This window comes from Grammomys surdaster, unplaced genomic scaffold (genome assembly GCF_004785775.1).
Source record: "Grammomys surdaster isolate TR1022 unplaced genomic scaffold, NIH_TR_1.0 126109, whole genome shotgun sequence".
NCBI lineage: Eukaryota > Metazoa > Chordata > Mammalia > Rodentia > Muridae > Grammomys > Grammomys surdaster.
Genome location: NW_021620917.1, coordinates 4,853,636 through 4,923,587, shown reverse-complemented (window position 1 = coordinate 4,923,587; position 69,952 = coordinate 4,853,636). Strand labels below are relative to the sequence as shown.

The following is a 69,952-nucleotide window of genomic DNA, read 5'->3' as shown; positions in this document are numbered from 1 at the left end:
CTCACCTCTCCAGAATAAATTTAAAAAAGAGGTACCTAGAATTGATGCTGCCCTGACCTTTCTGAGCTGTGATTTTCATTTTTATGTTTTCTCTCCATCTTCTCTTCCCCTCACGGGCAGTCCATGGGCCTTTTGGACAAGAAGAGCTTGAAGATCTCTGGAATAAAGTAAGTGAATGTTTCTGTAAAGTCAGCGTCAGTGTGCTCTGGTTACTATAGCAACATAGGGTGGTTACCTTTAAACAGCAGAAATGTCAGTCTTTCCCTCTTAAAACTAGAAGTCCAGGTGAGCTGGTGGGAGCTTTCTCTTGAGTGGATGGTCTCTGTCTCTCTCTCTGTCTCTCTCCCCCCCCCCCCATTAGAAGGAACAGCTGTCTAACGACTTTAAAAGGCATTTGTTTGCAGGGTATGGTGGCACAGGCCTTTAATCCCAGCACTGGGAGGCAGAGACAGACAATCTCTGTGAGTCCAAGGCCAGCCTGGTCTACAGAGCAAGTTCCAGGACAGCCCAGGCTGTACACAGAGAAGCCCTGTCTATTTTTTTTTAAACAAAAAACAAAAGCAAACAAACAAAAAAACCATTTACTGGATCCCCACTTTCCTTAAGACTGATTACCTTACAAGGGCCTCACCTGTGGCCACCACCTCCCAGTGCATTTGAGGAGCACATGAACAGACTTTCAGGTCATTGTAACAGGGTGTTTATTAGAGATAGGTCTTTTCTGTATAGCCTTGGCTGTCTTGGAACTCACACTGTAGACCAAGCTGGCCTCAAACATATAGAGACCCACCTGCCTCTTGTCTCCTGAGTGCTAGGATTAAAAGTGTGTGCCACCACCACCTGGCCAGGGTTTTCTTTTTTCTTTTTTTTTTAATTATTATTATTTTAAGAAAAGAATCTCAAATATAGCTTGGAATTTTCTCAGTATCAGAGTATACACTTGAACTCCCTATTTTCCCACAGGCTGGTATTACAGGCATATACTACCACATCCTGCTAGCTAGGGTTTTTTTTGTTTTGTTTTAAAGATTTATTTATTTCATGTATGTGAGTACACTGTAGTTGTTTGCAGACACACCAGAAGAGTGTACCAGATCCCATTACAGATGTTGTGAGCCACCATGTGGTTTCTGGGAATTCAACTCAAGACCCCTGGAAGACCAGTCAGTGCTCTTAACCACTGAGCCATCTCTCCAGCTCATAGCACTCAGTTCTTAAGCAGTTAGAAAAAGCATTTGCTTCTTGTTTCTGCAAACATTGGGGTGCTGCAGTGGCTCCTGCTCAGAGAAGAGACCACAGAAGTAAGCACTAAGGTCAGAGAGCCTTGCCCAGCTAGAGTAGGGGCTGTGTGGGGACTTGAGCGGTGGCTCGTCCCCTCCCTCTCGTAGATGAGCAGACACACGCTTGTTTATCTGAAGTCATTTGGAGCTGGTTAGTCCTGGGGTGGCAAATGCTTATTGGCCCAGAGGACATTGGCATGCCTTCCTTTTGTGTTTTTCACTCCTGGATATCATTTGGACTTTTAACAAAAACTAAAACCAGGGCATGCACTGATCTGCAACAGATTCAACACCAGATTTGGATGTGGTGGTGGGCTTCTACACTTGAGCTGGTCAGGAGGGTCAGGAGGGGGAGTGGTCTAAGTCTGCAAGTTTGAGACCAGTCTAGGCAACAGGCCATCTCAACAGCAACAATAGAAGACAGGAATATGCTGGACTGGTGGCTTTCCATGTGGTCCCACAGTCGACCTGCCGCACTGTCTGCCCTGCAGAGCAATTAGTAGAGACTGTTCACCTGTCCTGTCTTCCACGTCTGACTTGCAGTCCTCCCCTTTGACACCTTGGTTGACCTCTAGACACCCTGCAGCTAGAGCCACCAGCTGAAGTACATTTGTAAAGAGCAAGGCTGGCCGCACTGGGAGGTGGGTGCAGTGAGCTGCAGCATGCCTTTGTCTGTTGCCTTGCTGTCACAGCAGGGTGATCACACTCCAGGGTCGTGAGGTCTGCAGGCTGCACTGTACAGAGGCTAACACATGGCTGGTGTGCAGCAGGCTCAGAGCCTAGCAGGTACTGGGCAGGATGCCAGATAGAGCTTTTAAGAGTAAATTTGGTCATCTCTCTTCTTCTTGATCCTATAACCATCTGTTCTTTGATAAGCTTTTATTCCTTTGTCCTGCAGAGACTTTTCTTGGTCTCCGGGTGGTAACATCATTGCCTTCTGGGTGCCAGAAGACAAAGATATTCCAGCCAGAGTGACCCTGATGCAGCTCCCCACCAGACAGGAGATCCGAGTGAGGAATTTGTTCAATGTGGTTGATTGCAAGCTGCACTGGCAGAAAAATGGAGATTACCTGTGTGTAAAAGTGGACAGGACTCCAAAAGGCACCCAGGTGAGTGCTTGTGTGGGAGCCGCTTCTGAATGAACCGCCGCTGCTTCTGAGGATGTGTTTCTGACTTCTGTGTGTGTGTGTGTGTGTGCACGTGCATGAGGGCCACATGTGTGCAGAGCTGCACATTTCCTCGAGTTGCAGTTACAGTCGGTTGTGAGCTGCTTGGTGGCGTGCTAGTGACCTAATTCAGATCTCCTGCAGCGGCTCCAACTGTGCAGTTGTTTGTCAGGCGTGCTGTCAGGCGATGTTAACCAGTGGCTTACTGTGTAGACTGTAAGGTAGGCACCCTCCTTGCCTGGCTAAAACTGTTGACTGTCTGGTCATGGTGAAGGAGTCTCAAGATGAATTCTGCCGGAAAGCTTCTTTGTTAGGTTTTGGTTTTTCAAGACAGGGTTTCTCTTGGTAGCCCTGCCTATCCTGGAACCCACGCTGTAGACCAGGCTGGCCAAACACTAGAGATCTGCCTGCCTCTGCCTCTTGAGTGCTGGGATTACCACCAGGCTTCATTGAGGGCTTCTTAACTGTGACTTTAATAATTGCTTTTCACCTGAGAAACTTTAGTCCCCAGATTTGTAAGCACAGAATAGGTTTACAAACCCAGCATAAACTGATGATTATAGATGCATGTGTGTCTGTGTGTGCAGTGCTTTTGGAGGCCAGAAAAGGGCATTTGATCCCCTGAACCTGAGCTACAGACAATGGTGGGCTGCAGTTTGAGTGCTGGGAGTTGACCCAGGTCATCTTCAAGAGCAACAAGTGCTCCGTCCCTATCCGGCCCCTGTGCTTGTTTAACACAAAGAGTTTAACTTTGGCCTGATTTTTGGTACTGTGCAGTGTTTTTCAGAGTTAATGGATATTTTGGATTGTTTAATTGTCAGTGCTGAGAATGTTTCATGTAAACCAGTATACAAAAGGGCAGACATAGCATGTTTAGGACAGTTTCCAAACTTGTTAGAAATTTGTAGAATTCATTGAACATTTTTTTTTAAAAACGAACCTCAGGTCAGCAACTCAAACAGGATTTTTTTTTTCAAAACAAGTATTCTAACACAATATAATTCAGAGATGCTACTAATTTAATACTTGCCAGAGAATGATGGAAAGTAACAGTCCTTTGTTTTCTATAGTTAAACCATTAAGTTTTTGTAAGAAATACATTTTAAGTACAATTAGAGACAATATAGTTTGTAACTTGTAACAGTGTGAGTCTGTGTTTGAGGCAGCTTCAGCATGGTGGCAGTCTAGACCACAGCTGCAGGGATGTTCATGATGCCTCAGCGTGGGCGAGTGCTGCAAACACACAAGGCTACTGTGTCTTTGGGGCTGAGAGTGTGTGTGTGTGTGTGTGTGTGTGTGTGTGTGTGTGTGTGTGTGTGTGTGTGTCTGTCTGTCTGTCTCTGTCTCTGTCTGTCTCACATGGAGTTGTAATTCAGCGTTTGAGAAGCTGTATCTAACTAGTGATGTGAGACTCAGTCTGGACATAGCATTTTACCAGAACTTGGAGGCCAGTTGATCCTGTCTTCTTACCCCCTTTAGGGTTGATCACCTCTTGTAGTTCTGAGCTCACAGAATAATACAATAATACCACCTATAGATGCTCAGTCACTCTTACTAGAAGCTAAAAGGGATTTATTGTTTTTCTGGTAGTCAGGTGGACTTCACACAGCTCTGCACACAGATGTTTCTGTTTATGTAATTTAATGTTTTCTTCATCAAAAAAACAAAAAAAACAAACAAACAAAAAAGGCAAAAAAAAACCACTGTCTAGGCATGGTGTGCTTGCTTTTAAACCCTAGCACTCAGGAGGCATGGGGCAGTCAGATCTCCAAATTTGAGACCAACCTGGTCTACATAGCAAATTCCAGACTATCCAGGACCACACAGTGAGATCCAAGCTTTGCTTTGCTTTTTTATTTATTTATTTTATATGAGTACACTGTAGCTGTCTTCAGACACACACCAGAAGAGGGCATTGGATCCCATTACAGATGGTTGTGAGCCATCCCACCATGTGGTTGCTGGGAATTGAACTCAGGACCTCTGGAAGAGCAGTCAGTGCTCTTAACCGCAGTCATCTCTTCTTTTTTTTTTTTTTGAGACAGGGTCTCAGTTTTTGGTTCTGGGTATCTGTGAACTCAGTGATTTTCTTGCTTTAGCCTCTTGAGTGCTGTATTATAGGCATGAACCACCAAGCCTGTCCCAACTAATTTTTCTTGAGATGTAATTTGTACACCAAAACCATTTTTAAGTGGAGAGCTATCTCTATGACTTTTGGTATGTTGAGCAGGTCACACAGATGTGCCACTGTGCATGCTAAGCTACACACCAGTTAACACTCCCCATTTCTCTGGTTTTACACTGCTCTTTGGTCTGCCTTTTTATTTTTTGTCCCTGTGCCGGTGTCATATTCAGGCAACCCTCTGAGTGCTGGTCAAATGTTCTGTTGAACTATGCCTCCAGCCCTCCCTTCACTCCTGACAGCCTCGGTCTCTCCGTCTGCTTTCTGTCTGTCTGTTTCTGTTAGGAACATTTCCCTGCAGTTTGTGGCCCTTTGTGTCCAGCCTCTCTGACATCACTTTTTTTTTTTTTTTTTTTTACAACCCCCTTCTATATTGTAGCATGTGTCAGCATTTCATTCTATTCTTTTTCATGGTTGACTAGTATTCCAACACACACATGCATCTACATGTTAATGTACACACACTAACTGGCGGGGGAGTAGTTAGTTACTGAGTCTGCTGTTGGAATGCCTTCGTCCCCTCTGGACTGCAGGGCCCCTGAGAACTCTGGTAGATGTATTTGGTCTATGCTGTCATGCCAGCCTCAGCACCACAGCAGGGCTGTGGACGTGCTGGTGGGTGAGTGCCATCTTCTATCTGATCGTCAGTTGTTAACACACACACACACACACACACACACACACACACACACACCCCTAGTACCCCAACCCGCTTCTTGCCTTCACCTTCCAGAATGTTACCCCTTCCTTTTTTACTTTTGTCAACAGGGAGTTGTCACAAATTTTGAAATCTTCCGAATGAGGGAGAAGCAGGTACCTGTTGATGTTGTTGAGATGAAAGGTAAGCAGGAAGGACCTTCCGTGCCTTTGTCTTGTCCAGCTTCTCAGAGCAGTGTGCTGAAGTGGGGTCTCGGCAAGAGCAGCCACAGGGCTCTCCTGTCTGCCTTCTTGCCCACCACAGGGCTACAGGGCACACCACCATGCCTGGAGTGTTTGATGAGCTTCTAGCTGGTTGCACTTAGGACTGATTTTTTTGTTTGTTTCTGTGAACTAGAGATCCATTCTATAGCCCATCTGCTCTTGAATGCCAGTCTCTCTGCCCTGGCCTCTCCAGTCCTGCAGTTAGAGGCCTGTGCCGCCAGGCTTGGCCTGCCTTTCCTTTTTCTCTCTGGAAAAAAATGTTTTTGAAGTGGGATGTTTTGAGACAGGATCTCACTTTGTATCCTTCTGTGTCTGGAATTCATAGAGATCCACCTGCCTCTGCCTTCCAAGTATTGGAATCCCCCTGCCTCTGTCTCCCAAGTGCTGGGATCAAAGGCGAGCGAGGGCCACCACTGCCTGGCAACATAAAGAAAGGTTGCTGGACTTTACAGAGCTAACTTCCCTCCTTTACTGGAGTAGTCACTGTCCAGCCTTTGTCTAGTAAAGTACCTGTGCCTTTCGTTGTGTGTGACTATAGAAGATCACACCTAAGTTGTTAAGTCCCTAAGTCAGTTAAGGAGAGACAGTGTGGTGGCACCTGCCTGTGATCTTAGCTTCAGGAGGCTGGGGCTTGAAGAGGCCAAGTTCTAGCCTGGCCTGGGCTTGTTATTAACACAGCATCCCAATCAGATTAAACCACCTGCTTCTCAGCTCTGCTGACTTTTCTTTGCTTTTGATGTCTGTTGATCTGGGTTAGTGGGTTAGTTAGTGGGTTAGAGTGCTTGTCTCCAGGTAAATGAAGATCTTAGACTATGAGATGTTGATAGGAAGTATTACAGCAACTGACTTCTCTTTGCTGTTGATTGTAGAAACCATCATAGCCTTTGCCTGGGAACCCAATGGCAGCAAGTTTGCTGTGCTTCACGGTGAGGCCCCTCGGATATCTGTCTCCTTTTACCACGTGAAGAGCAATGGGAAAATTGAACTCATTAGTAAGTAGTCTGCCCTCATGCTCCCTCTACAGAGCTCAGAGGCCGGCATTCCAGCTGTGCGTCAGATGATAGCTGGATGCTGAGGTTGGGGTGACTCGGGACAGAGGGAGCCCACACTTCTTTCTAAATCCGATTTCTTCAGTTTTAAGTCTGCCATTACTGCCCCCTGCCTGGCTTAGCCCTCAGGTCCTCCATGGCTCCAGCAGGAAGGGGCGTGCTCTCATTCCCATTCGTGCAACAGTGCTCCCTTAAAAGACACTCCCCTTTGGCATGGGGGCAGCGTGTGGCCCTGCTTAGACTCCCAATGGGCTGCTGCTTACACTTGACTTTGTGTCATGACGGCCCCACAGCAGGTTTAGAGCTCAGGACGAGCCGAGCTGGGATGGATCTGCAGGCTTGCCCCAGGCTGTGTTCCATAAGTTCTTTATAGGAAGCCAGCTATTCCCTCCACCCTAGCCGTCACACCGGGGTCTTCTTGGACTTGGGACCTTCTGTAGACACTGTGCTTTCCCATCACCGGGGTCTAAGCATTTGTGGCAGGATCAGTTGACTGTTGTAAAGTTCATCGTGTTGTTGATTGTCTTGGATATGTAAAAGGTAGACAATTGCAGACGGGCTTCTGTCCCATCATAACAGACACCAGGAAAGGGGTCATTTATTCCCTGAATGTCTGTCAGTCATCTCTTTTTGGGCTGTAAGCTCTCCACCAGGGTCAGTCAGTGCTCCTGTGCATTGGGGCCAGATGGTACATTTGTCCTGCAGCTCTCTGTGAATGTGAGACTTTTCTCACCCCATCCCCTGCCCCCCTCTCCAATAGGGAAAGATGGCTGTTTTGCTAAAACTTTACCCCCTCTTACTCCTGAGTCCTGTGGCCAAGGATACACCCTGTTATTAATGGCCTGTTATGCAGACAGATGGCTGGCCGAGAGAGGCTAGGGGTGACCTGGGATGTCACTCATTTGCTTTGTCAGTTTCACCAGAGTCAGGATGACTGGGAAGGCTTGCTTGATGTTCTGGGAGCACACTGAAAGAAGGTGACTTTGGTAGCTTGGCCCTTGGTGTTGTTGGGTAGACACCGAGGACTCCCGAGATGAGTCACTGTGTTTGCTGTCGGTGCATTCTTTGCATGTGAAGTTGAAAATAGTATCCACTAGACTTCCATAATAGCCAGTATCACCACCCAGAAGCATGCATCGTGGCTTTAGGTATGACTGAATGGGGGAATGGTTTTGAAATAGTTCTCCCAAAGTGCCCAGTGGGTTTGTGCTGGAATTGTATGTGGACTTTGTCTCTGCCAGCTCTCCTCACGAGAGGCACTGTCTTAGCTGGAGGGGCACTGGCACAGTCCCTCACAGGTACTTGTTTTCCTTGCAGAGATGTTTGACAAGCAGCAAGCCAACACCATCTTCTGGAGTCCCCAGGGGCAGTTCGTGGTGCTGGCTGGGCTTAGGAGGTGAGCGGAGCCCAGCCCACTGTGGCAATACCCTGCTCCTGAGGGTTTGTGTTGAGATGGAGCGTTATCATCGCGCTAGATAGTTACCACAGCTGAGCCTCCGGCCACAGCAGACTGACTGAAGTAGTGACTTGCAGATGACGCGTCCTCTGTGGTCATAGTCTTGTACCCCTCCTGTGAGTCCTGCATCTTCCAGTGGGACGGGTGCTTAGCTGGAGGCTGTCTTGCTCCTCTGTGGTTGGGGTGCCTTTCTCTTGTTCCCCTGCATTCCATCTGAGCACATAGGAGTAGTGGGCAAGTCCAGCCTTGTCCTCTGGGAAGGGCTGCTGTGGCTTGCTCCCACTGTGGGAACTTCCACAGGCAACCTCTTCTCTAGATGCCACAGAGCAGTGTGTCTGCCATCCATGTCCCGATCCCAGCCTCAGAATGGCCTTAGGAAATCTGTCAGGACCGTGAGGGCGATAGGGCCGAGGCTCAGGGAGCTAACCACACCCCAGCAGAGTCCTCCGTCCTCTAACCCTGTGACTCAGTTGCAGTGAGGGGCATTGGACTCTCAGCGGGGTGCAGGGGATTGTGGGATGCAGCTGCCCTGTCACCCCACAGCATGAACGGTGCCTTGGCGTTTGTCGACACTTCAGACTGCACTGTCATGAACATTGCAGAGCACTACATGGCCTCCGACGTGGAGTGGGACCCAACTGGCCGTTACGTGGTCACCTCTGTGTCGTGGTGGAGTCATAAGGTACGAGATGGCAGGTGCTGGGCCCCCAGGGAAGGAAATCTCTCTGTTTTCTGTGGGATTGTTGTATCCAGGGCTTCCAGGGTGAGGGCGTTATTCACACACCTTTGTGGCTTAGTTTCTCAAGAGACTCACTGCTGAGAGAAAGGTCAGCTGCCCCAGAGCATTGGGCATGTCTATTTGGCAGGGCCTGCTGGAGCATGGGCCACTGTGCGTCCTGAGGGCAGACTGCTTCCAGTGTTTATTATAGGTAGACAGTCGACCCAGTCCATGAAACAAAACCTGCGAGCTCAGGGGGCTACAGCTGATGAGATGTGACCCCCTCCTTCCCAGATGCCTTTGGGTGGTGTCTGGAAAAGCACTCTCTATGTTCATTACAGGACGTGCTGTCTAGGACCCGTCCCAAACACCAGTGCAGCACGGCCCACCCCACACTTGTCAGCACTCTGTAGGACTGGGAATGCCAGTGCAGAGCGCCTGCCTGAGTTTCATCCCAGCATCTCCCACCCCCTCAAAAAAGGGGAGGAAGCGAGAGTCTTAAAGCCTCTATTCCATTCAGTTTACAAGCTCCTCGGCTGGTTGGCAGCAAGGAGCCCAGCATTTGAGTTGAGGCAGAGCTCAGTTAAGAGTCTTACGGGGAAAGCTAAGCTGTGGTTGTTGGTGTTGCAATTGGCACTGCTGTGAAGTTTCTTGTTGTAGACCAGTGATCAGCAGGCCCAGGATCCTTACCTCATTATTTGCTGGTCATCTTTCCTTCTGGAGGCAAACACAGCCAAGTGCAGGTGTTTTTGTCTCCAGTGTGCTGTGTCTTGGGTTACCAGAGGTTGGTGCTGTGGCTGCTAAGAGTAAAGATCCCAGGGTGGCCTTGCACATTTGCATGATGGCCCCACTGCCCTCTAGGTGGACAATGCCTACTGGCTGTGGACCTTCCAAGGTCGCCTTCTCCAGAAGAACAACAAGGACCGCTTCTGCCAGCTGCTCTGGAGACCAAGGCCCCCAACACTCCTCAGCCAGGATCAGATAAAGGTCTGTGGTCCCTGTCTGGTTGGGGTAAAGGAACAGTTGTGGCACTGAAGGAAACCAGGCATTTGTCCTGTGACTGGACAGGGCCAGTCAGTGGGGAGTGGAGGTAGGACATGGAGCGGTTTCTGAAGAGATACAGGGCCAGTGAGACCTGTCCTGAAGCCGTGTCAGCCTAGGCAGTGCTGTAATCCCAGTAGGCTAAGGCAAGAGGATGCTGAGTTCTTTCCAGACTCTGATGACTATCCATGTCCTCTGCCCTTCCCTTTTCCCCTCCCCACTTCAGAAAACCCATGATAGTCTGCCTAAGCCAGACGGGCTATAGACAAGTTCCCATGGGATGGGAAGAGCTAAGAAGGGGTTACCTAATGGAATAGGTCAGAGCTCGGAGTGACTCACCCTAGGAATCCTCTCCATGAAGTGAGTGAGACTCGACAGCTGGGGATGCTGATGCCCTGGGGCTGAGTCGTCTTAGTCCTGGAGGCTGTCACTGCACACTGGCATCTTTGAAGGCAGCACTTGTGATCTCACTTTGAAGGCTCAATCCTAAGAGACTTGTCTTGGTTTCAGCAAATTAAAAAGGATCTGAAGAAATACTCCAAGATCTTTGAGCAGAAGGATCGCTTGAGCCAGTCCAAAGCTTCAAAGGTGAGCGTACACGGATGCTCACGGGAGCCCAGCTCTGTCTGCCCTGGGCACTAGTGAGAAGAGAATCAGGAGCCTGACCTGCTTTGTTCCCCTTGCTTGAAGCAGGGGGAATATGATTAGGAAGAGAACCAAGGGTCCCGCTTACAGGAGGTTCTGTGGAAGACTTGCCCAGCACACAAGCACTGACATCTTCCTGATGTCACCAGTGGTTGCTAGATATGGCGGGGTCATTGTCGTTGAGCAAGAATGTCCTACTTAGCCCTACAACCTTCCCTACCTGACAGGAACTGGTGGAAAGAAGGCGGACCATGATGGAGGATTTCCGGCAATACCGAAAAATGGCCCAGGAACTCTACATGAAGCAGAAGAACGAGCGTCTAGAACTACGAGGAGGTAACCAAGCTTCTGGGCTTGTCTGCTAGTGGACTGGTCCCTCCAAGAACCCTGCAGCTGGCTTTGCAGCCACGTCCCAGGGGTCAGTGTGCTGTCTGTCCTCTCAGGGGTGGACACTGATGAGCTGGACAGCAATGTGGATGACTGGGAGGAAGAGACCATCGAGTTTTTTGTCACTGAAGAGGTCATTCCTCTGGGAAGTCAGGAGTGACCTCAGCACTGTGGTAAGACCTGTGAGCATGAAGACGGGAATGGGGGTCTGCTGATGAGCCTCTGGCTGCTTGTTAGACCACAACATAGAAGACACCCCGGAAGATGGCAGTGCTGCCGCTTGTGGGTGGTAGGGAGCTTGGGAAGCAGCAGGGGTGGGCATGACCATCTCCAGAGGGCGGTGTTGCAAGGAGGATCAGGCCACAGTACAGGAGTAGAGTGAGTGCCTGCCTGCCTGCCTGCCTGCCTGCCTGCCTGCCTGTGGTACTTGGTGCTGGGCTCCTTCAGGAACCATGAGAGCATGAGCGAAGCCTCTTGGAGTGTGCTCCCTTGCTTTGTGTCTGACTAAATGGTGATTCATCTGTTGCAGTGTCACTGTGCCGCGCCCAGGATCTGAGGCCACTCTTCACAGGGCCTTGGCTGGGCTCTCACCTGTGCTTTCTTGCTCTGGACTGCGAGTGCGCCCAGGGTTCTTCCATCCCGACACAGCTCTGTGCCTTCAGCCCCAGGTCCACAGCGGGGACACTCAAGCCTCTGCTCTCACCTTGCCCTGTTTGGGTTTTTAATCAGCCGTGTCTGCATTGGGGCCTCACTGCAGTGCTCCTGGAGGCTCCTCTAACTCCTGCTGCTGCCCCTGGGGTTTCCAGAGCCTCCGCCTGCAGCTCAGGGGGTTTCCATTCACGGACTTGCTGTTCCTGTGTGTGCTGGGCCAGTGTTGTGTGGCCTGGGGACCATCAGGGAGTCTGCACACCCACCACTTACTTGTGCCAGAAACTCTGGAGGCACCCCAGCCCCTCACACCTGTTCAGGTTGTGGCACGGCCTCTGCGCAGGTTGGGTGTGGAAATAAAAGCAACCCTGTGTCAAAATCGTGTCGTGATCCTCTTTGTAGCTCAGAGTGGCCTCAAGGCCTGCTCAGTCCCTCTCCCTGGGGTGAGGGTACTTGCACACTGCTCCTGGGTTATTGTTGAGAACCTGCCTGACTGGAACCTCCCTGTATACGTTGGGACAGGTTAGCAAGCAGGTACACAGCTGGTTAGCCACTTGACATGCACCTCTGTAGTTACCTGGTAGCCAGTAGAGAAGACAGCAAATGGGTATAGATAAGCGTCACCCAGGATGGAGCTGTGGCCGTGTGTTGCTCATCCTGTATTTCACAGGCTCCCACACAGCCGGGCCTGCAGCCATGCTGTGTCTCTAGCATGTACCTCTAGGAGGAGACTGACGGTTAGCATGCGGAGCAGAAGACGGATCACGGCTTACATGCTTCGTTGGGAGGTGGTTCCCCATTCCTCCTGTGTCTCGGGTTTTTATTCCTTTGACCTCTCTGAAGTTTGATCGTGTTACAGGCCTCTTCAGCAGTTTTGCCCCACAGTATGGCCACCCCCGTGTTTAAACATATCTTAGTTTCACAGCAGTGAGAAAAGGGTAGAGCTTCAGCACATTGCAGTTTTTAATAGCTCCAAACTCTTCATTTCGAAGCTTGATTGTGACTGGTTTCTGTGATTTGTAAGAAAAAGCATTTGTGTAGTGCAGCTGGGATTTAGGGAGAGCTCCTGCCTTGGGACAGCTGTGCTCAGGGCTCAGCCTGGGTGTGCTTAGAGAGGGCTTAGGGCAGTGCTGCAGGCTTCATCACCTTGGACCCTACCAGGATGGATGGGGTGGGGTGGTTCCCTTGGGCCCCAGTCCCAACTGCTCTTTCTTAACCTGTGTCCTCAGGCATTCCTGGCCTCCGAGGTTGACCAAGGGGGAATGGGATGTAAGGAGTGGTCACTCTGGCCTCACAGCTGAATTAGCTTGATTTCTGAGAGACAGTGGGGCTGCTTCAGGGTAGTCTGGAAGTTTCCCACAGCCCAGGTGTCATTAGCATGAGCTCTAGGCACAGGCCACAGCCCAAGTTTGGGTTTCATGGTATCAATCTGAATAGCTTGCTTTTGTTTGTTCAAGACTGAATTTCTCTTATGTAGCTTTGACTGTCCTGGAACTTGCTCTATAGACCAGGATGGCCCAGAACTCAGATTTGCCTGCCTCTGCCTCCCAAGTACTGGGTTGTGACACCATCTCCTAGTTTCTTTTTGATTTTCAAGACAAGGTTTCTCTGGCTGCCCCTGGCTGTTCTGGAACTTGCTTTGTAGACCAGGCCTTGAACTCAGAGAGCCAGGCATTGGTGGTACAGGCCTTTATCTCAGTACTCATGGGGCAGAAACAAGTGGGTTTCTGAGTTCCAGGACAGCCAGGACTACACAAACTGTTTCAGAAAAACAAGGTGTGGTCACTACTACCCAGCAACTTTTTTTCCTAATGAGTATGTCTTTTATTTGTATGTCTGTGTACTATGGGTACAGTGCCCTGTAGGCCAGAATTCCCTGGAACTGGAGTTAACAGACACTTGTTACCTGTGAGTGCTGGAAGTTGAACCTGGGTCTTAGGGAAGAGCAGTCAGTACCTTTTACCTGCTGAGCCATCTCTCCAGCCTCCAAGCCTGGCTCTTAATAGCTCCTGCCACCCCAGGTTACCTGTGTGGCAGGCATTGCTTGTGCGGTCTTCTTGGCTGGGCTGGAATGTTCACAGAGCAAGACTGTCCCCCCAGGAGCCTGTGGAGGAAGTAAAGCACTAAGTCCACCAGCTCCATCCTGAATCCCACTCTGAGTGTACAAATGGACACCAAAGGCTGGAAATGCCACCAGCAACTCGGTTATCTATGAAAGACCCTGGCAAGGTCACTGACAGCTGAAATCGTCCTGTTTAGCTTCAGCCGTTCCGGTTTAGTCCCCTGGAGTGAGAAGCCACAAACACACTGGCCTGCTGTTCTGAGGTGGCCTCTGTGTGGGTGACTGTTGATCTTGGGCTCTACACTGCAGGGTTCTGTAGGGTGGGCTCAGCTCTAGACCAGAGGCTCCTGTGGTGTAAAGGGGAACTTAGAGACAGGCTGGACTAGTCTTGTCGGGTCCCCATCATGATGGCATCTCAGGTCTGCCTGGCTGCTTTCAGAGTACTCAAACCACAAGGGCTGCCCTGACCAAAGAAACAGGTAGGGGCAACACCAGGTTAGTAAATGAGCTGAATGCTGGCCCAGCCCCACCTCTGGGGACCCAGCTGATGTCATCAGCGTGAGTCTGGGGAGCAAGGCGGGGCTGAGCAGGGAGGATCTCTTTGCCTCTGGATTCAGCTTGGTTAGCTGGGGGCTCTCTGGTTCTGACTTGCAGGATGCCCTCCCAACAGACCACAGACCCCTCTCCAGCCCGGGGCAGCCCAGCCCTACGGGAGATGGAACCCAAGGACCAGCAGCTCATGGTGAGTCCCTTCTCATGGCCCCTGCTAACTCCGGCCTCTCACATCCTCTACTCCCTGAGGAGAAGGCCCAAACCCCATGCTCAGATCAGGTCTTCTTAGCCTTTAAGGAATAGTGTTCTACTTCTGGTCCCCTTTCCCGCAACCTGGTGATATTTCCATACTTTCTCACTGTAGGTCTCTAGACACCTGTACTCCCTTTTCTGAACCTCTGTCTTCAGCCCAGGGTCCGGACTCCAACGCCAGCCACAGGGCAGGCCTCATTCAGGCTACTTGGATAGCTCATTTGGCCTTGGGGAGAACTGCACTTAGAACCCCGCTGTCTACCTGTGACGGGTTAAGAGCGAACTGGCCTCATGTCTTCTATCAAAGAGGATACCGTTAGACATAGCCTGCCCCCATGAGCTCATAGAGGGCAGCTGTGTCTCCTTTCTGATCATAGCCAACACAGGCATCTAAGTGACCTTAGGCAAGTTGTTCCTCTTCTCTGTGTTCCATGGGAGTGATGTCACCACTGAGTCCTCAGAGCCTCTCTAGGAGGCAGGAACACCTCTGTGCAAGCAGTCTAGGGGTGATTGGAGGGGAGGTGCTCACTGCCTCACTGAACACAGGCAGATGGGAAGTGGGCGTCTAGCTGAAGGTCTTGGTGTGCCCATGCCCTGTCCACAGGTGGCGCTTCGGATCCGCCCACTCAACAGTACAGAACTGGAGGAAGGAGCCACTGTCATCGCCCACAAAGTGGGGGACCAGGTGAGGCTAGAGGTCATTAGAGGCATTCTCTCTTAACAGAGGTTCCTGGTGGCCGGGCTCTGTTCTGGGGCAGAGCTGAGCTGACAAGTGCATTCTACACAACTTTTCATTTGTATATGCGTGTGCGTGTGCGTGTGTGTGTGTGTGTAAGTAGTATGTGAGTGTGTGAATGTGCGTGTGTGTAAGTGTTTAAGTGTGTGTAAGTATGTGTGTGTAAGTGTGTGCATGCATGTGTGTAAGTAGTATGTGAGTGTGTGTAAGTGAGTGTGTGAGTGTGTGTGTAAGTGTGTGTGCATGCATGTGTGTGTGTGTGTGTGCGTGTGTGTGTGAGTGTGTCTGTGTCTGTGTGTATATGTTCCTTGGGTGACAACAGGTAATTTTACCTACTGCTGAGCCTTCTCACCAGTCCTGTTTGGTTTTTGAAAGACTTTCCCTGGGGCTCATTGGTGAGGTTAGGCTGGATAGGCAGTGAATCCCAGGGACTTTCTTGCTTCTGCTTCCCAAGCAGTGGGACTACAGGTGTGTGCCACCATGCCCAGCCCTTTGCGTGGGTTCAAACCCATGTCCTCAAGCTCTTGTGGCAAGCACTTTACTGACTAACTCTGCCTCTCTTTCTCCCTTTTTTTTTCCTGTGTTTCTTTTGAATTTCTCTCTCTCTCTCTCTCTCTCTCATATATATATGAGAGAGAGAGAGAGAGAAAGAGAGAGAGAGCGAGCAAGCACCCAGGTTCACCTAGTACTTTACTATGTATCACAGGCTAGCTAGTCTTACACTTTCAGCAATCCTCCTGCGTCAGCCTCCCAACTTTTTAATGAAAAAATGCATTAGTAGGAGTTTTTTTTGAGGAGCTGTCTGCTCTGCTGAGACCAAAGTGAGGACACAGGGCAGTGGCAGGAGACTTGGCAAGCAAACTTAGCGTGCCAGGTCTGATTTCAGAACCTTGAGGTGATTGCTGGCCGCAGGGTGGGGTGCATGCCGCCATTGCCAAGGACTCTCTCTCAAAGAAGGACTCAGTACTCAGCTGCCCACACCTCAGAAGCTTCTGTCTTTGGCTGTCAGACAGAATCTCGAGGCAGGCTCTGTGAGACATGCAGAATGTCCCTGTTGGTCACTAGGGAGGTTAGTGAGGTGATTCTGCTCCGGCAAGGTGTTTACACTTGGGCCGACAACCCAAATGGTGGATAGATAAAGATCCCTGCTAAAGGCTGCCCACTGGGGCTCAGAGCACCCAGGGGAGGGGCCCATCAGCAAAGCTACCATTGGGGTGAGTCAGCACTGAGGTCATGGAGTGCTAAATAGTGCACATCTGGTTCCAGGGTTCAGGCACAACAGTAAAGACATTAAGTCAGCTGAGAACAGGGGCTGAGTAGGGAAGACAGGGCTGGTGCCTCCTGTGCGTGGCTTTGTGACTAAGCAGTAGAGAAGACAGTGTGTGGAACTGTAGAGACAGCTCAGGAAATGAAGAGCACCTATGTAGTGGCTCATAGCCGTCTGTAACCTTCAGTACCAGGCGATCGGACACCCTCTTATAGCTTCTGTAGGCGCTAGGCATGCGTGTGGCACACATGTATACATGCAGGCAAAATACACGTAAAAACAAATCTCCAAAAGGCAGCCCATGTTGAAACGTCAAGGCAAAGGGCTCTAGGGACAGCTCAGTTAAGTGTTTGCTGTGTATTCGGTGAAGAGCTGAGTTGTAAACTCAGCTCACGGGAGAAGTTGGGTGTGGTAGCAAGTGTTGGTGATCTTAGCACTGGGGCGCTGGAGACAGGAGCATCCTGGGGTGCTATGGTTAGCTAATCTGGCCAAATTCTTATGAGCCCAAGATAAGGTGTGGGATCTGGGTGTGCCTGCACACATCTTTAATCTCAGCACTTAGTAGCCAGAGGCAGGCAGTTTCTGTTTGAGAGTTTGAGGCCAGCCAGGATCTACAGAGTGAGTTCCAGGACAGCCAGGGCTATACAGGGAAGCCCTGTCTCTTAAAAAAAAAAAAAAATTAAACAACAAAAGATGGAAAACAGTTGAGAAGATGCCAACCTCTGGCCTTCCTAAGCACGTGTGCACACATACAGACCTGTGGGTGCATATACAACCATGCACACACAAAGAATTAAGGTGAAATTAACACCACAGAAAATTCTTTTTTTCTTCTTCTTGAGACAGTGACTCCCCAAGTAACTGAGGCTAGCCTTGAACCCCTCCTGCCTTAGCTCCTGAATGCTTCCGATGACAGAGGTACACTACTACCTGGTTCAAATTTCACCTTTACATCCCACTCACTGCCCCCTCCTACAATTCTTCCCCCACCCCCTTCTCTTCTAAGCAGGTGGGGGCTCCCTTGGGTATCCCCCTCCCCTGGCACATCAAGTCTGTGAGGCTAGGCTTATCCACTCCCACTGAGACCAGGCAAGACCAGACAGACCCAGCTAGAAGAACATATCCCAAGAACAGGCAAAAGCTTTTGGGCTAGCCCCTCCTCCAGTTGTTTGGGACTCTCACCAAGACCAAGCTCCACCAAGCTGCACATTCACTTCTCATGAGCAGGGAGGCCTAGGTCCAGCCGGTGTATGCTCTTTGGTTGGTGGTTCAGTCTCTGAGAGGTCCAAGGGTCCAAGTTAGTTGACTCTGATGGTCTTCCTGTGGAGTTCATATCCCCATAGGGGCAGCAATCTTTCCTCTTATTCTTCCACTAGAGTCTCCAAGCTCCATCCATGTTTGGGTGTGGGTGTCTGAATCTGTCTGAGTCAGCAGCTAGATGGAACCTCTCAGTGAACAGCCATGCTAGTCTCCTGTCAGCAAGCATAACATGTCACTAATGTATCATCGATTGGTGCTTGCCCATGGGCTAGTCATGAGAGCAACTGGGGGGGGGGGGCTGGGAGGGGGACATCGCCATGAAGAGACAGGGACAGATATAAGGGAGGCACCCAAGAATCAATGGGGGTGTCCTCAACTGTGTGTGACACACGGCATCAGGGATATGGAACCCGAAGAGGCCACCTCCTGTAGCCAAGCAGGAACCCCAGTGGAGCGATGGGGACACAAACCCACCCATGAAACTTTTGACCTAAAATTCATCCTGTCTACAAGAAATGCAGGGACAGGGGGACATGGAGCAGAGACTGAGGGAATGGCCAACCAATAGCTGGCCCAATTTGAGACTCACCTTTTTTTTTAAGAATTAAAATATAATTATATCACTTCCCCCTTCTCATTTCTTCTCTCACACTCCTGTCATGTCCCCCTAACCCCTGCTTTTCAAGCAAACAGTTAGGGCATTTAGTCCTTTTACAGTTATACAATCAGCACAGCTATCCAGACTTCTCCCCATGGAAGACAGCCCCACACCTGTCAGCTGCTACCCCACTTTTGACTGGTTTCTGGACATTTCATGTGTGGCCTTCTATGTGTGACTCAATGTTTTTGAGGTTCATCTGTGCTGTGATAAGTTCAGTTCTCTTCTTCCTTCTCCTCTCCCTCCCCCTCCTCCTCCTCTTCTGCTTCAGTCTGACTATATAGACCAGGCTGGCCTCAAACTCATAGAGATACACTTGTTCCACCACCAGTTACTATTCTTTTCATTTTGAGATAGTTTTAAACCAACAGAGAGGTTGCAGGGATTCTGGGAGCCCAGGGTTCCCCCAGCCTCATAAGTGCCTCACTCTGTCCTCTCCCTGAGCTCTGACTCCTTCTCTCTGGAACATTTGGAGTCAGTTTGGGACACAACGCCCCCTCCTCACCCATACATTCTATCATATGCCTCTTTAAAACTAAAGACCTTTCCATCTGGGTGTGGTGGCTCATGCTTGTAATTCTGTCACTGGCTGGTCAAGGCAGGGGGGTCATAGATTCAAGGCCAGTCAGCCTGGGCTGCATAGTTAGGTCCTCTCAAACAAAAAACAAGGGCTAGGGTTTTGGTTCGAACACCCAGCATCCATGTAAAAAGCTGGGGATGCCTGTACTGGCACATCTGTAACCAAAGTGCTGTAGGAGACAGGTTTGTGTGGCTTATTGGTAACTCCAGGGTTAGTGAGAGACCCTGTCTCAAGAGAATAAAACAGACAGAGCAGGACACCTAAGGTCCTTATCTGCATGCCCATATATCACACACCACTACACATTTGAAAAAAAAAAAAAGGCACGCACGCCTTTAATCCCACCTAGGAAGCAGAGACAGGTAGATCTGTGAGTTCAGGCTAATCTGGTGTACAGAGTTCCAAGACAGCTAGGGCTGCACAGAGAAACCTTATCTCGAAAAACAAAACAAACAAACAAAAATCATTCGTGCCACATACATGAGCGCTCCAGGAATTGACCTGACTAGGATATTGAGGGGATGAAGAAAAGACAAACACAGAAAACCTCTTGGATCCAGAAACTTACAGGCCCCAGAGCTCAGTGTGCTTATTTTATGCAGTTGAACATGGAGGTGGGGTTACTGCGTACCAATAAACAAGGAAGCAGGAGGAACAGTCTCTGCAGGGAGAGGTCTTCAGGCTGTGAGTATTGAGGGGGAGAAACCTATGATAGGTGTTGTCTGCACACGCTTCCAGCCTTTGGCCTTTGTATGATAGGCATTGTCTGCACATGCTGCCGGCCTTTGCTTCTGGACCAGAGGAAGGCTTTATAATCTCTTTGAGCCTCACCAGGGAAGACTTTGCCACTCCCAAGGACTTGCTGGGGTCCTTGACCTGGCAGTCACCAAGGCAACAAGACACATTCACTCAGGACTTCACTTGCTCCCGACACATTCTGGCATCTGGAAGAGCAGCCAGCGCTCCTAACCACTGCATCTCTTCAGCTCTGTCTTTAGCTTCATGAGAAACCTCAACACTGGTTTCCAGAATGTTCCTACCAGTGTGTGTCCCCGCCAACAGTGAATAAACATTAATGTTTGCTCATGGTAGCCACTTGACAGGGGTGAGACGGGATCTTTGCATTTCTACCATGGCTAAGGATGTTGAACACTTTTAAAAACATGTATGAGTGTTTTGCCTGCATGTATGTCTGTGCACCACATTCATGCCAGTTACCCATAGAGGCCAGAAGATGGCATTGAATTCCCTGGAACTGGAGTCACAAGGGGTTTTGAACTACCCAACATAGATGATGGGACTGAATTCAGGTCCTTTGCAAGAGCAGCTAATGCTCTTAATGTCCAAGCCATCTCTCCAGCCACAAGGCTGTCTTTTTTCTATCTTTTTTAAAAAATGAGGTGAACAGCAGTGGTGGCCCACATCTTTAGTCCCAGCACTTGAGGCAGAGGCAGGAAGATCTCTGAGTTGGAGGCCAGCCTGGTCTACAGAGTGAGTTCCAGGACAGGCAGGGCTATACAGAGAAACCCTGTCTCAAAAATGAATGGATGAATGGATGAATGAATGAATGAATATCAGGTGACTCAGGGTTAGGGCTAGTTGCATGAGCTTGTACCTGCTTCTTCCTTTCTGGTGACCTATGTGTCTTTCTTTGTGCCAGTGCAGACTCATTGGTCTTACGACGTCTCTGTGGTACATGGCCGTCCTCCAGGGTGCTCTCTGTGCTCAGGGTGGCTTTGGCTCTCCAAGGTCTTTTTGTTTCTAAATGAATGTTCAGATTGTTTCCTCTTTGCGAGGACGTGTTAGTATTTTGATGGGGATTGCACTGAATCTGTAGACTGCTTTCGGTAGGAGGGCTGTTTGCAGTCTTCATGGATGTGGCCTTGAGAGTATGGGAGATTGGTCCGTCTTCTAGAGACTTCAGTCTCTCTCAAGGGTCTTAAAGTTCTTGTTATAGAGACCATTCATTTCTTTGGTTAGGCCTATTTCAGCTTTTTTTCCTGAAGTAGTTGTGAGTGGGAGCACATGTAATTTCTGCCTTAGATATTTGTTATTGGTATATAACAGTGCTTCTCAGTCTTCCTAATGCTGCCACCCTTTAATACAGTTCCTCATGTGGTGACCTTCAACCATAAAATTATTTTTGTCGCTACCTCATAATTATAATTTTTGCTACTGCTATTAATAGTAACGTAAATATCTGATACTTCTGATGGCCTTAGGCAACCCCAATCCCCTGTGAAAGGTTTATTCAACCCAGAGGGGTTGTGACCCACAGGGTGAGAACCACTGGTGTATAAAAAGGCTACTTATTGGGCTGGTGAGATAGCTTGGCAGTTATGAGCCCTGTTGCTCTTCTAGAGGTCCTGAGTTCAATTCCCAGCAACCACATGATGGCTCACAACCATCTGTAATGGGATCTGATGCCCTCTTCTGATCTGTGGCTGTATATGCAGCAGAGCACTCATATAACAAATAAAAATTTAAAAAGACTATTTATTATTGTTATATTAATTTTTTTTTACAAGAGCACAAATCCACTTTTATTTATTTACTTTCCGTTAGTTTAAATCCAGGACAAGTACAGCATCACGTGGATTCTGAGTCCAGTGGCCTCTGCAGGAAAGTTGCTCCGGAATTTGTCAGGAACCATGCTACTGTTTCCATGGGGTGGACTTACTTTACCCCAGATCACCCTGGTTTTTGCTATATACACACAAGCTCATCTCTTGTCTAACTAGAACTCAGTTTCATCTCGGACATAAACACCTTCAAAAAATTTTTAAAAATATATTATATATATGTATACTGTAGCTGTCTTCATACACAACAGAAGAGTGCATTGGATTCTATTGCAGATGGTTGTGAATCACCATGTGGTTGCTGGGAATTGAACTTTGTTTCTGAAGACCTTGCTTGTAGCCAGCAAAACTAGCCTTGCACCACAGCCCTCACCAAGATGCTGGAAAGACTATTATATTATTATTATTATTATTATTAGTGGTGGTGGAGGTGTGATGTATATAGGCTTGCATGCCATAGCATGACATGAACAACTCAGCGGACTCAGTGCTCTCCCTCCATCTTTACAGGTAGTATTACTTGCTTGTCTGCTGCTGTGATAAGACACCATGACCAAGGCAACTTGAAAAGCTTAGTTGGGTTTCTGATTCCAAAGAGATAAGAGTCTGTCTGGGTCAGAGTTTCTATTTTGATCATGTGATAAAACATGATCCAAAGCAACCTGGGGAGGAAAGGGTTAATTCAGCTTACACTTCCACAGCGCTGTTCATCACTGAAGGAAGTTGGGACAGGAACTCAAACCAGCCAGGAACCTGGAGGCAGGAGCTCATGCAGAGGCTGTGGAGGGGTGTTGTTTACTGTTTCGCTCAGCCTGCTTTCTTACATCACCCAGGACCACTAACCCAGGGGCTGGCCCTTCCCACAACGGGCTGGGCCCTCCTCACTCAGTCACTAGTTAAGAACATGGCCTACTGGCTTGTCTACATCCCATCTTTTTCTTTTTTCTTCAATCGAGGTCCCCTCCTCTTAGATGACTTTAGCTTGAGTCACGTTGACATAAAACTAGCCAGGACAGAGTCCATGTGACGGAGTCACAGCAATGGAGCTGGAAGCTGAGAGCTCACAAACTGCAAACAGGAAGTAGAGAGAATGTTGGCAAGGGTGCATGGCTTTTAAACCTCCAAGCCAGACCCCGGGGACATACTTCTTCCAGCAAGGCCACACTTCCTAATCCTTCCCAAACAGCAGCACCAACTGGGGGACCGTGTATTCAAATATCTGAGACTATGCAGAACAGTTCACTCAAACTATCACCCATGGGTCCTGGGGCTATCTCTCAGGCCAGCAAACTTGCATCGTAAGCGCCTTTACCTGCTGAGCCGTTTCAGTGGCCCCAGCTGAAGTGCTGAAAAGGGTCTCTCCGTTCTAAGATTCTTCTCGGTGGCTAAGATTTCTTTTATATAGAATCTGCAAATAAGGATAATGTTCATTAATTTTCATTATAACAACAAAATTTTCTTTTGAGGCCAAAATGATAGCTCTGCAAGGAAAGGTGCTTGCATGCAAGCGTGATGATCTGAGTTCAAATCCCTAGCTCCCACAGGAGTACAGGAGGGACCTAACTCCCAAAAGTTGTCTCCATCATGGCATGCACACCCCTACCCTTGCACATCAGTGACTCACAACTCTAAAGTCCCCTCCTGGCCCGCCCTGTTGTTCAGAGGATTCTAGCTAGAGACTTATTTAAGTCCTCCTGCAGCCCTGTCCTGGCCACTGTGACACAGTGCATCCCCAGGAGGAGAGAAAGCAAAGAGAATCAGGTTATGTCACTGAGCAAGTGCTGGCCAGAAGCCAGGAGAAGCCCTGGCAGAGCCTGGCCTCCCAGAACTGCAGTTTCCAAAGCTAAGAACATAGGAAGGGCAAGTGGTGGTCATGTGACAGGACCCTTAGCATGACCCAGCTCCGGCTCCACTTCCTCAGTTTCTCTCCTGTGCCCAGCCCCATGTCTCCAGCAGCCAGGTCACACTTGGCCTCTACCCATTTCCCTGCCCCCTGTTGTCCCTGGGGTAGACTCCTTTAATCCCTTTGCCCCCAAGGATCATAACTGGCTTACCTGATAATAATGTATATGGGGACCGAGGGGCCCTGGGGACAGCCAGGCTCTCAGAGAAATGGAGCATGTGGGTGGAGGCTTTGGGACAGACTCTTTACCTCCCCTGTCCTGTGAGGCGAATGCAGTTAAAGTGGCCAGCACTCTACAGTTTCCACAGCCTCCTCTCTGAGGCATTAGTTCATAAGCTGGCCAGAGCGGGTGTAGTGTGGCATGCTGGAAGGCTGTTGAAGCATGCCAGGCTGCTGTCCCTCCTTGTGAGCTTGGGGCTGTCTGCAGCCATTCAGGGGAGTGTGGAGCCCTCTGGCTTGGGGGGAGGGTTGTACAGTCATGCCTTGGGTGAATGACATCATCAGGTGACACTGTCTCCCAGTGAGGGAGTGAGACAGGGTAAGGTGCTCACTACGGAAGCATAAGAACCTGAGGTTAGCCAGGTAGTGATGGCGCACTCCTTTAATCCCAGCACTTGGGAGGCAGAGGCAGGCGGATTTCTGAGTTCGAGGCCAGCCTGGTCTACAGAGTGAGTTCCAGGACAGCCAGGGCTACACAGGGAAACCCTGTCTCTAAAAAACAAAAAGCAACAAACAAACAAACAAACAAACAAAAAAGAACCTGAGGTTAAATCCTCAGAACCCACTCAAAAGCCAGATGCAGCCTAGTGAGCCTTTAACTCCAGAACTAGAGGACAGAGTTCTGGAAGAGCCCAGGAGCTCACAGGCCAGCTAGTCTAGCTGAAATGGTGAGCTCCAGGCTCAGGGAGAGGTCCTGTCTCAATAAATGGAACTGTAAATGAGAAAGACATCCTGAGGCCTACAGTGATGGTGCACATCTTAAACCAGGCACTTGGGAGGCAGAGGCAGGCAGATCTCTGAGTTCGAGGCCAGCCTGGTCTACAGAGTGAGCTTCAGGTTAGTCAGAGCTACAGAGTAAGACCCCATCTCAAAAAACACAAAAACATTCTGACCTTAACTTCTGCATATGAACATGCACAAAGAAAGAGGCAGAGAGGGGGAGAGAGGGAGGGAGAAAAAAAGAACATACAAACTTACAACCATTCCTGGCCCTGGCCCTTGCTTCTGGATAAGACCACAGGTCTGGGATTCTTACCAGGGTCTGACTAGCTCTCTTCTAACCCCTTTGTCTTACTGTGTCCAGGTGGTTGTGCTCATGGACCCAGGCGAAGACCCAGAGGACACTCTGCGTGCACACCGGTCCCGGGAGCGGACCTTTATATTTGACACCGTGTTTGACCAGCATGCATCTCAGGTGCATAGCACCCCCTCTGCCTCTAATTCCAGGAACACCCTGGGCCCAGGCGCTTGGATGTCTCATGTCTGCCCTCCTCAGGCTCTCCCTGAGAAGCAAAGGAGGTTGTAGGGAGAAAACCCACTCCAGGGATCAAGCAAATGTGGTCCTCCTGTGGACAGCGGTCACCAGGTTCCACTGCCTGCTCTGGGGGCCTTCTCTTGAGTTTGTTCACCTGTTCCTTCACTGCACATGCTATAGGGACACAAGGGCTGCAGGGCAGGGGAAAACTGAGCACACATGTACTGCTCATCGTAACACGGGTGGCCAGCAAGACCATCCCCAAGGGACATGGAGGCTGAGAGCTGTCATGAAGATAGGCAGGGGTCTAGCAAGAAGAGCCTGGAGCACGTGCATCTCACAGACAGGGAGTGCCAAGGAGCTCACCCAGCGCGGCCCAGCGCTCTGTCCGGACCAGGCGTTGGTCTCTTTCTCATACATCACGTATGTCACTGTCACTGTCTGTAAGGACAGAAGGAGGTACCACCTGCAACCTAACCTCACAGAGGGTAGCAGTGAAGGTAGGATTTGAAGAAAGGACCCAGAAATGGAATATCACAGCATCAGGCTAGCAGCGTTTTGGGGAGACTCTGGACCCAAGTTCAAGCTGGGATGCTATGTATTCCTGTCCTACTGTTGGAGGGAAGGTCAGCTGCCCTGTGTTCAATACCAGAGTTCTTGTGTCTTCGGTTTTTGTTGTTGTTGGTGGTGGTTTGTTTGTTTTTGTCTTTTATTTATTTATTTTTTTACACTCCAGATTTTATTCCCCTTCCCTCCACAAACCTCCTCCCTGCCCCTTGACAATATGAGGATGTCCCCACCCCCCCACCCCCACCCCCACCCCCACCCAACCAGACCTCTAAACTCCCTGGGGCCTCCAGTCTCTTGTATCTTTGGTTTTTTTTAAGATTTAGAAATGTATGTATGTATGTATGTATGTATGTATGTATGTATGTATGTATGTATATATCTATGTATCTATGTATGTATGTGTGTGTGTATGTATTCATTCATTTGTTTGCTTATATTTATTTAGTTTTTTTCAAGTCAGGATTTCTCTGTGTAGCCCTGGCTGTCCTGGCACTCACTCTGTAGACCAGGCTGGCCTCAAACTCAGAGATCTACCTGTCTCTGCCTCCCAAGTGCTGGGATTAAAGGCACGCGCCACAAGATTTTTCCAAGTGCTTTTTGTATTTATTTATTTATTTATTTATTTATTTATTTATTTATTTATCGAGACAGGGTTTCTCTGTGTAGCTGAGAACTGGCTGTCCTGGAACTTACGCTGTAGATCTGACTGGCCTCGAACTCAGAGATGCACCTGCCTTTTTTTTTTTAAGATTAAAAAAATGTTTTACGTGTATGAGTGTTTGACTGTATATATACATATGTACTATATGCATGCCATGGTACTTACAGAGGCTAAAAGAGGGTGTCAGCTTCCCTGGAGCTGGAGTTATAGACAGTTGTGAGTCACTGTATAGGTGCTGAATACTGAACTCAGACCCGCTGTAGGGGCAGCCATTGCTCTTAACCATTGAGCCACCCACCCTCTTCCTCCCTCCCTCCCTCCCTCCCTCCCTCCCTCCTTCCTCCCTCCCTCCCTCCCTCCCTTTCTTCCTTCCTTCCTTCCTTTTTCCCCAACAGAGTCTCATTATGTAGCCCAGGCTGGCTTTGGCTTCACTCTGTAGACCAGGTTGGCACAAACTCACTTTATAACTTGGAATGGTCTTTAACTCCCATTCTCTGCTTCACACCCCCCCCCCCCCCGGCAGGGTACAGGCGTGCCACTGCGCATGTGCACCGCCCTGCCTGGAAGTCCTTTTGCTTCTAAGAGGCCTGTCTCCAGGCATGTGAACTATCTCCTAACTATCAGTTGCTGCAGGACATGCCACTCCTACACCAAGTGGCTACACTGCCACTGTCCATGGCCCTGTGAGGGGCACTTGTATTAAGAGGCTGTGGTCCTCAGAGGCTCTGTTGAGCCGCATGTCCCTGGTTATGCCTCCTGATCCCCGCCTGGTCCTCACTGGGTTCTGACATTGAACTGAGGCATTCTGGAGCTGCCAGCTGGGCCTTCTCCCTAGGACACTGGCTTCAATCAGCATGCAATCCTCAGAGCTTTAGCAGGCTCAATGGGAGCCCCTGGCAAACGAGGCACAGCCTCATGTTTCTCTGCTAGCTGTTTAGACCCCAAGGGTGATTCACGTTAGGGGTAGGGGCATAGATCCAACATCTCAGTTAAGTAGCTAAGTGTCCAGGGCCATTCTCCAAAAGCCTAGCCTAGCATGCTAGGCTGCTTCCTGTGTCTGCCACCGGGACAGCATCTCAGTAAGGCTGCTTAACACAGAATGGCCTGCTGGGGACACTGGTTAATTATTATTTGTTTATTTTTATTTTTGTAGACAGGGTCTTATTATGTATTCTTGGCTGTCCTGGGACTTTATATGTAGACCCAGCTGGCCTTGAACTCACAGAGATATGCCTGCCTCCCAAGGGCTGGGATTAAAGGCCTATGCTACCAGGCCCATCTGGTCACATTTGACACTACCACCGTTGCCCTCAGTGCAGGACTAAGCCATCACTGTAAAGCAGAGTGGCTTCCCAGCTACCTTGAGCAGAGATCATGATGGCATTCCCCAGAGGGACCTGGTTACTGATAGTCATCAGCAAGCCACTTCATGCTGAGTGTCACACTCAAGGCTCCAGTGTTCCTCCCAAGCCTCATGGCATCCTTACAGAATGCTCAGATGTGTTTCCTCCCCCTAGCTGGATACGGAGACATGTACCTGTGACCCCAGCCATCAGGAGGCAGAGGCAAGACATAAGGAGTTTAAGGTCATTCTCAGCTACATAGCAAGTTGTGGCTAGCCTGGACTACATGGGGCCCTGTTTATACATACACAGAGACACACAGACATAGATACACACAGACCCACACAGACACACACATACACACGCTTCCTGTTCTACATATGAGGCATTTGTCTGTGGTCACACAACATACAGAAGAGCCCAAATTCAGACTAGCCTGTGCCTATCTGAAGCCACAGAGAAAAGACAGGTTGGATTTGTGGCTTTCAATGCAGCTTGGGGAAGCCATGAGCAGTCAGGGATGCACCAGAGTGGACACCCAGGGGGTGCAGCAGAAGGGGCTGCTGGTGGTCCAGACAGACGAGCCTGTGCCTCCTCACCAGCCCCAGGTGTCTGTCCTTGGACTCTCCTGTGGGTGGAGCTCATGGCCTGTACGCCCCTTGCTGGACATCGATCCTTTCTTTCACAAGGTTCCGCTCCTCAGACCGTGAAAAGTGGCCCTGAAGATGCCGTGAGCATCTAAGCCCCATCCTCGGTCTTTCAGGTCCTGCAGAAGCGTTGGAAATGGCTTAGCATGTGTCAGGCCTCCATCGGGAAAACTCCCTAATTCTTGTTTGTTTATGATACGTACTCTCACTTTATAGCCCTCGCTGTCCTGGAACTCGCTATGTAGACCAGGCTGGCCACAGACTCACAGAGATCCACCTGTCTCTGCTTCCCAAGGGTTGCTCCCTGTCTTCTCTGTTTTTGCTGGTTCATTTTGGTTTTGTTATTGTTTTTTTTTTTTTTTCAAGAAAGGGTTCCTCTAATGTAGCTCTGGCCGACCAGGAGCTCACTATTTAAACCAAGCTGGCCTCACAGAGACCCAACTGCCTCTGTCTCCTGAGTGCTGTCATTTCTAAGCAGTAGGTCCCCTAACTCTGGCTGGGCTGTTTCCTAATTATCTGTCCTCTTGTCTGTCTGCAGGAAACTGTGTACCATGCCACCATCCAGCATTTAGTGGAAGGCGTCATCTCTGGATACAACGCGACAGTTTTTGCCTATGGCCCCTCAGGTACTGGGTTGGGTATTATCCAAGATTATTTTAAGTGTGTGCCACCATGCCTGGCTTATGCCATGCTGGAGATGGAACCCAGGGATTTGTGTATGCTGGGTGAGCATGCTACCAACTCATTTGCACACCCACCCTTACACACGGACATTTATGTATTTGTATATTTTTGGGCCTCATGCACTCTAGCACTGAGCTACACCCCCGGCTTCCTTAGAAGCCCCAGGGACCTATTCACTGGGCTTTGTCATCCACAGCCTGAAAGGTGTCACAGAACAGAGTCTCAGAAATGAGATAGCTGCCCCAGACCACACAGCCATCAGGGGTGATTCGACCTCGCCTGTGTTTTCCTGCACAGGGGACAGGGGGTGGGGGGCACCAATTCCTTCTCGGAGGTTGTGTGTAAAACTCAATCAGTGTTTGCAAACAGGTGGCACGGCGCAGGCTTGTCTGTCACCTTAGTTCTTTGAGAAACTAAGGCAGGAAGCTTACAAGTTCCATGCCAGCCTAGGGTATATAATGAGAGTTTGTCTCAAAATAAGAAAAGGACAGGAGCCGAGCAGCAGTGGCGCACGCCTTTAATCCCAGCACTTGGGAGGCAGAGACAGGCGGATTTCTGAGTTCGAGGCCAGCCTGGTCTACAGAGTGAGTTCCAGGACAGCCAGGGCTACACAGAGAAACCCTGTCTTGAAAAAACCAAAAAGAAAAAAAAAAGAAAGAAAGAAAGAAAGGAAGGAAGGAAGGAAGGAAGGAAGGAAGGAAGGAAGGAAGGAAGAGGAGAACAGGAAAGGAAAGGAAAGAAAAGGAATGGAAAGGAAAGGGAGGGGCAAGAATCTAGCTGAGACATAAGTGCTTGCCTTGTCCCGGGTCTACACAGTGAAGCCAGTTCTCTTCTTCCTGAGTGGGGACTGGAGCCCTGTCTCTGTAGGGGGATGCGGCTGCTTCATTCAGTCATCCATCAGTGATGTGCCAGGCTTAAGGGGAAGGAGGAGCCCATGCTCTCCTTCTTGTGGGCAAACAGGGTTGGGACCCATGAGATCCCCTTAGAGAGAGCACCCACCCCAAACATGCAGTGTGCCATGCCTCTTCCTGCATAGCATATTTGAGCCTGCCCTCCCGCAGGTGCTGGGAAGACTCACACCATGCTGGGCATGGATGCAGAGCCTGGCATCTACCTTCAGACCCTCACTGACCTCTTCCAGGCCATCGAGGAAACCCAGGACAACATGGAATATAGTGTGTCTATGTCTTACCTGGAGGTGAGCCAGCTCTCCTGCCTCAGTTGCATCAACTGCAGAATGGGTACAACACCAATCGCCTGTGTAGAAATTATTCTCAGGGTGTGAGCTCTCCAGCAGCTCAGGCTTCCAATTGGTTCTTTTCACTATATTTTAGAGGAGTGGAAAGCTAGCTCAGCAGTTAGGAGCTTTGGCTGCTTTCCCAGAGGACCTTGGTTCAAGTCCCAGTACCCACATGGCAGCTCACAACTGTAACTCTAGTTCTAGGGGATCTGACGCCCTCTTCTGGCCTCTGAAGGCACTGCATGCAAGTGAAGCACACACATAGATGCTGGCAAAACACCCACACTAATAAAATAATTTAAAAATTATTTAAGCTAGACATAGTACTGCACACCTTTAATCCCAGCACTCAGGAGGCAGAAGCAGGAGGAGCTCTGAGTTCCAGGACAGCCGGGGCTATACAGAGAAACCATGTCTCAAAAAAACCAAGAAAAAAGTTTTTCTATGTGTTTAGGTGAGTTTTGCTCTGCATTGTGTCTGTGTACCATGTGTGTGACTGTAGGTAGCTACAGAGACCAGAAGAGTTAGAGCCTCTGAAATGGAGTTACAGATTGTTATAATCTACTATGTGGGTGCTGGGAATTAAACCCCCATCCTTTGCAAGAGTGGCCAGTGCTCTTAACCCCTGAGCCATCTCTCTGGTCCTTTCTTTACGATTCTCTGCTATTTTGTCCCAACCTTTCTGCTCTGTTCAGATTTATAACGAGATGATCCGCGACCTCCTGAACCCGTCCTCTGGGTTTCTGGAGCTGAGAGAAGATTCTAGAGGCAGCATCCAGATCGCAGGCATCACGGAAGTATCCACCTCAAATGCTCAAGAGGTGAGGGTCCCAGCCTGGCCCACACAGCCCTTCTTGTTCAAGCTTGCAAAACAGAGAGCAGAGGGCGGGTCCAAGCTGAGCTGTTTATCAGCATCTGGACTTGATCTGAGATCTCAGGTCTCTGCGGTCAGCTATCCCTCCTTGCCAGTGCTCCGGGCAGACATCACCTATCGATCCTACATGCTGCCCTCAGCCTCCAGGTGCAGACTGGGACCCTTCCCAGCACACTCCACTAGGTGAGGATAGCCCACCTGAGCTGGCTCGGCTTAACATCCACTGGCCAACCTGTGACTGCTCCTCTACAAGGGTAGGCAGCAAACGTCCCTGCACTGTCTCTTCTCCTCTCCTCTCCTCTCCCTCCCCCTCCCCTTCCTTCCCCTTCCTCTGCCCTTCTCTGTCTTTTTTTGAGACAGGGTCTCTTTATGTAGTCCTGGCTGGCTTGGAACTTGCTATTAGAACAGGCTGGCTTTGAACTCATGACCTCTGCCTCCTGGGGAATTAATGGAGTTTACCATCTTATAGTTTTGTTTTGAGACAGAGTTTCTCTGTCCTGGAACTCACTCTGGAGACCAGGCTGGCCTCAGAATTTATAAATCCACCTGCCTCGGTGTGTGCCACCGCCACCAGGTGCTTTCTCCCTTTTAAAGACAGGGCCTCATTGTGTAGCCCTAGCTGGCCTAGAGATCAGTATGTAGACCAGGCTGGTTTTACCTGCCTGTGCATAGTGTGTGTGTGTGTGTGTGTGTGTGTGTGTGTGTGTGTTCATGCATCTGCATCTGCACACACACATACACACATGGAGGTCAGAGGACAATTTCTTTAAGAAGATGTATTTTTATTTTATGTGGATGGGTGTTTTACCTGCATGTGTATTATCTACGTACCACGTGCGTGACCTGCCTACGGAGGCCTGGAGTTGTAGGTAGTTGTGAGCTGTCTAGGTTCCCAGCACTGGGATTGCAAACACATGCCTACACTTAGAGCAATCCTCCTGCCTCAGCCTCCCAACGGTTAGGATGACAGATAAGTGCTGCCATGGCCTGAATGACAGTGAGCCTCCCTCCCCATCTCCTGCCTCATACACACTGTGTGTCCTAGCCTGGGGCCCTACACAGCAGGCGCTCAGCAGAGGTTTGCTGCTGCAGATCTGTGGCTGCCCCCATGGTAGCAGGGTTCACGCCCACTGCCAACCCCAACACATCTACAGCTGCCTGGAGCTGGGACCTGGAAAGGGTCAGCGGCTGCTCTAGGCTCTGTGGAAAAGGGGTGAGCTGGCCGGGTGAGGAACGTAGCCCAGTTGGTCCTTGTCTAGTATGCACGAGTCCGTAGGTTCCAGTCCCCAGTACTGCATAAACTGGGCATGGTGGCACACATCTAAAATCCTAGCATTCAGGAGTGGGAGGCAGGACGACCAGAAATTCAAGGTCGTCCCTGGTTAGTTTGAGTTAGCCTGGATGTTGTCAGATTTTGTCTTTGAAAAAGGGGTGGGGGCAGCTGTGGTGCATGCCTTTAATCCCAGCACTCAGGAGGAAGAGGCAGGCCAATCTCTGTGAGTTCAAGGGCAGCCTGGTCTACAAAGTGAGTTCTAGGACAGGCATGACTACACGAGTAAACCTTGTCTAAAAAAAGAAAAAAAAAGAAAAAAGAAAAGGAAAAAAAGAGATAGGTAATTTGTTAGTAATGTCTGTCACAGGTAGGGAAGGGCAGATGGGGTACACACCAATAATCTTTAGTTCCACTAGTTGATTAATTACTTTATGTCCCAAACCAGAAACTAGAAATCGTTGCTACGAGTCCCAGCCCCAGAGCCTCCCTTCCCCGTTTCCTTGGGTCATTCTGGAATGGATGTGTGGCTACTCCAGTCTGTGACTTGCCTTCCTCTCGCTCTGTCCGCAGATCATGCAGCTGCTCACCAAAGGCAACCGGCAGCGCACACAGGAGCCCACAGCAACCAACAAGACTTCATCCCGCTCCCACGCAGTGCTACAGGTCACTGTGCACCAGAGAAGCCGAGGAGGAGACCTGGCAGAGGAGGTGCGCCTGGGGAGGCTCTTCATGGTGGACCTGGCGGGCTCGGAGCGTGCGGCCCAGGTATAGCCCCTCTGACGTGCATCCACTTTCAGATGTCACTACTACCTTTCACTTGGGGTTGGTCTGTCATTCTCAGCCTAAGTGGGGCCTCGTCTGTCCTTGTTCAGCTGTACTTCAGCACCCGGAAGAGGTGGCTGAGTGTTGAGGTAATCCTGCAAGCATTTAGTAAGGAGGGCAGGGAGCCAACACTTTCAGAGGTGTCCCCTTGTGGCTAGAGGCTAGTTTTGGACCTACTGAAGGTGTCCTGCTTGCTGCATGGGCTGATTCTGGGCCTTGGGTGACGCTGGCCTCAGATGTGTCTGCTGGCTTCTGCACACGTTTTCACTAGCTCCCTTAGCTCCTGCCGTAGAGCAGCCACCATGGCCAGCTGCCTGCTTGTGTCCAGACACATGGGCCGCAGTGACAGGTGTGACTTTCCAGAGCTTGCATATATATGTTGAGATGACATATATAATCAGACAGCAATACGCAGAGGCCGGAGTTTTCAGAGTCTTCAGAGGCTGTGGCAGGGGCTCAGCGAAGACAGGCAGCCAGCCTACTGTGGGCAGGTAGGTAGGTGCCTGGGGACCACAGCAGAAAGGTGACATTGCTAGGCCCCTTCCCACTTGTGGGTCCCTTGCTTTTGCTGCCCTGCTTCTGGGATGCTCCCCTGTGGCCCAGGTATTCCTTCAGACCAGGGACCCAGCTCAGGGCTGTGCTACAGACAGAGTTGATTTAGACCTCGTCAGACCCAGCAAGTGGCATTGCCCTGCTCCGCTAGTACACACTCCAGGCAGTGAAGTGTGTAGTCCCCATAGCCCGTAGCCATCCATGGCCCATTCAAGCTTGGTAAAGTGTCTGCTTTACAGTACAGACTTGGAGACCAGGGTAGTGGTTCAGGCCTGTCATCCCAGTGCTTGAGAGGTTGGGGCATAAGTTTCCGGCTGGCACAGGTGACATAGCAGGACTCCATTTAAAAACAAAAACAGGAGCTGGGGATGTAGCTCACTGGTAGAGCACTCGCCTAGCACACATGAAGCCTTGGGTTCCACTGAATAGAACAAGAACGGTAGTACATGTATATAATCCCAGCACTCCAGAGGTGGAGGTAGGAGAATCAGAAGTTCGAGGCCATCCTCAGCTACATAGTGAGCCAGCAACGTTAGATCCAATTTGAACTTTAAACCCGGGGAGGTCTGGCTCTAAACTCTTTTCCCTTGTGGTCTGTCTTCTGGTTTGCCTAGTGTTCACTTTCTTCTCTTGTTCATTTGCTTATCCTTCATGGCCTGGCCCTGCCCTCAGAGCACCAAGTGCTAAAGCCGGCAGAGCCCGATCAGCCAGAGCATCCTCTCTTGTTTCATGTATGTAGGTGTTTTACCTGCATCTGTGTCCGTGTACCAGTTGTGTGCCTGGTGCAGTAGAGGCCGGAAGAGGCCGTCTGATACTCTGGAACTAGAATTTCAGATGGTTGTGAGCCACCACATGGACGCTGGCCTCAGATGTGTCTGCTGGCTTCTACACACGTTTTCATTAGCTCCTTTAGCTCCTGCAGTTGAGCAGCCACCGTGGCCAGCTGTCTGCAGGTGTCTAGACACATGGCCCACAGTGACAGGTGTGGCTTTCCAGAGCTTGCATCCATCCCATGGGGCAGCAACCAAACAAGCCTGGTCATGTGTGGAGGCAGGAGACTGCCCAAGAGTCTGTGAGTTAGAGGAAATACTTGGGGTGGCATTGGGGAGAGCAGGTACCGGGACTGTGGACTCTGAGAGAGCCATTGGGGGACCTGGAGGTATATGGTAAGTCTCAGGATGGAGGCCCGGTACTTCCTAGACAAAGCCCACTCGCATTTTGTTATAAGCAGTGTGATCTGTTTATTTCCGTTATTTGTTTCCATGTCAATCAGCTCTATGGGAATGGTTGCTTAATACTCCACTAGTGATGTTCTGTCAAGGGGTCTTCCTTCAGTTCTTAGGACTTAGGACCTCAGTATCAGGGCAGGCAGTGCCATTCCCCACCACGTTGGACATCAGTCCTCTCCCTGGGGATGGGGAAGGGAGGGTATCAGTAGGAAGGAGCTCAGTCCCTGCTCAGCCTGGCCTCTCCCTGCTCAGACTCAGAACCGGGGCAAGAGGATGAAGGAGGGTGCACATATCAACCGCTCGCTGCTGGCCCTGGGCAACTGCATCAATGCCCTCAGCGAGAAGGGCGGAAGCCGCACTCAGTACGTGAACTTCCGTGACAGCAAGCTCACACGCCTGCTGAAGGTAGGACCCCAGCTGGAGTTGGGAAGGGTTACCACAGCTGGCAGTATCTTCTGAGAATCAACTGTCAGCACAGAGGCTCAGGGTGTCAGTCTGTAGAAGCTGTGTGTGGCCACTGCCTGACTCCCTGTCACCCTTCTGGGTACAGTCCATCCTCACCCTCATGCCCCTAGTAACAGGGAGCTCACTCCTTCCCAAGGCTGCCAATCCTGTCATGGGTAGCTATATATAACCTGTGAAAACTTCTTTAAGCTGAGCTGGATGCTGCTGAAATAAACGAATCACCAAGCAGTAAGGAAATGTCCCTATACCTGTTCTCTGGGTCTGACCCGTTCTCATCAAAGCAACAGTTAGTGGGGAGCCGGAGTAGATTCCACCTTATCCTGAGGGTCTCCTTCTCAGGCGGTGACCCCACTCTGGTTCCCAGTATCAACTGCCCTTCCCGGATCTCTGGTGGTGCTGGGGGAGGGCTGGGGCCACTGGTTGGGTGGGGAACATGTGGCTCCCAGCAGCCCAGTTCTGTGGTCCTCACCGAGCAGGATGCCCTGGGAGGCAACAGCCGCACGGTCATGATCGCTCACATCAGTCCGGCCAGCACCAGCTTTGAGGAGTCAAGAACCACACTGCTGTACGCCTACAGGGCGAAGAACATCAAGACAAGGGTGAGCCGGTGGGAAGGTGGTCCGAGGTGTCCTGAGACCCACATTCCTTAAAGAAGCCAGGTGTGGCGACATGTGTCTGTGACACTTGTGCTGGTCAGCCAACCGAGGCGTTGAGAGCCTCTACCTCAGAACAGGGTGAGCTGGGCCTCATGGTGCAGGTCGCATGCTGGAGGCAGAGGCAAGTGGATCATTGTGAGTTCAAGGTTAGACTGATCTACAGTAAGAAGATTCAGGCCAGCCAGGGATTCATGGAAAGACCCTGCCTCAAAATTAATTCATTAATTAAGATGTAAAAACAAGGTAGACGGTGCCTGAAAAAAAACTGGCACCCGAAGTTGATTTCTGATCTCTATATGCGCGAGAACATACATGTACATCCATGTGAACATGGATCTCCCCCTCACACGCAATCAATGGTAGCAAGTTACTGGTGGGAAGATTTCTTAAAGAAAGACCTGATAAATTATTTTGAAATCTTTTATTATAGTGAGATATACATGGACTAGGGCTGGCGAGTTGACTCGGTGGTTAAGAGCATTGGCTGCTCATCCTGAAATCTTGAGTTCAATTCCCACCACCCACATGGTGGCTGACAACCGTCTGTAATGGGATCTGATGTCATCTTCTGTCTGACGCTTTCTTCTGTCACGCACGCATACATGCAAATAGGGTGCCCACTTAAGTAAATAAATACGTCTTTGAAAAGCTATACATGGAACAAAGATTTTCATTTAGTAATTCCTTTATTCCATCTTCATTTAGTGTATACACACGTGTGCATAGATGCATGCCACGGCAAGCACGTGGCGGTCAGGGAACAAACAACATGCACAACATGTGGGAGTCAGTCTTCTTCCACCAGCAGCTCTGGGTCAGCAGGTTTGGTGGCAATCACTTTTTTTTTTTTTTTTTTTTTGGTTTTTTTTTTTTTGGTTTTTCAAGACAGGGTTTCTCTGTGTAGCCCTGGCTGTCCTAGAACTCACTCTGTAGACCAGGCTGACCTCAAACTCAGAAATCCACCTGCCTCTGCCTCCCAAGTGCTGGGATTAAAGGAGTGCGCCACCACCGCCCGGCTATGTGGCAATCACTTTTACCCTCCAAGCCACCCAAATTCCGTTCTAATCACCTGAGTCCAAGGCATAGCAGCCTTGGTATAGCCATAGTGTGCGGTTCTCAGAGCCATTACTCAGCAGCAGAACTTACATGCCTCAACAAACCCAAATTCTGTCTCCATTAAATACGGACTCCTGCCTCTCACCAGGGCCTGCCTCTACCACGCTGGGTTTTTTTTGTTTGTTTGTTTGTTTTGGGGGGGGTTGCTTCTAAGAATCTGATTCCTCTGGAGGCTGCATAGAGACCACCCACACAGGATATTTCTTTTGTGTCTGGTTGGATGCACGGAGCCTCCTGTTCTCAAAGCTTCCCTGTGCTGTAACAGGTGTCCTTTTTGAAGATGAATAGTGCTGACATGTGTCTAACCTGCCCTCTGCCCCCACCACAGGCCACACGCATCCCAGGATGTGGCCTAACACTTTCGGAGACAGCAACAACACTGGATGCCCCATCCCTGTGTTCTCATTTCATTTCTGTTGCTGGGATAAAATACCCTGACACAAGCAATTTAGAGCAAGGGGGTGGGTCTCATTTTGACTCACAGTTCCCCGTTATAGTCCGTTGTTGTGGGAAAACCAAGGCAAAGGGAGATTAAATGTATGCATTCTCGCTTGCTTGCTGGCTTGCTTGCTTGCTTGCTATGCTCAGTTTCTCCATTCTTATATAGTTCAGGACACCCCCCCCCAACCTAGGGAATGGTACCGCCCATTCTGAGTACCATCAATTAACTTAATTAAGACAATTCCCCACAGACATGCCCATAGCCCAGCCCAGTGTACACAATCCCTCTTTGAGGGTCTCTTCCCAGGGTGATTATAAGTTGTGTCCAGTTGACAAACCTAATGACCCCTGATAGTCTTGAAGTACCTGTCACCTCTCAAGTCTGTCCTTCAGGACACTTCTTGCCATGCCTGACCTTGGGCACTTGTCCTCACCGTCAGGTCAAGCGCAACCTGCTGAACGTCTCCTACCGAATTGCGCAGTACACTGATGTCATTTCTGACCTTCGCGGGGAAATCGAGCACCTCAAGTCAAAGATTGAGAAGCAGGAGAAGGAGAAGAAAAGTGACCCCGGCGTTCTGGATATCCAAGGTAGTGCTAAGTGCAGGCCCTGGGCCTGTAACTCTAGCAGGCCCCGATGCCTCCGTACCCTCTCCTCCCTAGAGCTCCATGCCCAACATCCAGGTTCCATGGGCCCATTGCTGCTCCTGGCCCAAGGCCTGGCCTGGACCACTCTGATTCACACACACACACACACACACACACACACACACAGTGTGATACACTCACAGTGAGCTCACGGCCCTGCCCAGGGTTTTGTTCTTGTTTCCCTCGGGGTCTCAAGCTGGCTCCAATGACTTGGCTTCAATATGGAAACTAAACTATCTAATGTTTTTGTTTTTGAGACGGGGGTTCACTGTGTAATCATGGATGGTCTGCATCCACTGTGTAGACCAGGCTGGCTTTGAACCCACAGAAACCCTCCTGCTTCTGCCTCCTGAGTGCTGGAGTTAAAGGTCTGTGCCCCCCACATCTGGCTCTTAACTTTTAATTGACTTTAATTTTTTAAAAAAATATTTATTTATTTTATGTCTATGAGTACACTGTCGCTGTCTTCAGACACACACCATTAGAGGGCATCTGATCCCATTACAGATGGTTGTGAGCCACCATGTGGTTGCTGGGAATTGAACTCAGGACCTCTCGAAGAGCAGTCAGTGCTCTTAACCGCTGAGCCATCTCTCCAGCCAACTTTAATTTGTTTTAATTTATTTTATGTATATGGATATTCTGTCTGCGTGTATGTCTGTACCCCACATGTGCGCAATACCTGAGGAGGCCAGAAGAGGGCGAAAGATTCCTAGGACTAGAGTGATAGATAGTTGTGAGCCCCTGTGTGTGTTGGAAGTCAAACCTGGTTCCTCTGAAGAAAAGCCAGAGCTCTGAAATATTAAGACTTCTCTCCCATCTCCAGTCTTTTTCGAGACGGGGTCTCACTCTAGACTTGGAATTTAGCACTTGGACTATGCTGGCAGCCAGTGTGCCCTAGGGATCCACCTGTCTGCCCCTCCCATGTTCCAGTGCTAGATTGTAGATGGGTGCTACCATACCTGGCTTTATGTGGGTTCGAGGGACTGAATTCAGGTTACAGAGAGCTTCAGGCCAGCCAGGGAGCTCCCTCCCCCTCTCTCCCTGTCTCCCTTTCCCTCTCTTTGTCTCCCTCTTCCTCTCTCCCCCTGCCTCTCTCTCTCTAAGAACAACAACAACAACAACAACAACAAAAAGATAAAACTTGCAAAAATAGACTCTAGAGACATCTGTGTGGATCTGGGAGGTGACCCGGTCACTGTGAAGGCATGAGAACCTCTTAGGATTCTCAACACTAACATAAAAGCCAGGCACAGCAGGACAGTTGTGGTGGCGCACACCTTTAATTCCAACACTCGGGAGGCAGAGGCAGGCAGATTTCTGTGTGCTTGAGGGCAGCCTGGTCTACAGAGTGAGTTCCAGGACAGCCAGGGCTACACAGAGAAACACACAGACCGCATCAACGTGTACACAGACTATACACCCATAACCTTCCACCCCCAAAGGACATAAGCACCAAAGTCAAGTCCATAGGCATGTGCACACATTCTTTGGTTTATGAAGATAAGTTTTGCCATAATTTACAAAGGACTTCTAAAACCAATAAAAATAAGCAAGTAGCCCAATGATTAAGAGTCGGCAGGATGCTTAATAGACAGTTTACAGAGGAATTGATTCTATTTTCATTTTATTTATTATTTATTTGTGGTGTGTGTGTGTGTGTGTGTGTAGGTCATAGGACAAGTTCCAGGAATCAGTTCACTCCTTCCACCACGTGGGTTTGGGGGATTGAACTCAGGTATTGAACTCAGGTTGTGGGGCTTGGCTGTAGGCACCTTTACCTACTGAGCCATCTTGTCGGTCATGCAAAATTCTTAGTGATGCCAAACAGATGAGAAATCTCTAATACTTTAGGAAGCATGAATGTAAGCCAAAATCACTTCTTGGACTAATTAAAAGGATAACGCTGGGGGATTTGAGATGTGTATTAAGTGGGTAGCATATCAATTGGACAAGACTGAAGGCCTTTCAAAGAGAAGTGAGACCATTATGTACGCCCATCTCCTGTACTCCATTTCCTCATCTATGCTCCACCCATCCAGCTACTCACCCATGTGTCCTTCCTCCATCCATCTATCCACCCACCTACCTGTCCATCCATGCACTCACCCGCATAAATCCATCATCTATTCATCCACTCACACATCCATTTATCCACCCACCCATCCCCCCATCCCCCATCCATCCATCCATCCATCTGTCTACACATCCATCCATCCATCTACACACCCATCTGTCCTCACAAAAGTCTATCCATTTATCAACCTATACACCAACAATTACTTTCCTATCTATCCATCCACCCATCTCTACATCTCACCCAGACACCAGCCCTTCCCATCCTCTCTCTATCCTCCATCCATCCACACATGCCCACGGCCCCATGGCCATCTTGCTGGGTGAGCATGGAGTTCATGCCTACATGACTGCCAGTGCTCCTAGTTGAGCCATCCCTCTCCCCGCCCCCCGTAGTCACAATCCCCCATGATGCAGAGGAGGACAGTCGCCTACAGATGAACAAGATCCGGGCACAGCTTATCGGGGCTTTCAGGGAGCAGATGGAGATGCGACGCAGCCTGGTGGAGCTGGAGAATACCAACATTGAGCTGCACATAGATATGTCTCGCCACCTACTGACCATTGCAGAGTGAGTATCCTGCTGCTGGGCACAGCACACCCTGGAAGGGAAGGGAAGCCAAGAAACAAAGGAGGCCACTGGTTGCTACCATCTGCCCGTCCCCAAGAAGGCAGGTGCCCTGTCTCTATTCCTCTCCTGTCATGACACTGTTGGTGAGCTGGGTCAAGCGTGAGACACTTCCAGATCCCTTGGACCTCTTATGGCTGAAGTCCAGAGCTAACCCAGGGGCTCAGTAAATATTATCACAATCTTTTCCCCGCTGTCCACTTACCCCTCTGCGTCCCTGATCTGAAGGGAGAGTGATCCTGTGCAGGGACTAGCTGGGGTGCACCTGGAGGTGAAAGGGGCATCAGTAATTATCATACTGGGACAGCAGGTGTCCCTCTGAAGTCCTGGAAAAACCTGGATACAGGTCATTCACTTAGGGGTGACTTCAGACAGCACTGTCACTCAAAACCTGGCTTTCCTTCACCCTTTCTCTTGCTTCTCCCACAATTCCCTTCTTCCCCTCCCCTCCTCTCCTCCCCTCTTCACTTTCTCTTCCTTTCTCCTTCACTTCACCCTCTTTGCCTGGAACAACGTCTTGCTGTATAACTCAGCTGAGCTAGCCTCAAACTTGTGATCTTCCTGCTTTAGCCTCCTGAGCGCTGGGATGACAAGTGTTTGTCAGCACACTTTGTCATCCTCATTGTCATCGCCATCTTTCTTCTCTCCCTTCGACTACACAAAAATCACAGTGCTCACACCAGAGCTATTGTAAACGTTAGCAACACACTCACAGCGTCTTACCCTTCCTGGCCAGGTGTCTGCTCGCTGAGGCTTCCCCAGTTTTCCTTTCCTGCCCAGTTTCCATGGATCTTATTTAGGCTCAATATGGTCCCCTTGCTGGTGGAGCCCAGCTACTCCTCCTAGTGTCCCTGGTCACACAGCTGTCCCCCGAGGACAGCAAGGGTCAGAGAGGCACATTTCCTTAAGAGGTAGCCATGGCTGACTCTGGCAGGGAATCTATGTGGGAAGAGCATGAAGGAGACCCGATTCCTCCCTTTCGTTATTTTGTGCCTGTGAGGAGGCTTGCAGGCCTGGAGCGTTCTGGGTGCGTGAGACTCTCAGCTCAGGCACAATTGACCCCTGAAACCTGTGTCCTGGCCACAGCTGGGAGCGGGAAAAGACCCACCACCATGCGAACATGGACAGTGGCGAGAAGTACAAGGAGCCAGTGGATGCTGACGGAGAGGAAGTCGAGGCTTCTGAGCCCTCAGAGGTGGCTCTGGCCAGAGAGGAGGTGAACCTGCTCTTGACTGAACAGCAGAAAACAGCAGCCCTCAAGGTGAGGGAGAGGGGCGCAGCATTCAGTCACAGGAACGGCGTTTGATTATCTGAGCCAGGCAGCTCTCTGAGACACTGTCCAGGGCTGAGACAGTTGATAGAGGTTTGCTTACAAGCACAAGGTCCAGGGTTCCATCTGCCGCCACAGGTCACGGTGCCAGACACCTGTAGCACTTGGGAAGTAGAGACGGGAAGATCAGAAGCCCAAGGTCATCCTTGGTCAGCCTGGATGCTTGAGGCACTGTCTTTGGGCAGGGAAGAGCTGATTCTATGTGAGCTATTTGTACAATAGCTGGCTAGCGAGGTAACTCAGTTTAGGAAACTTACAGAAGGATTGCTTGAAGAAGCTTTGGGGAACAGGCAGTGATGGCAGGGAGTGGCTCCTTAGCTAAACGTTGCAGGGTGTGTCTGCAGGAATCGGGAGAAGTGTCCAGCAATGTCAGGTTGTTAAAAGCAGGAGGCCTTTAGTTCTCTTAAAGGCTATGTAACCAAAGCAAGCGGCCCTTCATGTTGTCACATCTGCCCTCAGCAGTGGGAGCTCCTATCACCTCACTTCAAATGAGTGATTAGCTTTTGTACAACTTCGTTTGTTTTTATTTTGTTTTCCAAGATAGGGTTTGTCTAGCTCTGGCTGTCCTGGGACTCACTCTGTAGACCAGGCTGGCCTTGAACTCAGAATCTGCCATTCCACACCACACTGCCCCACGCAGGAGTACTGGGGCGGTTCAGGAGCCAGGAGAAGCGAGTAGTAAAGGGGGCCAAGAGCCCCATTGTGGTTTCTGCAGGAAGGAGCAGATGGGCTGTGTAGACAAGCTTATCATTAGCTTGCGTTTCTGAGGTGATATGAAGTTAACAGTTGGCCCCAAACTGGAACAGCCCCAGCAGCTCCTGACTTACTCAGAGGCTGCAGATGTGGCTCAGCTGGTAGAGCTCTGGTCTAGCCGGCACAGCGCCCCAGGTTCCATCTCCAGCGGTGATGCACACGTGTAATCCCAGCACTCTGGAGGCAGGAGAGTCGGAGGTTCAAGGCCACCCTCAGCTACATAGTGAGTTTAAGGCCAGCCTAGGCTATGTGAGACTCTGGCTAAAAAGGAGGGCGAGATGGGGAGAAAGACTGATCCGAGTTCAGCTTGAGGAGTGAGAAGAGTTTACTCGAGGTTCCTGAGCGTGCGCTACTCAGATGGCCACATTTTCGATAAAGTTGCCAACCCTGCCTACCAAGCTCCTACTTTCTTTTCTTTAGAAAATACTTATTTTTTAAAAATTTTTATTTATATGTCTATATGTATGTGGGGGGGGAGGGAGGTACATACGCATGTAAGTGCTAGTTTCTGAGGAGACCAGAAGAGGGCATCAGATCCCCCAGAGCTAGAGTTCCAGGTAGTTGTGAGTCAGCAGGTATGACTACAGAGGACAGAACTCACATCCTCTGAAAGGGCAGTGTGTGCTCTTAACTGCTGGCCCATCCCTCCAGCCCCAAATCTCCTGTATTATATGGCTCTGAGATTATAGCAGAATTCCTGCACACTTGGGTGCACCCTGTCAAAGCAGCAGAGGTGACCATAGGTTCAGACAGCACACTGCACAGAGCCAGCTCTAGGAAGGTTCTGTGTTTATACTCTACCCTTGCCCCTACCAGGGATTCTGCTGGTCTAAGGGAAACACCAGCCATCCACAGGAAGGGTGGCTTGTCTTGCTGTAGGTTGGCACACAGAACAGCCAGACATCTGCTTGTTGAAGGATGAGGCCATTCAGACTAGGATTCAAAGTACATTCATTGTTCTGTTTGGCACTGCGAGTTCTAATGCCCCAGTGCTGTCCCTGGGTACCTGGCACTAGCTCGGGGCGATTAGGGCGCTGAGTGGTAGCTGTGAGCTGTGGGCTCTACCCCTGAGGAGTGGGCTCTACCCCTGAGGAGTGGGCTCTGCACAGTTAGGTTTGCACTTGAAAGACAAACTCTTGGGTGAGTTGCTTGCTGTATCCAGAAGCTGGCTTGGTCCCTCCAGGGTCAGCAAGGTTCCATACATAGATGGGTGAAAACGGCAGGCTTCTGAAGGCCGAAGATGTGGCTAGTCCTGGGGATGGAGCTAAGTTACTTTTCCTGTTGCTGGGATAAAATGCCTGACAAAGCAACTTAAAGGTTTGTTTTTGCTCACAGTCTAAGGATGCACAGTCCATCATGGTGGGAAAGGCATGGCAGTGGGAGGTGAGACAGTCGGTTACATTGTATCCACAGTCAGGAAGCAGAGAGAGATGGATGCTGGGGCTCAACCCACTTTCTCTATTTCATTCAGTACAGAAGGGGTGGCCCATGTGTAAGGTGGCTTTTCCCACTTCAACTAACCTAATCAGCATAATCTCTCGTGGGCATGGCCAGAGGCTACCTAGTGTGCATTATTGCTCACTTGTGTCTTCTAGGTAATTCTAGGTCCTGTCAAACGGACCTCATCAGTATTAGGCTTATTGCTAGGGCTGGTTGCTCCATGTCTCGTGAGAATGACTAACTGGTGTCAGTGATGACCCTGACTCTCCTTGTCCTTCCCAGGCTGGGCTAGAGCAGCGCCTGGCCCATGCCAAGCAGAAGGCCTCACAGATGGAGCAGTTGCTGCCCCGGCAGGTGACCAGTGAGGACCAGCGGGAGGTCCTGCAGCTGCTGTGCAGGGCTCACGAGCTGGAAGTGGAGAACACGGAGCTCCAGGCCGACAACCTATGCCGCAAGAGCCTGCTGTGCCAGAAGGACTTCGTGATCCAGCGCTACCACCAGCACCGGCTGCTGTGTGAACAGCTCATCCAGGGGCAGCGGCAGCTGATGCAGGGTGAGGCCAGCTCCACGGACGTGTAGGGTCAAGAGATTCTGCAGCCTAGGAAGAGAAACCTCAGGGTGAGGGCTGGGGAAATGGCTCAGACAGCAAAGTGTTTGTTATACAAGTGTGAGGACCCACGTTCGAGCCTACGATCTCATTAAAAAGTTGAGCATGGTGGTACATGCTTGTTGTCTCGTGGATGGCCAGGTGGGAAGTTCCAGGCTAAGTTCCACAAAAGGCAGATGGTGTTGAAGACTCCCCAGAACCAAAAATAGACTTGGGTACGACATGACCCCAAAGACACTCCTGAGACCAGCTTGCTGCAATAACATAAGTCAGGTTCTTTTTAATATATGAAGCTTCGAGTCGAAACATGTCTCACATAGGAGACAGAAGAATCGACCCTGAGATCTAACAGCTTAGGGTTTTTAAAGGTAAAGGCTGGGGGAGGAAAGGGGTTGTGGCACAGTCACACACAATTGGCTGTTTCAAACATCTGTAATGTGTGTAAACGGATCTCACGAGAACTGTCCCTGGTTTCTGTGGCCTTGGGACCCAGTGTGAATTTTATCTGAGCCAGTTCACCACCTGACAGAATTTAATTAGCAAGTCCTTGGGCCCTTAGGTGGGAGTTTTTCCAGAGAAGGCTAAAACTTCACAGGAACAGATGGGTGTTTCAATAATGTTCTCGTTCTTAAGGAATTTACCCTTGGGCACTTTCCCTATCTTCCACAGCCGGTGGATCTTTGGAGCACTCAATTGACCTTTGTTTCCCTGCATCTTCTGTGACGGCCTTGGGTTAACAAGTTAGCTGACTTATTTTTAACTATTTGTATTAGTGAATTGAGGCTTTCTGTTATACTATTTAACTAACTTAAAAAATACCTTTTCAGTGTCTGAGGGGCGATGTCCGAGGTTATCCTCTGACTGGTGTCTGAGGAACGATGCCTGAGGTTATCCTCTGACTGGTGCCTGAGGGGCGATGCCCGAGGTTATCCTCTGACTGGTGTCTGAGGAGCGATGCCCGAGGTTATCCTCTGACTGGTGTCTGAGGAGCGATGCCCGAGGTTATCCTCTGACTGGTGCCTGAGGAACGATGCCGAGGTTATCCTCTGACTGGTGCCTGAGGAATGATACCGAGGTTATCCTCTGACTGGTGTCTGAGGAGCGATGCCCGAGGTTATCCTCTGACTGCTACCCACATGTAGGCATGCATACACACAAAAACAGGAGATGGAAGGGCTTAGGGACACAGCTCATTGTTAGAGAACATACCTAGCAAACTTAAAGCCCAGGGTTCAGTTCCCAGCACAATAGATAAAAAACCAAAACTCTGTCTGAAAACATAGGACAGTCCCAACTCCCCAAGCACAAACACCAGCCTGCTTATTGTGGCCGGCTCCCTGCGCACACTCATTCCTCCCACCCTCCATCTCTTCTTTAATCTCCTCTTCCTTCCCAGGATGCATTGTTTAACTCAGGCTGTCTTCAAACTCTCCCACTTCAGCCTCCTCAGGGTCTAGGCCTGGACTTTTTGTGTGTTTCTGTAGGTGTTTTGAGACAGAGTCTCACTATGTAGACCAGGCTGGCCTGGGACTCATGTAGACCAGGCTGGCTTTTTTAAAAAAATATTTATTCATTTATTTTATGTATATGAGTACACTGTAGCTATCTTCAGACACACCAGAAAAAAGCATCAGATCCCATTACAGATGGTTGTGAGCCACCATGTGGTTGCTGGGAATTGAACTCAGGCCCTCTGGAAGAGCAGTCAATGCTCTTAGTCACTGAGCCATCTCTCCAGCCCTGAGGCTGGCTTTAAAGACACAGAGAACTGCCTGTCTCTTTTCTTCTGAATGCTGGAGTTAAAGGTGTGCACCACCTTGCCCAGCCCTTTCTTCAGTTCTTAAACATATTTTATTTATTTTGCATGTGTGTGTGTGCACACGTGTGTGTTTGTATTTGTGACGTGTGCATGTGGGTGCATGTGTGGTGATGAGAAGGCTATATCCAAGTGACTTCTTGTACCTCATACCGCCTTGTTTTTGTGAGACGCGATCTTGTACTGAACACGGTGCTCACTGAGCAGGTGAAGCAAGCCCCAGGGACCCTCCTGTCCCTGTCTCTGTCTAGATTTAAAGTCACACACTGCCACCATGATCTTCTTTTTCCAGCCCTTTCTTTCTCTCTGAGATTGGGTCTCAGGCTGTCCCTGATACACAGTCCCCTGGTCTCAGGTCCCTCTCAAGGGCAGGGGAGCCTAGTCATCTTCCTGACTGTGATTTTACCTGGGTGGGATGGTTCCTGTGAACACAATCATACACTATATGACCTTTGGTGTCTGACTTCCTTCCTTCACTTACTATAACCCGTTTTAGGCTCATTCGTCCTACAGCAGACACCACAATGCCATTCGTTTTTGTAGCTGAGTCACAGTCCATCTCATGGACAGCCTGCATCTATAAACTCACCTGTTGGTGATGTTCCCACCTGGGGCTGTTAGGAACAACACTTTGGAGAACATTCATGTTTAACTTTTCTCCCCTTCCTTCCTTCTTTCCTTCCTTCCTTCCTTCCTTTCCTTCTCTCTTTCTTTCTCTCTTTCTTTCGCTCCCTCTTTCTTTCTTTCTTTCTTTCACTCCCTCCCTCTTTCTTTCTTTTGCTTGCTTTCTCTCTCTCTCTCTCTTTCTTTCTTTCTTTCTTTCTTTCTTTCTTTCTTTCTTCCTTCCTTCCTTCCTTCCTTCCTTCCTTCCTTCTTCCTTCCTTCCTTTCTTCTTCCTTCCTTTCCTTCTTCCTTTCCTTCTCTCTTTCTTTCTCTCTTTCTTTCCCTCCCTCTTTCTTTCTTTCTTTCTTTCTTTCTTTCTTTCTTTCTTTCTTTCTTTCTTTTGCTTGCTTCCTTCCTTCCTTCCTTCCTTCCTTCCTTCCTTCCTTCCTTTTGGTTTCTCTATATTTTCTTGGCTTTTCTGGAACTTTCTCTGTAGACCAGGCAGGCCTCAAACTCAGAGATCTGTCTGCCTCTGCATCCTGAGCCCTGGGACTAAAGCTCTGCACCGCCTGGCTGTATGTAGTTTTGTGCACTACACTTTTTTTTTTTTTGCAGTTCTTTTGGGTATACTTTCCAAAAGTTGGAATTTTACTTTTAGTTAAAATTTTATTTATACTTTAGAATCATTATCAGTCTTTTCTCCCCACCCCTCTTTTCTTCCTTTCCTGTTTTAGTGATCCTGGAGATAGAAACCAGGGCATCACCTGTGCCCGGGCATCACCTGTGCCAGGCAAACGCTTGCCATGCCCAGCCCAATACTATTGTGTTATGACTGAAAGTGATATTTCAGCAGAAATAGAAACACAGTTTTAAGCTTCAGCTGAGGCGTGGCTTGCTCAACAGTAGGGTTTGCTTAGCATGTTCGACATTCTGGGCTTACCAAGTGTAGTGGTGTATGCATTTAATCCCAGGAGTCAGGAAGCAGAGGCCCATGGATCAAGGCCACCCTTGATACATAGTGAGTTCTGAGCCAGCCAGGGCTGTACAGCGAGACTCTACCCACTAATTCCTCAGAGGATCCTGAACTCTGTCTTTAATATCTCACACACAAAAATATCACAGTAAATTCAAATAGGGCTTGGGAGTCCCAGGACGGCCAGGGCTACACAGAGAAATCCTGTCTCAAAAAAACCACATACATATATGCATAAATTCACATATACATACATTCACATATACACGTATACATACAATACACATACACATGTACATATGCATATTTATCATAGGGCCGGGGGTGCAAATCAGTTGGCACATTGCTTGACCAACATTCACGAGACTCTGGGTTCCATTCCCAGCACTGTATAAACCTGATGGCTCACATCTGTGATCCCAGCACTTGGCAGGTACACATAGGAAGATCGGAGGTTCAAGGTTATCCTTAGCTACCTAGTGAGTTCAAGGCCAGCCTGAACAACATGAGACCCTGACTCAAAAAATGAGTCAAAATGGGTGGAAATTTAAAAGACGGTTTACTGGAGAAGAAAAGCTCTACCCAGGAAGCCTCCCCCTTTGAACACTTCAGGATGGGGGTTGCCTTTTTGGCACATGGTAGTGGTTTCCATGTGCCTGACTTCCTGAAGTGTGTTCTAGCAAATTCTGATGGCTGCTCTCTTTGCTTCCTCAGACAATGGCATCTCAGCCCCGGAGCCTCTGGAGCAGCAGTACCGACTCTACTCCCGCGAGCTGGCCGAGGGCACGTTGGACAGACTGCTGCTGCAGCTCTCAGTAATGTCCAGCTCCCTCCAAGTGAGTCTCACTTCCCTCACCTCTGGCTCATGCATGGTCAACGACATCCCATCATGCTCTGCTCTAGGCCAGTCTGGGCCGGGCCGGGCCGGGCCGAGCTGGGCTGGGCTGGGCCGGGCCGGGCCGGGCTGGCCACCAAAGGAATGGAGAAGAAAACTAAGATATCCATGTACCAGGTACCCTGGGTCAGTTGCATGTGGAGTGTGTGCCGAGCCCCAGGCTGCAGACAGAGCAGGTCCAGGACCAGGGGATGAGCTGGGGAGATGGCTCAGTCGGTAAAGTGCTCACTGTGCAAGCGTAAGGACCCAGCCCCTGGACACACTGAAAAAAAGCTGAGCAAGGCAGGATGTGTCTGTCATCCCGGTGCTGGAGAGGCAGAAATAGGCGCATCCCTGGGGCTTGGGGAGCAGCCATCCGTGCTGAATTGACGAGTTCTGGGTTCAGTGAGAGACGCTGTCTCAAAACAAAACAAGACGCCCAAAGTCTACTTCTGCTGTCTACATGGGCTGTTCTCCCACATGTGCATGTATACATGAACAAAATTCACAGTGCACACATGTACACACACACACACACACACACACACACACACACACATACACATACACTAACTAGGGGAGTCTGGCAGGTCTGAAGAGCACAGCCTTTCCAGTGAGCTAGTAGAGAAGGGTCCACTGGAGCACTGGGCTGGTGTGGGCGCTGCTGCTCCCTGAGGTGAGGCCACCTCTGCTCTCTCTCCTGTCACGCCTCTAGTCCTTGAAGAATCTGAGGTGGGTCAAAGCTGGTTGGGGGGAATCCTGTACATTAGCAGGAGGAGGCCTTACTGTCTCAGAGACTCTGGGATGCACCTTCCAGGGAACTCAGAGAAATACTTGAATTTCCGGCCCCTCCTCTAGAGTCTTGTGGTTCCTGTTGGGAAGAATTATTTCACTTTTTTTTAAAAGTAGAATATTTCTGGGAGAGATCACTGAGGCAGGGTCTTGTTACGTAGCCCAGGCTGGCCTAGAACTTGAAACCCTCCTGTCTCAGTCTCCGAGGTGCTGGGGTTTGCATGTGTGAGCCGTGCCTGGCTCTGATGTTTTATAGCAGTTTTGAACTCATGTCGTATCAGAGTTCCCAATGACCCCCTCTCTAGTCTGCCATTCCTCCATTGCCAACGTCCCTCTCCAGAGAGCATGTTTGCTGCCGTCAGTGAGCCCATCATGTCCCCTCAGGACACAGTTTACATCTCACTTCACCTTGATCCCTGATTCTGTGGGTTTGCACCAACAGGCATTCACTGCTGTAGGACCACACAGCAGTGTACCTTCCCAAAGCATCCGATGCTCTCCTGGTTTTCCTTCCCGCTCCACTGGTCTCTAGTACCCAGGAATTATTTGTTGGTTTTGTTGTTGGAAATGAAACCCAAGGCCTTGTGAATGATAGATAAGCATCCTACCTCTGAGCCACACCCCAGCCCCTCACTGGGGGATTCTAGGCAGGGGCTCTACCTCTGAGCCACACCCCAGCCCCTCACTGGGGGATTCTAGGCAGGGGCTCTACCAATGAGCCACGCCCCAGCCCCTCACTGGGGGATTCTAGGCAGGGGCTCTACCACTGAGCCACACCCCAGCCCCTCACTGGGGGATTCTAGGCAGGAGCTCTACCACTGAGCCACGCCCCAGCCCCTCACTGGGGGATTCTAGGCAAGTATTTTTTCATGGACCTAATGTTCAGTGGTTCTTGTTGTTATTTAGATTTTTGTGACTGTGTGTGTGTGTGTACCCCTGGCATTGGAGTTACAGGGGACTGTGACCTGCGGAGACATAGCTGCTGTGAACTAGACTTGGTCCTCTGTTAGAACAAGTGCTCTCAACCTATGAGCCAACTTCCATCCCCCAATCCTCTGGGCCCACATATCTGGTTTTTGTACCCATGTCTCTTTGCAGTTTGCAGTCCGGCATGGGATCTGTGCTTCTCTAGCCGTCACATCTCCCTAACATTTTGAATCTGGAAGGGTCCGTAACTTCTCTGTCTCCCAGTCTGACACTTGAGGGTGCTACTGGGCTGGTCTTCAGAATGGCCCTGACTTGGTTGGGCTAGACTGGCATCTCCTCATGATGAGCTCAATGAGCTGGTTGTCAGGGTTACACATAATGGCATACGTCTGTACGTGCATGTGTGCGTGACTCAGGGTGCCAAGGATGAAACACACTTGTAGGTGGCCCTGCCATTGAGCCCTGCCCTCAGCCCTACTGTTCCTTTCAAAGAACCATCTTTGGCACAAAGTGACTACACAAGCATTTGGCTTCTGTCAAAATCTTTGCCCAGCACCCTGGGGTCTGGGCTCTGGTTCTCAGCACAGGGTCCCCTCACACACCCCTGGGCATCTCTAGTGTCAACTTCTTCAATTAGATGCCCAGCTCACAGGTGCAGCCTCTGGAGTTCTCCCCAGTGTGCCTAAGTGGACCCGTGGGCAGGAGACTGTTACACTTATCAGAGTGAGCCTTTAGTCCTCCTCTCTCTGGTGACACCACACACTTTGACCTTGCTGGTGACAGGTGTGTTGAAGACTTCTCAGTGTCTGGGGGTGTCAGTGTCATATATCCTGGATTGCTCAAGGCTCATGGGCAGGCATTGCTAAGCCACCAGCTGTACATGCAGAGTTCTTCTTCCTTGTTTGGTTGTGGAGTGTGAACAGCAGAGGACAACCTCATGGGCGTGGTTCCTCAGGCGCCGACTACCATATAGTCTCAGGCAGAGAGAGCGCATGTGTGCTTCCTGGCACTCAGCTCACGTGCCCCTTTTCACAGTCCAGGACCCAAACCCAAGAAACAGTGCTGCCCACTCTGAGGCTGGGTCTTCCCACATCAGTGAATTGTAATCATGAAAACCCCACAGACATGCCCACAGGCCCCTCTCATCTGGACGATCCCTCCTAGGTGATTCTAAATTGTGTCACAAATTGAATTGTGACAATTCAAAGCAACCACCACAATCTCTCTTCTCTCTCTTCTATTTTTGCATGGGAAACCATGCATAAATTTTATCACTGTTTTCTGCGTACGGTCGTACTGAGGGGTGAACTCAGGGCCTTGCATACTTTAGGCACGTGTTCTACCACCCTTCTCACTATTCTTTTTATGTATTTCTGTCTGTTTTGAGCCAGGGTGTCACTATGTAGCTCTGGCTATCCTGGAACTCACCATGTAAACCAGGCTGCCCTTGAACTTACAGAGATCTACCACCTTTGCCTCCCGAGTGCTGCGAGCAAAGGTGTGTGTCACTAGGACTTCCATGCCACCAAACAGATCACAGAACTGTGAGGGCATTTCCATCTTCTAGAACCTTCTCTTCCTCCCAAATCAGAACCCTCCACTTACCAAACACTAGCTCGTCTTCCCTCCCCAGCCCCTGGGACACTGTCATACAGTGCTCTGCGGCTTGACGGTTCCAGAAACCTCCCGTGAGTGAGAAGGGGGCTTCCCCTGTTCCTGTGATGGAAACAGGTTAAGTAGCCCCAGCTGGTGCTCCCTGGCTCATGGCTTCCTCTGAGCCTCGGTGGAGAGGGTGCACCAGCTTTTCCACGGTCCCTCAGAGACCTTCAGGTTGGTGACAGTCTCTGGTGCTCCCAGGTCCTGACTATGCTTCTTCCCTTCCAGGATGGCCCCATTATGAACATGTCATCCCCACCGACTGAGGAGAGCAGTGGAGAGTCTCTGGGTGACAGGAGGGATCTCCCGTGGGGTGCCACATTTGAGCTGCCTCAGATGCTCCTAGAGAGAGACAGGTGGGCATGCCACCATGCTCAAGCAGTGCAACCGGGTCCCAGGCGGGGCTAAGGCTGTAGCTCCTGTAGTTTTCAGGTAACCTGCTGATGCTGACGCACAGCCAGGGGCTCACCTCAGAGCCCAGCTCCCTCCTCCAGGGCCCTGACTCATACTCTCCTCCTGAGCTTGTCTTAGATAAATGAGGTACTGAGGAAATAACTCAGTGAGGAAAGCGCTTGCCTGAGTTCAATTTGTAGAACCCGCATAAACTAAGTAGGCAGGATGGCATGTGAGCATGCGCATTATCTTCCCACTGCTGAGGAGGTGGAGGCAGGCAGACACCTTGGGTTTCACTGGCCCAGACAGCCTCACCTGCTTGGTGAGTTCTGGGCTCCATTTCAAAACAGCAAGGTGCACAGTACATGGAGAAGGACCGTTGAGCTTGTCCTGACCTTCGCATGCCAGAGCACATACATGTGCCTCTGCCCCGTGCATGTGCACAGACATGTGCACACACATAGACACAGTTAGAGAGGTCCCAGCTGCGTGGGACAGAGGTGAGAGTGAGGCTTGGGAGTCTGAAGAGTCTGAGACTGCAACTGGCCTCTTCACTTCCTGGGACTTTCTGTCCTGAGTGTGTTCAGTGCCATTTTTCTGTACCCTCTTCCCTCTCTTCCCTCTCCTCCCACTCCTCCCTCTTCTCCCCTTCTTCCCCTTCTTCTCCCTCCTCCTCCCCATCTCTCCCTCCAGCTCCTCCTCTCCTTTCCCTTCCTCCCCTTCTTCTTCCCCTTCCCCTTCCTCTCCCTCCTCTTCCCCTACCTCTCCCTCCTCCCCCTCCTCTCCTTTCCCTTCCTTCCCTTCTTCTCCCTCTTCTCCTTCCTCTCCCTCCTCTTCCTCCTCCCCTCTCCCTCCTCCCCTTCCTTTCCCTCCTCCCCTTCCTCTCCCTCCTCTCCCTCCTCTTCCCCTTCCTCTCCCTCCTTCCCTCCTATCCCTCCTCCTCTTCCTCCTCCCCCTTTCCTCCTCCCCTTCCTTTTCTTCCTCTCCTTCCTCTCCCTCCCCTTCCTCTCCCTCCTCCCCTCCTCTCCCTCCTCCTCCCCCTCCTCTCCTTTCTCTCCCTCCTCCCCTCCTTCTCCCTCCTCTCCCTCTTCTTCCCCTTTCTCTCCCTCCTTCCCTCCTCTCCATCCTCCTCTTCCTCCCCCCTCTCCTCCCCTTCCTTTCCCTCCTCCCCTTCCTTTCCCTCCTCCCCTTCCTTTCCCTCCTCTCCCTCCTCCCCCTCTTCTCTTTCCTCTCCTCGTCCCCCTCTTTTGTTCTTTTTCTGCAGTACTTTCCAACAGACAAAAGCTCACACCAACAACTTAAATGTCTGTAGGCTCTGCCTGTCAATTTTTAATGGTTCACATCTGACGGATCTACATGACTATCTTGTTGCTCAGGTTGTCATAATAAACGCCATATTCTGGGTTAAAGATACTCAGCTTAAACAACATGAACTGTCTCACAGTTGTGGAGGCTGGAGGTCCAAGGTCAGCCTGCTGGAGCTCAGAGGGGCCTGGTGAGGGCTCCTGCCTGGCTGGAAGATGTCTGCCTCCTTGTCGTGTCCTTAAGTGCTGGGTAGGAAGGGGAGGGAGGGAGGGAGGGAGGGAGGGAAGGAGGGAGGGAGGGAGGGAGGGGAGAAAGGACACAGAGCAGGGAGTTATCATCAATATATTTTTCTTTCCTTTTCTGTTCTTTTCTTTTCTGTTTTCTTTTCGAGACAGGGTTTCTCTGTGTAGTCCTGGCTGTCCTGGAACTCACTCTGTAGACCAGGCTGGCCCCAAACTCAGAGATCCACCTGTCCTTGCCTCCCAAGTGCTAGGATTAAAGGCTTGTGCCTTTAATTAAAGGCTACCTTGCCTGCCCTTCAACATCTTTTTGATATTTGTTTTTATTTACTGATTTTTTTTTTTGAGACAGGGTCTTATGTAGCCTATGCTGGCCTGAAGCTCAAGCCCACTGTGTGGCTAAGGATGAACTTGAACTTGAAATCCTCCTGCCTCCACCTCCCCAGTGCTAAGATTATAGGCATGCACCTCCATGTCCAGTTTATGCCGATGGAACTCAGGGCTTGGTGCAGGCTGAGCAAGCACTGTACTAAGTGGGCTACAGCCCCGCCTTTATCCCCTTGCCGTAATTAGGGCCTTAGTGTTACATTGGAGGACTCCAGGCGAGTGTCATACCATTGAGCCATGGTCCTAGTCCCTCCATGGGGGAGTCTAGGCAGGTGTTCCTGCTGAGCCACAGCCTGAGGGTACTCTCCCTTATGATGGAGAAGACACGACTTCTGCCGTTAAGAAGCAGAGAAAGATGGATGCTGACAGCCGGCTCACCTCCTCCGCTTTATTTAGCCCAGGACCCCCATGGAACGGTATCACTCAGATTTAGGAGAGGTCTCCGTCCCTCAATCAAATCAGTCTAGATAACTCTACAGACACACCTAGAGATTCATGTACATGGTCATTCTGCATCCTGTTATCTGACGTCCAAGACTGAACAGCTTAGTGTGTCTCCATCTTAAATGTGCTGTGCCCCTGGTTACCCATAGTAGGTGACCAGCATGGCTGAGCCAGCAAGGCCCCAGCCACAGCGACATAGCATCTTACCCCCATAGTGTGCGGACCACAGTGCTCTGGGCTGAAACAGCAGCTGAAGCTGGATCCTAGCTGCCTCGTCTATGTCAGAGGAGCCAGGGGTTCCAGAATGTCTCCTGTTTCATCCACAGTGATGGGAACAGGTCCTCAAAAAGCACTCCCTTGCGGACGCTTGGAAAGCAAGACTCTCTTCTCCCTCCGCCAGCCCTCCGCATCTTGCTGACACCCCCCATGCCTGAGGTTGGTACTCAGGGTGCTAGCTACATGGGAAGCCCCTTTCCAGCTAGACTGCATGGGGATGGACTGCTTCTGGGGTCCCATAGTGTCTGAGTGGCCTCTGCTTTCTTTTACAGAAGCAGAATGCTCTAGGCACCAAGAGCCTGATCTCCAGGCTGCAGCCCATGGCTGGCTTGGAGCGGAGGACCCCACAGCCAGCAGGAGAGATGAGCAGCCCACCTCTGAGTGCCCAGGCCCTCAAGGAGATGGCCCTGGGTACCAAGAGCATCGCTCTCATAGCAGCCAGCCGGCGCTGCAAGGTGTACGACAAGGAGGGTAGCTGCCTGGACTCCAGGGACCCCAGCCCTGCAGACTGGAGGTGGCCCCATGCCAGCCCCAGCAGGGACTGTTCTCTGGATAGGAAAGCAGGGAGGAAGCGGTCACCCTCATTCACCTGGAGCCTGCAACAAGTACGTAGCTGTCTGTCTGGGTGCTGAGGTATGGCGGGGACAGCAGCAGCAGAAGGCAGGGAGGGCAGATGACCACTCACACTGCCACATGTGGTCAGGATCCCTGCAGTTGAGATAGAAGAAAAGTATGTCCATTCCAAACCAATCCTTCACAGTGCAGACCCAAATCCACAGCGTCCACTTGCTCTTGGGCAGCTATAACCCTAGGAATGCAGCATGTGACCTGAGAGCTTTCATGTGCCAATCATATCTCCCTTCCTTTTCCCTCTCTTCCTTTTGTGGTACTAGTGATAGAACCCAGGAACTTTCATTAATTAGGCAAGAACTCTACTTCTGAGCCATGCCCCCAGCCCATCATTAGGGAATTCTAGGCAGGTGCTCTACTACTGAGCCACACCTCAGCCCCTCACTGGGGGATTCTAGGCAGGTGCTTTACCACTGAGCCACACCTCAGCCCCTCACTGGGGGATTCTAGGCAGGTGCTCTACCACTGAGCCACACCCCAGCCCCTCACTGGGGGATTCTAGGCAGATGCTCTACCACTGAGCCACACCCCAGCCCTCACTGGGGGATTCTAGGCAGATGATCTACTACAAAGCCATGTCCCCAGTCAGTACTTATATTTTAACTTAAGGAACCGGTCATTGGTTGGCTTCAGAGTAAGTTCTCTAAGTAGCATGTGAGAGTTCATTCCCTGTGTCTACCATTACCACCTGTTTTTGTGCTTCCAATGTTTGGTGTTAGCTAGTAACTGAGGGCCTGGCCAGCCTCTATCCTGCCTCTGGTGGCCAAAGCCCCAACCTCTGCTGAACACAGGGTATTTACTGGTTTGAGAGTCGTATGAAGGCTGGACATTGCAATGCAGGCTTCTAATGCCAGCATTTACAAAGCTGTGGCTGGAGGATCATGAGTTCGAAGCCAGCCTGGGCTACATACTGGAATCCTGTATCCCAAACAGTAAAACTAAAAATCAAGGAAGAAAAAACGCATGTGATCAGCTAATTTGTTCAGTATAATGGAAGGGAAGTAGCTGAAGTCGGTGTTGAGGGGAGAAGGGCGGGGAAGCGGCAGCAGCAGCAGCAGCAGCAGCAGCAGCAGCAGCAGCAGCAGCAGCAAGCTCCTCCTTTTAGTTATGGAGGCAGGAAGAGCCTAGTGTCCCAGTTGGAAGACAGGAGGGTTCTCTTGCTTGGGGAATGTTTGCTTTACTCTCCCACTCAGGCCTTCCCTGATTGGCTGAAGCCCTACCCATGCAAGGGAGGGCTGGACCCCATACACTAACCCATGTGTCACACACCCTTGAAAGCTCTGTCTTAGGGTTTTATTGCTGTGAAGAGATACCATGAGTATGACAGCTCTTATAAAGGAAAGCACGTAGTTGGGCTGGCTCACAGGTCAGAGGTTTAGGCCATTTTCAACGTGGTGGGAAATGTGGAGGCATGCAGGCAGACAGCGGCATGCGGACAGGCGTGCGGACAGGCGTGCGGCACGCAGGCAGGCATGCAGGCAGACAGCGGCATGCAGGCAGACTGGTACCACAGAAGCTGCTGAGTGCTCTACATCTTGATCTGCAGGCGGCAGGAGACCGTGTGCCACACTAGGCCTAGCTGGAGCATAGCAGACCTCAAAGCCCTCCTCCACCGTGACACACTTCCTCCAACAAGGCCCCATGAGCCAAGCATTCAAACACAGGAGTCTATGGGAGCCCCACCTATTCAAGCCACCACGCCCTCCATAAGGGAGACGGGGAGGAGGAAGACTCCAGCCATTTGCTCTTTTACTCTGCCGATTCAGTGATTCTGTTACTTTGGCACGTAGCAGGTGTTTAATGAGAATGACCTTGGCATCTTCACGCTCTGCCTCTCTGTGTACCTTTTCCCAGTTGCAGACACTGGAGAAACATCAGCCGTCTATGGAACATCCATCCGAGAGCCAGCTGTCCCCGGCAAACCTCCAGCTACCCAAGCCGACAGGGAAGAGCTTTTTCCCTGCTGTCCCTGTGGCCTCCAAGATGAAACCCAGTCACAGCTTTTACACGGGTAAAGGGTCAAAGCAAGAGAAATAATATTTTCTTTGTCTCAAACCATACAAGCCAAAGGCCGGGGACAATAACCACCTGCTGTCTACGGTTTTTGGTTTGAGTTTTGGCTTTTTTCCCCCTACTTTGCTTAATTGATTGTCGGGTGGATGGAGTGGTGGGCTGGAAAGTTAAGGTGGGCTGGAAAGTTAAGGTGGGCTGGAAAGTTAAGGTGGGCTGGAAAGTTAAGGTCCCTCTGACCCTCTCCTCATATCTGGATCCAGAGCTTATGTCTGTCTAGATGTAAGCCAGTTGGGATGGATCTGAGCTGGTGGAGTGGCTGCCTACCATGCCTGGAGACCTAGCACGCCTGGAGACCTAGGTTCCGCTCCCAGCAGCACAGAGGTGTGTGGTGGTGCACACCTGTGATCCCAGCTCCTAGGAAGTGGAAGCTGATCAGAGGTTCAAGGTTATCTTCAGCTATATAGTGAATTTGAGGGTAGCCTGGGCTATGTGAGACCCTGACATAAATAAAAGAGAAATTCTTTTTTTTTTTTTTTTTTTTGAGACAGGTATAACCTAGCTGTGAGATACTGTGTAACCCTAGCTGGCCTGGAACTTGTTTTGTAGACCAGGTTGTACTTGAACTCACAGAGATCCACTAGCCTCTGCCTTCCAAGTGCTGAGACTAAAGGCGTGCACCACCATGCCAACCTGAAACACTTTTCTTCCTCTTCCTCTTCCTCTTCCCCTTCCTCTCCTTCTCCTTCTCCTTTTCCTTCTCCTCCTCCTCTTCATTCTCCTCCTCCTTCTGCTAATTTGTTTTGACAAACATTTTGGTATGTAGCTGAGACTGTTCTTCAGGTTGTCATCCTCCTGCCTCAGCTTCCTTAGGTCTGGGATCACAATTAGTCTGTAAAGTACCACATAATCTTGAGTCACCATAGAAAAGCCCAGCACTGTAATGGGGGCAGAGTCACAAAGCTTCTAGCCAAAGTCATGTCCTCTAGGTTTGGTGAGAGACCTGAAAGTGACACCTAATATCAACCTCTGACCTCTGCACCAGTGCAAAGCTGCATGCACACACAGGACAAAGCAATTAGCACCAGGTGGTCAAGGATTAAACTCCTTGCCTATGATCCCAGCACTCAAGAGGCTCACACATTAGGGTCAGGAGTAGCAGCCCAGCCTGGGCTACATACTGAGACCCTGTCTCCACAACAAGCAATCGCTGCATGCCTGTACTGCCAACTCGTGAAAGGCTGAGGTAGGAGGACTGAGAGTTTGAAGCCAACCCAGACTACTTAGCAAAATACTTTCTCTAACTCTATCTCATCCTCCTCTCTTCTCCTCTCCCCTGCCCCTTTCCTCTCCCCCTCCCCCTCCCCCTCCATTCTCTCTCAGCCTCCTATGGCATCACAGGGAGGCACTGAGGAAGGAGCCTCATCTCTTCCTCAATCCTCCGTTTGATCTCAGCCTGGTAGCTAGCTCCTACAAATAACATTTTGCATTGCCGGTGTCTCCTTCAGATGAAAACATGCTTCAAGTGCCAGAGGTCAGCTTCACCTTCCCCAGTGCCACGTGGCAGAGCAACGCAGCCCCGGGCCGGCCTCCCCTCCTGCCACGTGACATCCGAGGTCAGTGTCTGAGCTCGTGTCCTCCGGTCCCCACCCCACTGTCATCTTGGACACTGGCATCCTCTCTGTGGGAGACTCAATGGAGGGCCAGCAGCCTCCCACGCACCAGGGCTCTGCCGCTTCCTTAGCCGGCTTAGAGGACAGAGATGCTCTCAGAAGTCAGGGGTTGGGGGAGTGGCCTGGGCAGGGTCTTGTTCTGCTGGTTAGGAGTAGACATTAGGGGTCAAGCGGCTCTCCAAGCTGTCCTTGTCCTGGCAGAAGCTCCCTGACATTCCTGATGGAGCACTCCACTTCCCTCTCGAACACTTTAAGATCCCTTATCTTTGAATGAGAGGTCTGCTCCAGAGTGGCTGACTGGAAGCTGGGGTCAAGGGTCAAGGTGGGCAGGAGAGGGCTGGATCAGGCTGGGAGGAGGGAGCTCAGCAGGCTTCAAGGTTCCCGGAGCTGGAGCTGGAGCTGGGAATGGGACACTGAGAGAGCCCTGCTCAGTGGAGTGGGGTAGGGGAGGAGCAGGGGGGGTCAGGATGAGGAGGATGGGGTCTCGGGGCTCTGTCCTGGGGAGGTGGCACCAGGGGACTAATGACAGGTGGGCACCGGGTGAGTCCATTCTCTACCCTCTGCCTATGGGTCTCCCAAAGTCTTTAAAAATGCACTCTTACAGGGCTGGATGTATAGCTAGCTCAGTGCGTGCTCGCCCTGCACCTGACATAGATCCCCGAAACCTATAAAAAGAAGCCCAGTGTAGTGTCCTGTGCGTTACCAAACCCAGGCTATGAGGTCGGCCATGTTAGTGAGCATGACTGTGTCGTTGTCATCTCACACGGAGAAACCAGACCTCCCCCAAACCCCTTCCAGGGACAGCAAACTTCCTCTGGTGTCTTTAGGATGATCTTGTCACTCAATGAACCACCTGACAACCAAGCCATTGAAGTCAAGCAGCCCTAGGCTGTCTGACTACCAGGACTTTGAGGAGTAGGGAGCAAGTGGGAGGTCCTTCCTGCTGTCTGACCTCAGTTCCTGCTGCTGCATCTTACCCTCCCCCATGCTGTTTGGGGAGAAAAAGATTAAAGCACCCTGGGTGAAGGGGCCTTCCAGTGGCTGATTGGTCAGCCAAGCATGCTGAATGACACGACAGCCTATTTAATACTGGTGTCTTTGAGTGTGAGGAATAGGGAAGGATCCAAACAGGTGCCCATCTTTGATGCATTTGGCCAGAGCTGCTGGGCATGTTATCACACAGAGGGTCCTGAGAGATCTGAAATTATGGGAGGCCAAATAGCCTGAAGGTTGAGGAGGAAAGCCACTGGATGAAGTCAAGCATGCCTGGTCACACACAATAGCTGGAGGAAGAAGTTGGTATTAGTGAAATCATCTGTCTGTCCTAAATGTGTGCACGTGCATGTGCGTGTGTGTGTCTGTGTGTGTGTGTGTCTGTGTGTGTCTGTGTGTGTCTGTGTATGTGTGTGTCTGTGTATCTGTGTGTGTGTTTGTTTGCGTGTCTGTGTGTGTGTCTGTGTGTATGTGTGTGTCTGTGTGTGTCTCTGTGTGTGTGTCTGTGTGTGTCTGTGTGTGTCTGTGTGTCTGTGTGTCTGTGTCTCTGTGTGTCTATGTGTCTGTGTGTGTCTGTGTGTGTCTGTGAGTGTGTGTGTCTGTGTCTATGTGTCTGTGTGTGTCTGTGTATGTGTGTGTCTGTGTGTCTGTGTGTATCTGTGTGTGTCTGTGTGTCTGTGTGTCTGTGTGTCTCTGTGTGTGTCTGTGTGTCTGTGTGTGTGTGTCTCTGTGTGTCTATGTGTCTGTGTGTGTCTATGTGTCTGTGTGTGTCTGTGTGTGCCTGTGTGTGTGTGTCTCTGTGTGTGTCTATGTGTCTGTGTGTGTCTGTGTGTGTGTGTCTGTGTATGCGTGTGTCTGTGTGTCTGTGTGTGTGTCTCTGTGTGTCTATGTGTCTGTGTGTATCTGTGTTTCTGTGTGTGTCTATGTCTGTGTGTGTGTGTCTGTGTGTGTGTGTGTCTGTGTGTGTCTATGTGTCTGTGTGTGTCTGTGTGTGTGTGTAGGGGGTTGAGGGAGAGTTCAGGCTCTGTGAGTGTTGAGTTGCCTGTGACCACAGAGGGAGCTAAAGTCACAACATCTGGTGAGTGCTGCCTCTTCTTGAGTTGACCTGGCCACAAACTAAAGTCTCCCATCTGCCCCAGGGTCTACAGACAGCAGAGGCCGGCGTCAAAGCCCACTGCCCCCCAACAATCCCTCCAAGCTCCAGGTCGGCAGTGCCAAGAGGCCAAGGCGTCCTAAGTAGATGGCAGCAGGAGACAGCCACCTGGAAGGCCGAGAATCCAGTGACCCCAACACCCGACTAGAGATGGAGAAGCCATGCAGGACTCAGGGGTCACTTCTCATGGCTAAGGACCTGTCCGAGACCCCGTGTTGACTTTGGGCTTCCTGGGTCATTACAGGAGCTGAGGCTGCTCCTGGGATGGCTCCACACCCCTGGGTTCCACTAACAGCCCATGGCTCACGCTCAGGTTGGAGGTCCCCGGGGGAGGTCTGAGCAGCCTCAGAAAGGACGGGAGAACACGTCCCTGTTGCCACTAACCTATGAACAGTCTGCAAGTGGTCCTCTGGGGAAGCCAGCAATAGGGAAGGCAAGTTTGCTTTTTTCCTGATACCCGTCTCCCCCTACAAGCTCCTACAAGCTTCCCAAGCCCTCGGCCATGCTGACGAGGGAGCTGCTGATGAGAGGCGAGTGGCACCAGCGAGGCCAGTGAGAAACATATGCTTGGCTTTTACTAGGACCTGCATGGGGAGGACTTAGGGGCTTAGGAATTTGGGTTTATTTATTTATTTATTTATTTATTTATTTATTTGACACAGGGTCTCATGTAGCTCAGGCTGGCCTTGAACTTGCAATGGAGCAGAGGATGACCTTAAATGCTTGATCCTACCACCCTCCTCTGTTAACTTCTAAGATTAAAGGCATGGGCCGCCACACCTGTTATGTGCTGGGGACAGAACCCAGGGCCTGGGGCGTGCTAGGTCAGTACCCTAATGCCTGCCCCATTCCCAAGGCCTCTGTCCCCTTTCCCCTCCCTGTTTTCTCAAGACAGAGTTTCTCTGTGTAGCCCTGGCTATCCTGAAACTCACTCTGTAGACCAGGCTGGCCTCAAACTCGCCACTGCCACCGGGGAAGAGGACACAAAATTGAGTTCCATGTTCAGCAAGACTTTGCCTTGTCTGGTTTTTGTGTTTGATTCCTAAGATGTAGGTATGAGTAGGTATGAGGTGGGGGACCAAACTGAGCAAGGCAGTAAGCAGCTTTCCTGCCTCTGCTCCTCCTTGAGCTTCCGTCCTGACATCCCTCAGTGATGGACTGACAGCGGGAAGCTGCAGTAAACTCTCTCCTCTCCAAGCTGCTTTTGCCATGGTGTTTATCCCAGCACTGGAAAGCGGAATAGGGCATCCCCCTTTGTGTGTTGGGTTGGGAACTTTCAGGGAGACGGGCTGGGTGGACTGTGGCTTTGCCTCCGTAGGGTTGGGAGGGGGAGGTAGGTGGCAGCCCCTTCACTGACATGGAAGTAGGTCTTAGACTGGTGTGTACCCAGCCCAGAAATGATAGGCAGAAGCTGCAGTTGGATGCTGGGGTCATCCCCCTCCCCTGACCCGTGCTGTGACACATGTTTCCATGAAGCCAGCTCAGGGCTTCCTTGAAGCCATCGCCCATTTGAGGTTTGGGTGGTGATTTCTATATCCGGGGGCTTGCTGTGACTTCTGTGAGCCACTGTGGTGGGGTGGTTGGAGGGATATAGTCTTTGACTTTGAAGCCAGCTGGAATCTCAGGCTCCTCAGGCCCATGGGCCCCGAGTGCCACACAAAGAACCCTTTACATGGGGGTAAGATGACTTTATAACTTTAAGGTCATGGGAAAACTAGTGTTTGTTTGTTTGAGACAGGGTTTCTCTGTGTGTCCCTCAGTGTCCTGGAACTCACTCTGTAGACCAGGCTGGCCTTGAACTCAGAGATCCACCTGCCTTTGCCTCCCGAGTGCTGGAATTAAAGGCGTGTCCACCACTGCCTGACTCCGGCAAACTTTTTGATTGTGAAGATCTTTCATAATGTGCATTAAGAAATATGTCACTAGCCCATTGGAGGCCTGGGCTCATCAGTCATGGCCGAACTCAAAAAGACCGTGGGGTGGAGATACGGCTCAGTGGATAAAGTGCTTGCTGTTCAGTTGTGAGGATCTGAGTTCAGATCCCCAGAGCACGTGTAAAAGCTGGTAACATGAGACAATGTGTGTCCTTGATCTCAGTGCTTCAACAGGGGGCTATGACGTGGGGACAGAATTCCTGGAAATTTGTAGGCCAGTTGGCTGGCATCTACAGACGTGAACAGGAAACCCTGCCTCAAACAAAGGGAAAGGCAAGGACTGACACTGGAGGTTGACCTCTGACCTCTACATGTGCTGTGACACACGTGTATCTACACTATACACACATGAATTAAAAAAATAATAGGGGCTGGAGAGATGGCTCAGCGGTTAAGAGCACTGACTGCTCTTCCAGAGGTCCTGAGTTCAAATCCCAGCAACCACATGGTGGCTCACAACCATCCGTAATGAGATTGGATGCCCTCTTCTGGTGTGTCTGAAGACAGCGACCGTGTACTCATAAAATAAATAAATAAATAAATAAATAAATAAATAAATAAATAAATAAATCTTTAAAAAAAAATAATAGAGGCCGGGCAGTGGTGGCACACGCTTTTAATCACTTGGGAGGCAGAGGCAGGCAGATTTCTGAGTTCAAGTCCAGCTTGGTCTACAGAGTGAGTTCCAGGACAGCCATGGCTATACAGAGAAACCCTGTTAAAAAAAGAAAAGAAAAGAAAAGAAAAACAAAACAAAAACACACACACACACAAAACCCACAAAAAAATAATAAATGGTCCGGCATGATGGCACACACTTTTGATCCCAGTATTCAGGAGGCAGAGGCAGGTGTATCCCTGAGTTCCAGGCCAGCCTGGGCTACAGAATGAGTTCCAAGCCAGCCAGGGCTGTACAGAGAAACACTGTCTGAAAAAACTAAAATAATAGTAGTAGTAGCAGCAGAAAAAAGTGTGGGAATGTTGGCTCAGTTGGTGGAGTGGTCACATGTGGCTCTGGGTCCAGCATCTCCAAATAAGAATAGTGATAGCGGGTCCTAGAGAGATGCCTCAGTGGTTAAGAGCACTGATGGCTCTTCCAGAGGACCTGGGTTCAGTTCTCAGCATAATTGTAGGCATAATTCTTTTGTAACCTTCTTTTAATAGGCATTCAACCTCTCCTCTAGTCTACCACCCAGCAGAGGTAGTGGGAGAGAAAAGGTATCGGGATATGGGGGAAGTGGACCTGTTCAGCAGTAGTTCTTTGGGGGTGACCTCGATCTTCCTTGTCAGCAGTTCAGTCCCGTAGCAAACACCAAATACGACTCAGCAGCTGCATGCAGATCAGCCATCTAGGCAGGCAGATCCCAGGCATGAATCAATCCTGACGGGACCATTAGGCTCACCGACCCGCCTGAGCTGAGGCCGGGGAAGCAGCATGCTGCTGCAGGAACCTCCGGAGCAGTTCTTAGGGGAACTTCTCACAGGGGCAGCATCACCACAGCGGAGCTCAACAATGCTATGCAAGGTGAACCAATACGTGTGTGACCTTAGCGAAGAATAGCGAGGCAGAACAGACCCAGGCAATGCTCAGTGCTTGTCTCCCGCTGTCTGTGGGGTCATAGTTATACTCCCTCATTAAGCGTCCTTTCGAGAGTCTGCTTTAGCACGACAACCTTTCACCTGTGCGTCCCAGCAAAAACATCCTTTGACATAACCGGCTTTCCAAAGAAATGAGAGGTTTCCACTTCAGACATGGTAGCTCACAGCTGTCTGTAACTCCAGCATCTGACACCGTCACACAGACACGCAGGCAGGCAAAACACCAATGCACATACAATAAAAATAAAAATAAATATAAATAAAATAAAAAGATAGTGATAGTGAGAAGTAATAGTACTGACTAATGGGGAGGGAGGACAGGAGGGAGGGAGGACAGGAGGGAGGGAGGACAGGAGGGAGGGAGGACAGAAGGGAGGGAGGGAGGGCCTACGGAGTCTCCCAGGTACTCCTATGGCATCTGTTTGGCCAATGGGAATTCAGTGAAGTGTGAGCTCTTGATTTGGGGACACACAAGGTGAATCCTTGGGTTAAGAGGGACCCTGGTGGCCTGAGCAATAGGAGGCAGATGGCTAAGGGCCTCCCTGGCTCATTCCCGAGAACAAGCCATTTTACCTGGAAGCTGGAGACACACCCCAGACTGGCCTATACTTCCCAGCCCTTGCCCGGATGACTATTTTAGGCGTCAGCTTCCAGACCAAACCACAGCGATGAGCAGGACTTCATTCTCTTAGTTCAGGAGGCTGCGGGGTAAAGGTCAGGGCTGAGGTGCAGATAGGGTCCGGTGAGGCGTGTGTCTGGGTTGCAGACCACTGAGGACTTTTTGTGGTGGAAAGAGGGTTTGAGAGTTTGCTTATGCGGGCACTAGTATCAGTCACAAGGGCTCTACCCTCATGACCTCATCACCTCGCAGAGCAGTGAAGAAGGCAACCACTTTAAGCTTATCCGCAACTAGCTGACACATACATGAGACCCGGACTATGGTTATTTTATTTGGCTTTGACAATTACTGGGGAGTAATCCCTAATCTACTCTTATAACTGCTGTCCCGGCTACCTCCCCAGCGGTGAACCCCAGATACTTGTTTCTCCTGGACACGTGCTCATGGCCCATCTCCCTCCTTCTCCTCCTGGTCTCTCCTCACTCCTCTCTCTTCTCCACCCACAAACAGGTTACTCAAAACCCACCTACCCCTAATCCCTCCAGCTACTGGCCATGGCCAATTTTATTTAACCCATATATTTTTTAAAAAGACATTTATTTTATGTATATGAGTACACTGTCACTCTCTTCAGACACACCAGAAAAGGACACCAGATCCCATTACAGATGGTTGTGGGCCACCATGTGGTTGCTGGGAATTGAACTCAGGACCTCTGGAAGAGCAGCCAGTGCTCTTAACCACTCTCCAACCCTTGCCATTAGTTTTAAATCAAGGTACAGTGTTTGCACAACAACAGTGTGTAGCTGTGAGAAGTCACTCATGGACTCAGATCTTTGGGTGCAGGATCTAGCATCACCATCCAGAGCAACAGGCCACACCTCGCCAGTCCCCGTTCCCCAGTCCTCCCTGTTCCCCAGTCCTCCCTGTTCCCCAGTCCTCCTCAGCATTTGTTGCCAGTTCTTTCCTTTTATATTTAATTTAACTTGTGGGCATTGGAGCTAAAGAATTGGCTCAGTGGTTAAGAGCACTGGCTGTTCTTCCAGAGGACCTGGGTTCAATTCCTAGCAACCCCATGGTGGCTCACAGACATTTGTAATTCGTCCTAGGGGATCCAGTGTCCTCTTCTGGCCTCCAAAAGTTCTGCATGTACCTGATACACAAACATACATGCAGCCAAACACATGTACACATAAAATTTTAAAAAATAAAATTTCCAAAACAAATTTATGAGTGTTTTGCCTGCATGTGTGCCTGTGTACCATGTGAGTGTGTGGTACCCATGGAGACCAAACAAAGGTTTTGGATCCCCTGGAACAGAGGGTGTATGCTGCTATATGGGTTCCTGGAACCAAGCCTGGGTCTTCTGCAAGAGCAGCCAGTGCTCTTAACTGCTGAGCTGTCTTTCTAGACCCATGTTATCAGATTTCTCCTCTTCTTCCTCCTCCTCTTCCTGCTCTTCTTTTTTCAGATGGGGGAAGGTTCTGTGTATCCTTAGCTGTCCTGAAACTTGCTCTGTAGATCAGGCTGGCCTTGAAGTCACAGAAATCTGCCTGCCTCTGCCTACCAAGTGCTGGGATTAAAGCTTTGTGTCAGCATACCTGACCTCAGTTCAGATTTCTTAATGACAGCCATTCTGACTAGGGTGAGTCTGTATCTCAGAGTTGTGTTAATTAGCAGTTCCATGATGGCTAGGCAGGTTGAGTCATTTTAAAAATAGTTACTAATTACTTATGTTTTTCTCATGAGCATTTCCTATTCATTAGCTCATGTCCTGATAGGCAGTTGCATTTCCTTAGCACTTAATTTCTGCAGTTCTGAGTAACTTCTAGCTGTTAGTCCCCTGTGTGAGTCTAGCTGCAGATCTCCCAGCCTGTGGGTATTTGGATGTCCTGCTGCTTCTTTAGCTGTGAAGAAACTTTAATTGAACATGGTCCCGTCTACTGATAATTCCTTTTCTTTTATTTCCTTTCTTTCCTTTTTTTTTGTTTTTGTTTATTGGGTATTTTATTTATTTACATTTCAGATGTCATCCCCTTTCCCCATTTCCCCCTCCCCAGAACTCCCCTATCCCATCCCCCCTCCTCCTTTTTGTTTTTATACCATTTTAATTACATGCAAGTATTAAGGTCAGTTCTAGGTTGAAGAACTAGCAAAACAATAGATGCAAATAGTCAAGGAACAAGCAAGACAATAAACAGTTTCCTTTCTTTTTATTACTTATTCATTGATTTATTTATTTATTTTTTAAACCAAGACAGGGTTTATCTGTGTAGCCTTGACAGAACTCACTCTGTAGACCAGGCTGCCCTTGAACTTATAACAATCTGCCTGCCTTTGCCTTCCAAGTGCTGGGATTAAAAGTGTGTGCCATCATTGAGTGGCCTGATGGTTTATTTCTTATTCTCCAGATCCTCACAGTGCCCAGGTATGTCAGAACCTCCCAGGGGTCTCTTTGCTCCCAACTGACAATATCTGGTTCATTTTTGCAAGACCCACAGTAACTTATGTCTATCCTCTGTTGCAACCCTGATTATGAAACCAGTAGGGCACATGTCCTCTAAGACACACTCTGGTCCTGGGGAGCACAAAGCCCTTGGATAAGGCAGAACAGGCTGGGGAGCCCATCTACGTGAAGAAGCTTGGAGTCTAGGAAAATAACAAGACATGGGGTTGGGGACATGACCTGGTGATAGAGCCCCTGCCTAGAATCCGCCAGTGAGGGGCTGGGGCGTGGCTCAGTGGTAGAGCCCCTACCTAGAATCCCTCAGTGAGGGGCTGGGGTGTGGCTCAGTGGTAGAATCCCTGCCTAGAATCCCCCAGTGAGGCGCTGGAGTGTAGAGCCTCTGCCTAGAATCCCCCAGTGAGGGGCTGGGGCATGGCTCAGTGGTAGAGCCCCTGCCTAGAATCCCTCAGTGAGGGGCTGGGGTGTGGCTCAGTGGTAGAGCCCCTGCCTAGAATTCCCCAGTGAGGGGCTGCTTCATGATCCAAGGCACAGCCAGCCCCTATTAACCTCTACTGGCAGGTGCATTCCCTATCCAGAAACCACTGGACAGTTGTGTAGCTCATGCTCTGGAGCCCAGAATTTGGATTGGGATAAAATCCTGTCACTTGCAGGACTGTGTGCCTTCCATTAGCTAGTCAAGTTCTTGTACTGCTGCTTCTTTGTCTGTAAACAGTGGATACGGTGCGGCTGTTTGCCACAGTAAGAACGCTTCTGTGTGTTGCTACTATAGGAGGTGGCTTTGGAAGTAGAGGGGAGATGAACAGAGTATCAGTTAACTATCTCAGGAGCCACAGAGATGGTGAAAGGCACTGGCTGCCAAGCCTGAGGACCTCAGCTCAGCTCGATGCCCAGAACTCACACTGTGGAGAAACCAACTCTAGCAAATCGTTCTCTGCCCTCCACATGCATGACACATGCATATGCACACTTACACACAAATGCATGCAATGACCGACTTCAGAGGGACAGATAATCCTGGTTGGTTTCCATTTGAGTCATATGTGTTAGACAAGTATGGTCACTAGACTATGGAGACTGGCTTTGGGTATCTCATGAACAAAAGTATAAGGGTGCTAATTCACAGACTCTCCTTAGGCAGGAGAAGGCTCGGAGGACCATCAGGAAGGGGTGTGTGTCTGTGTGTGTCTGTGTGTGTTTCTGTTATAGTTACTGTCCATTGACACACCCCTAGACACACTTGGGAAGAGGGAACCTCAACTGAGAGATTACGTCCATCATAGTGGCCTTCGAGAATATCTGGGTGTGGGGAGCACTG

The 69,952-nt window shown here is 50.2% G+C and overlaps 2 protein-coding genes across 2 annotated transcripts in view; both read left to right on the top strand.

Annotated features, from left to right (window-relative positions):
• Positions 1 to 11,872, top strand: part of Eif3b (eukaryotic translation initiation factor 3 subunit B) — a 24,560-nt gene extending 12,688 nt beyond the window's left edge. The window contains exons 9-19 of the mRNA XM_028756095.1: positions 121 to 167; positions 2,179 to 2,389; positions 5,397 to 5,469; positions 6,419 to 6,541; positions 7,916 to 7,994; positions 8,598 to 8,736; positions 9,634 to 9,759; positions 10,324 to 10,401; positions 10,686 to 10,794; positions 10,902 to 11,018; positions 11,375 to 11,872. Of these exons, the coding sequence (XP_028611928.1) occupies positions 121 to 167; positions 2,179 to 2,389; positions 5,397 to 5,469; positions 6,419 to 6,541; positions 7,916 to 7,994; positions 8,598 to 8,736; positions 9,634 to 9,759; positions 10,324 to 10,401; positions 10,686 to 10,794; positions 10,902 to 11,005 (1,089 nt within the window). The 3' untranslated portion in view covers positions 11,006 to 11,018; positions 11,375 to 11,872. The remainder of the gene's footprint in view (positions 1 to 120; positions 168 to 2,178; positions 2,390 to 5,396; positions 5,470 to 6,418; positions 6,542 to 7,915; positions 7,995 to 8,597; positions 8,737 to 9,633; positions 9,760 to 10,323; positions 10,402 to 10,685; positions 10,795 to 10,901; positions 11,019 to 11,374) is intronic.
• Positions 11,873 to 14,214: 2,342 nt separating this feature from the next.
• Positions 14,215 to 60,084, top strand: LOC114611363 (kinesin-like protein KIF19). Its single transcript, XM_028756019.1, has 20 exons — positions 14,215 to 14,297; positions 14,964 to 15,044; positions 24,649 to 24,759; positions 28,579 to 28,666; positions 29,786 to 29,922; positions 30,660 to 30,785; positions 32,682 to 32,876; positions 34,967 to 35,119; positions 35,656 to 35,778; positions 37,833 to 37,983; positions 40,513 to 40,687; positions 41,831 to 42,005; positions 44,550 to 44,820; positions 48,981 to 49,102; positions 52,744 to 52,871; positions 55,610 to 55,718; positions 55,832 to 56,164; positions 58,044 to 58,200; positions 59,708 to 59,815; positions 60,074 to 60,084. The coding sequence occupies exons 1-20, from the start codon at positions 14,271 to 14,273 to the stop codon at positions 60,082 to 60,084; spliced, it is 2,781 nt and encodes a 926-aa protein (XP_028611852.1). The 5' UTR covers positions 14,215 to 14,270.
• The last annotated feature ends 9,868 nt before the right edge of the window (positions 60,085 to 69,952 follow it).

What these genes read in the sequence shown, in the direction of transcription:
- LOC114611363 (XM_028756019.1), top strand. Translation starts at nt 14,271, where the DNA reads ATGGAACCCAAGGACCAGCAGCTCATG. An exon ending in TTTTGCCTATGGCCCCTCAG is followed by an intron (nt 28,667 to 29,785) that starts GTACTGGGTTGG and finishes GCCCTCCCGCAG; the next exon opens with GTGCTGGGAAGACTCACACC. An exon ending in TCACCTGGAGCCTGCAACAA is followed by an intron (nt 56,165 to 58,043) that starts GTACGTAGCTGT and finishes ACCTTTTCCCAG; the next exon opens with TTGCAGACACTGGAGAAACA.